This window comes from Zea mays, chromosome 7, assembly GCF_902167145.1.
Source record: "Zea mays cultivar B73 chromosome 7, Zm-B73-REFERENCE-NAM-5.0, whole genome shotgun sequence".
NCBI lineage: Eukaryota > Viridiplantae > Streptophyta > Magnoliopsida > Poales > Poaceae > Zea > Zea mays.
In genome coordinates this window covers 138,137,119-138,207,960 of record NC_050102.1, presented here as the reverse complement: position 1 = coordinate 138,207,960, position 70,842 = coordinate 138,137,119, and the positions used below count along the sequence as shown (strand labels likewise).

The 70,842-nt window shown below is 49.8% G+C and overlaps 3 protein-coding genes across 4 annotated transcripts; all 3 read left to right on the top strand.

The window, feature by feature from the left end:
• The first annotated feature begins 25,292 nt into the window (after positions 1–25,292).
• LOC100282589 (polygalacturonase) lies at positions 25,293–27,415 on the top strand. The gene is made up of 3 exons (NM_001155497.2): positions 25,293–25,982; positions 26,290–26,621; positions 26,704–27,415. The coding sequence occupies exons 1-3, from the start codon at positions 25,429–25,431 to the stop codon at positions 27,189–27,191; spliced, it is 1,374 nt and encodes a 457-aa protein (NP_001148969.1). The 5' UTR covers positions 25,293–25,428; the 3' UTR covers positions 27,192–27,415.
• Positions 27,416–29,068: 1,653 nt separating this feature from the next.
• Positions 29,069–29,690, top strand: LOC100276139 (uncharacterized). Its single transcript, NM_001149999.1, has one exon. It carries the CDS (start codon positions 29,121–29,123, stop codon positions 29,466–29,468), a length of 348 nt encoding a protein of 115 aa, NP_001143471.1. The 5' UTR covers positions 29,069–29,120; the 3' UTR covers positions 29,469–29,690.
• A 7,368-nt stretch (positions 29,691–37,058) lies between these two features.
• LOC100384417 (uncharacterized) lies at positions 37,059–42,250 on the top strand. 2 transcript variants are annotated; one of them, NM_001362363.1, is made up of 8 exons: positions 37,059–37,407; positions 38,924–40,002; positions 40,101–40,392; positions 40,528–40,734; positions 40,828–41,001; positions 41,131–41,331; positions 41,417–41,530; positions 41,626–42,089. In NM_001362363.1, the coding sequence occupies exons 2-8, from the start codon at positions 38,960–38,962 to the stop codon at positions 41,971–41,973; spliced, it is 2,379 nt and encodes a 792-aa protein (NP_001349292.1). In that variant the 5' UTR covers positions 37,059–37,407; positions 38,924–38,959; the 3' UTR covers positions 41,974–42,089. The 2 variants fall into 2 exon arrangements, with proteins under 2 accessions (NP_001349292.1, XP_008651774.1); XM_008653552.4 differs by lacking the exon at positions 37,059–37,407 and adding an exon at positions 37,493–38,522 and having other exon boundaries at positions 41,626–42,250.
• The last annotated feature ends 28,592 nt before the right edge of the window (positions 42,251–70,842 follow it).

Here is a 70,842-nt window from a genome sequence, read left to right as displayed (position 1 = left end):
GACAAGGACGGCGGGAATATACTGCGACGCCCGCGACTGCCTCAGCTGGAGGATACAGCCGTCGGCCCGCACTTCCGCGCGGACCCTTCTCTCCCCCGTCGGCGAAGCAAAAAGCTCCGCGGAAAAGAGATGAGTCCACAAGTCCTAGTGGGGGGCGATCCCCAAGTATCCTTCGCACACCGCTACGAAGATGGCGGCTTGCGAGATGGAGTTGGGGCTGAGGTTGTGCAACTCCACCCCATAGTTGTGCAGGATCGCCCGCATGAAGCGGCTTGCCGGCACACCGAATCCCCGCTCGTGGAAGGAGACGAAGCTCACGACGTACCCCGGCGGCGGGGATGGAGCGGCTCCGCTCGCGGGGGGGATCCACTCCGGCTGCCTCTCATCAGAGAGAGGGCGAAGTAAACCCTCAGCAACAAGATCCTCCAGGTCATCCGCCGTGACTGTGGAGAAAGGCCATGGGTCGCGCGGCGAGACAATGGTCACCCGGTCGGCCATCACCGAGCAAAAGGGGTGGCGGCGGAAAGGACTGGGTGGGCGGTTTCCTTTTCTCTGGCTAAATCTCTCAGGTTGCGAAAACCTAAGAAGGAGGCGAGAAGCGGAGCAAAGAACCGACGCCAGACCCTCCCCCGAGTATATAAAGACCAACGCGAGACCCGTGCAATGTTTCGCCCGGACCCGCCGCGGGATTCAAAAACTCAAAGCGAAACGGCCGTTCCTCGAACGGCTCGCGCACGCGCAACAGCCGCCCCGCGAACCGCTCGCCCCGTCGCATTAACTCCGCGGCGGGACAGGCGGCGCCTCAGGCGGGAGAAGCGAACGACGCTTCGCCTTCGCCATAATGACCGCGTCAAAAAAGGTACGCCACGTCATTCGATTTCGTATCCTTTTCCTTTTCCTCTTTCTCTCTCTTACAACAGGGACCAGGAAAGGGGGATACCCCGAGAAGGATCCTTCTCCGTGAAGGAAACAGGCCTCGAGCCTCACTACTGATCAGAGGTTCGAAGGCTGGCCCCTCGGAAGGGTTCAACGGCCGCCTCAGGCCACTCGGGCTCCGCGCCCACTACTGATCAGGGGTTCGTAGGTTGGCCCTCGAAGGGTTCACAGCCGCCTCAGACACAAAGCGAGGGATGACCCTGGGTACGTTCGATACATAACCAAGGCTCGGGCTACGCTCCCGAGGTACCCTAGGACATTTCCGAGACCAGCGGGAACGATCTTGTAACAGAATCTGATCAGAGGGAGGCATCCAGCCCTCGGACCCCGTCGAAAGGGGACCGGGTCCGGCAGATCACCCGTAGGTACTTTTGAGCGCGCCTCCGGGCCTCTAGCCGACCCCTAAAAATGGGGCACGGGCGTCCACTCGGATTACCCGCCAGCAGCTCACTGGAGACACCATGTTCGGCACCCTCCGAGGGCAACATGGCGCTTTCCCCCCTTCCTCCTTGCGGAAAGGCGACGCAGGGGCGTATGTAAAAAAGTCGAGTCTGTCCTTGACCGTCCTCTCGCCCTGTGCAGAGGCTCGGGGGCTGCTCTCGCAAACCTGGCTCCGGCCAAACCGTTGACAGCGTCAACATACCAGCCCGAGAACTTGGGACCCGACCGTGCACCCGGGCTACGGCCAGCTCGCATGAGGGAACAACCAGACCAGCCAAAGCATTGCGCGAGGCATTAAGACCTCGGAGGAGTCAAACCACTCCTCCGAGGCCTCGGGGGCTACACCCGGCGGGTGCGCTCGCGCGCACCCACCGGAACAAAACGCAACCGAGAAAGGCTGGTCCGCTTGCAAAAAAGTGCGACAAAAGCCTCCAAGCGAGTATTAACACTCCCTTCGAGGCTCGGGGGCTACTATCGGGGACCATAATTAGGGGTACCCTCAAGGCTCCTAAATCTCAGCCGGTAACCCCCATCAGCACAAAGCTGCAAATGCCTGATGGGTGCGACTAAGTCAAGGATCGGTCCATTCAAGGGACGCGATCACGCCTCGCCCGAGCCCAGCCTTGGGCAAGGGCAGCCGACCCCGGAGGATCTACGTCTCGCCCGAGGCCCCCCTCCAAAAACGGACATACCTTCGGCTCGCCCGAGGCCCAGTCTTCACCAAGAAGCAACCTTGGCCAAATCGCCACGCCAACCGACCAAATCGCAGGGGCATTTAATGCAAAGGTGGCCTGACACCTTTATCCTGACGCGCGTCCTCCAGTCGACAGAGCCGAAGTGACCGTAGTCACTTCGCCGCTCCACTGACCGGTCTGACAAGAGGACAGCGCCGCCTGCGCCGCTCCGACTGCTGTGCCACTCGACAGAGTGAGGCTGACAAGCAGCCAGGCCCGGCCTCAGGCGCCGTAGGAAACTCCGCTTCACCCGACCCCAGGGCTCGGACTCGGGCTCAGCCCCGGAAGACGACGAACTCCGCTTCGCCCGACCCCAGGGCTCGGACTCGGGCTCAGCCCTAGAAGACGACGAACTCCGCTTCGCCCGACCCCAGGGCTCGGACTCCGGCTCAGCCCCGGAAGACGACGAACTCCGCTTCGCCCGACCCCAGGGCTCGGACTCAGCCCTGGCCTCAGCCGACGGTCTCCGCCTCGCCCGACCCAGGGGCTCGGACTCGACCTCGGCCTCGGAAGACAGACTCGACCTCGACCTCGGAGGAGCCTCCACATCGCCCAACCCAGGGCACGGACCGACCATGTCAACAGGAGGCGCCATCATTACCCTACCACAAGCTGACTCAGGCTACGGGGAACAAGACCGGTGTCCCGTCTGGCTCGCTCCGCCAGACAAGTAATGATGGCGCCCCGCACGCCCGATGACGACGACGGCTCTCAGCCCCCTTACGGAAGCAAGAGGACGTCAGCAAGGACTCGACAGCCCCGACAGCTGTCCTTCCGCCAGGCCCCAGCGCTCCTCCTACGGCCACGACACCACACGAACCGGGTGCCAAAACCTCTTCGGTTGCCACATGACATGTACTTAGGGCGCAAGCTCCCCTCCGCTAGACATGTTAGCACGCTACTACACCCCCCATTGTACACCTGGATCCTCTCCTTGCGCCTATAAAAGGAAGGACCAGGGCCCTCTTACAGAAGGTTGGTCGCGCGGGGAAAGGACGGGATAGGCGCTCGCGTGAGGCCGCTCGCTCCCTCCCGCGTGGACGCTTGTAACCCCCTACTGCAAGCACACCCGACCTGGGCGCGAGACAAACACGAAGGCCGCGGGATTTCCACCTCTCACGCCCGTCTCCCTCCGGCTGCCTTCCCCCCCTTCGCGCTCCGTCTCGCGCCGACCCATCTGGGCTGGGGCACGCGGCAACAATTTACTCGTCGGTCCAGGGACCCCCGGGTTTCGAAACGCCGACAATAATGCTAGTTCAATTGCTAAGATTGAAAAATTAAAGGCCTGTTTGGTGGGCCGGCTCGGGCGCCACACCGCACCACACTCCGGCTGCCGTAGGTGTGGCGCCCAAATCGACCGCCGCAGGTGTGGCACGCTGGGGCGCCTACGGCAGCTGTCCAAACAGGCCATAAATGCCTCTCTTGCAAGCATTAGAAATGAGAATGAAAAATTAATTGCTAAGGCTAAGGAATTAGATGTTTGCAACGTTTCCATTTCCAATCTTAGAGATGAAAATTACATTTTACATGCTAAGATTGTTAAACTAAATTCTTGCAAACCTTCTACATCTACCGTTGAGCATATTACAATTTGCACTAGATGTAGAGATATTAACATTGATGGTATTCATGATCACATTGCTATGATTAAACAACAAAATGATCATATAGCAAAATTAGATGCTAAAATTGCCGAGCATGAGTTGGAAAATGAAAAATTTAAATTTGCTCGTAGTATGCTCTATAGTGGGAGACGCCCTGGCATTAAGGATAGCATTGGCTTCCAACAGGAAGGCAATGTCAAACTCAATGCCCCTCCTAAAAGATTATCTAACTTTGTTAAGGGCAAGGCTCCCATGCCTCAGGATAACGAGGGTTACATTTTGTACCCTGTCGGTTATCCTGAGCACAAAATTAGGAGAATTCATTTCAGGAAGTCTCACTCTAATCATGCTTTTATGTATAAGAGTGAGGCATCTAGTTCTAGGCAATCAACCCGTGCTAAATTGCCTAAGAAGAAAACTCCTATTGCATCAAATGATCATAACATTTCATTCAAGACTTTTGATGTATCTTATGTGCTAACTAACAAATCAGGCAAAGTAGTTGCCAAATATGTTGGGGGCAAACACAAGGGGTCAAAGACATGTGTTTGGGTACCCAAGGTGCATGTTTCTAATGTGAAAGGACCCAAGACCGTTTGGGTACCTAAGAACAAGGCCTAAAATTGTTTTGTAGGTTTATGCATCCTGGGGCTCAAGTTGGATCATCGATAGCGGGTGCACAAACCACATGACAGGGGAAAAGAAGATGTTCTCCTCCTATGAGAAAAACCAAGATCCCCAAAGAGCGATCACATTTGGGGATGGAAATCAAGGTTTGGTCAAAGGATTGGGTAAAATTGCTATATCTCCTGTCCATTCTATTTCCAATGTTTTTATTGTAGATTCTTTAGATTACAATTTGCTTTCTGTTTCTCAATTATGCAAAATGGGCTACAACTGTCTCTTTACAGATATATGTGTTACTGTCTTTAAAAGAAGTGATGATTCAATAGCATTTAAGGGAGTGTTAGAGGGTCAGCTATCCCTAGTAGATTTTGATAGAGCTGAACTCGACACTTGCTTAATTGCTAAGACTAACATGGGTTGGCTCTGGCACCGCCGACTAGCTCATGTTGGGATGAAGAATATTCATAAGCTTCTAAAGGAGAGCACATTTTGGGACTAACCAATGTTCATTTTGAGAAAGACAGGGTTTGTAGCGCATGTCAAGCAGGGAAGCAAGTTGGTGTTCATCATCCACACAAGAACATCATGATGACCGACAGGCCGTTTGAGCTACTCCACATGGACCTATTCGGCCCGATCGCTTACATAAGCATCGGCGGGAGTAAGTATTGTCTTGTAATTGTGGATGATTATTCTCGCTTCACTTGGGTCTTCTTTTTGCAGAAAAAATCACAAACCCAAGAGACATTAAAGGGATTCTTGAGACGGGCTCAAAATGAGTTCGGCTTAAGGATAAAAAAGATTAGAAGCGACAACGGGACGGAGTTCAAGAACTCACAAATCGAAAGCTTTCTTGAGGAGGAGGGCATCAAGCATGAGTTCTCTTCTCCCTACACGCCACAACAAAATGGTGTAGTGGAGAGGAAGAATAGAACTCTATTGGACATGGCAAGGACCATGCTTGATGAGTATAAGACTTCGGATCGGTTTTGGGCCGAGGCAGTTAACACCGCTTGCTACGCCATCAACCGGTTATATCTACACCAAATCCTCAAGAAGACATCGTATGAACTCCTAACCGGTAAAAAGCCCAATGTTTCATATTTTAGAGTCTTTGGTAGCAAATGTTTTATTCTTGTTAAAAGAGGTAGAAAATCTAAATTTACTCCTAAGGCTGTAGAAGGCTTTTTACTAGGATATGATTCAAACACAAGGGCATATAGAGTCTTTAACAAGTCCACTAGTCTAGTTGAAGTTTCTTGTGACATTGTGTTTTATGAGACTAACAGCTCTCAAGTAGAGCAAGTTGATCTTGATGAGTTAGATTATGAAGAGGCTCCGTGCGTCGCGTTAAGGAACATGTCCATTGGGGATGTGTGTCCTAAGGAATCCGAAGAGCCTCCACAAGCACAAGATCAACCATCTTCCTCAATGCAAGCATATCCACCAACTCAAGATGAGGATCAAGCTCAAGATGATGATGATGAAAATCAAGAGGAGCCACCTCAAGAGGAGGACAATAATTAAGGGGGAGATGCTAATGATCAAGACAAGGAAGATAATGAGGGTCCAAGACCGCCACACCCAAGAGTCCACCAAGCAATCCAACGAGATCACCCCGTGAACACCATCCTCGGCGATATTCAAAAGGGGGTAACCACTCGATCTCGTGTTGCTCATTTTTGTGAACATTACTCTTTTGTTTCCTCTATTGAGCCACACAGGGTAGAGGAAGCACTTCAAGATTCGGATTGGGTGCTGGCAATGCAAGAGGAGCTCAACAACTTCACGAGGAATGAGGTATGGCATTTAGTTCCACATCCTAACCAAAATGTTGTAGGGACCAAGTGGGTCTTCCGCAATAAGCAAGATGAGCATGGTGTGGTGACAAGAAACAAAGCCCGACTTGTGGCCAAGGGATATTCACAAGTCGAAGGTTTGGATTTCGGTGAAACCTGTGCACCCGTAGCTAGGCTTGAATCAATCCGTATATTACTTGCATATGCTACTTACCATGGCTTTAAGCTTTATCAAATGGACGTGAAAAGTGCCTTCCTCAATGGACCAATTAAGTAAGAGGTCTATGTTGAGCAACCTCCCGGCTTTGAAGATAGTGAGTACCCTAACCATGTCTATAAACTCTCTAAGGCGCTTTATGGGCTCAAGCAAGCCCTAAGAGCATGGTATGAATGCCTAAGAGATTTTCTTATCGCTAATGGCTTCAAAGTCGGAAAAGCCGATCCTACTCTCTTTACTAAAACACTTGAAAATGATTTGTTTGTATGCCAAATTTATGTTGATGATATCATATTTGGGTCTACTAACGAGTCTACATGTGAAGAGTTTAGTAGGATCATGACTCAAAAAATCGAGATGTCGATGATGGGGGAGTTGAAGTATTTTCTAGGATTTCAAGTCAAGCAACTCCAAGAGGGCACCTTCATTAGCCAAACGAAGTACATTCAAGACATACTCACAAAGTTTGGGATGAAGGATACCAAGCCCATCAAGACACCCATGGTAACCAATGGGCATCTCGACCTCGACACGGGAGGTAAATCCGTAGATCAAAAGGTATACCGGTCGATGATAGGTTCTTTACTCTATTATGTGCTTCACGACCGGATATTATGCTTTCCGTATGCATGTGTGTAAGATTCCAAGTCGATCCTAAGGAAGTTCACCTTAGGGCCGTAAAACGAATCTTGAGATATTTAGTTTATACTCCTAAGTTTGGCCTTTGGTACCCCAGAGGATCCACATTTGATTTAATTGGTTATTCCGATGCTGATTGGGCAGGGTGTAAAATTAATAGAAAGAGCACATCAGGGACTTGCCAGTTCTTGGGAAGATCTCTGGTGTCTTGGGCTTCAAAGAAGCAAAACTCTGTGGCTCTTTCTACCGCCGAAGCCGAGTATATTGCCGCAGGCCATTGTTGCGCGCAATTGCTTTGGATGAGGCAAACCCTCAGGGACTATGGTTACAAATTAACCAAAGTTCCTCTTCAATGTGATAATGAGAGTGCAATCCGCATGACGGATAATCCCGTTGAGCATAGCCGCACTAAACACATAGCCATTCGGTATCACTTTTTGAGGGATCACCAACAAAAGGGGGATATCGAGATTGCATATGTTAACACCAAAGAACAATTAGTCGATATCTTTACCAAGCCATTAGATGAGCAAACTTTTACCAAACTTAGGCATGAACTAAATATTCTTGATTCTAGGAATTTTGATTGATGTTTTGCACATATAGCTCAAATATATACCTTAGATCATATCTCTTTCATGTGCTATGACTATTGTGTTCTTCAAGTGCATCTTATGCTAAGTCATAGATTGAAAGGGTAATTGGAGTCTTCGGCAAAGACAAAGGCTTCCACTCCACTCCGTCGAATTATTCATCCTTCGCCGTCGCTCCACACCGCTCTCCAATTTGGTATAATCTTCACTCATATGTTACCATAAGTGGAGAAAGTAGTTAAAAGGGCTTATATTTCACTCACAAGTATCCGTTTTTGGTGATTTATGCCAAAGGGGGAGAAAGTATTAGCCCAAAGCAAAAGGACCGCACCACCACCAATTTCAAAAAATTAGTCTTTCAACTTGTATTTAAAGAAGTGTTTTTCAAATTGGTATCTCATTTATGAAATAATTTCAAATTGGGTGACCCTTTTCAAAATTAATATCTAAAACCCTCTTGAACACTAAGAGGAGGATTTTATTGAGGGGGAGTTTCGTTTAGTCAAAAGAAAAAGCATTTGAAATAGGGGGAGAGAATTTCAAATCTTGAAAATGCTTCTCAAAATCTTATTCATATATCTTTGACTATTTGCAAACGACTTTGAAAAGAATTTTTAAAACATCTCCAAAACAAAACATGTGGTGCAAGCGTGGTCCAAAATTTTAAATAAGAAAGCCATCCATGCATATCTAATAGAAATGATTATTGGTTTCATTCCAAGCAACCTTTGCACTTACATTATGCAAACTAGTTCAATTCTGCACTTTTATATTTGCTTTAGTTTGTGTTGGCATCAATCACCAAAAAGGGGGAGATTGAAAGGGAAACAGGCTTACACCTTTTTTCTAATTGATTTTGGTGGTTGAATTGCTCAACACAAATAATTGGACTAACTAGTTTGCTATAGATTATAAGTTTTACAGGTACCAAAGGTTCACAACAAACCAATAAAAAGACCAAGAAAGGGTTCAAATAAAAGGAGCAATAGACAACCGAAGTGTGCCCTGGTCTGGCGCACCGGACTGTCCGGTGACCACCGGACAGTGTCCGGTGCACCAGGGAACCCGACTTCGAACTGCTCACCTTCGGGAATTCTGGGAGCCTCTCCGCTATAATTCACCGGACTGTCTGGTGTAGGATCGGACTGTCCGATGTGGCAGCGGAGTAACGGCTACTACAGCGCCAACGGTCGTCTGCAACAACAGTAAATGCGCTACAGTGCGCGACAACGCGTGCAGAAGTCAGAGCACGTGCCAGACGGCGCACCAGACAGTCTACAGGACCTGTCTGGTGCACCACCGGACTGTCCGGTGGCCCAGAAGACAGAAGCTCCAACGGTCGAACCCTAACGGTCGGGTGACGTGGCTGGCGCACCGGACAGTGTCTGGTGGCGCACCAGACTGTTCGGTGCGCCATGCGACAGCAGCCTCCACCAAACGACTAGTTTAGTGGTTGGGGCTATAAATACCCTAACCACCCACCATTCATGGCATCCAAGTTTTCAGCCTTCAAACACCTTACAAGAGCTATAGCATTCAATACAAGACACAATCAAAGAGATCAAATCCTCTCCCAAGTCCAAAGATCATTCCAATCAAATATTGACTAGTGAGAGAGACTTGTGTTCATTTGAGCTCTTGCGCTTGGATTGCTTTTTCTTCTTCATTCTTTCTTGTGTTCAACTCAATTGTAACCAAGACAAAAGACACCAATTGTGTGGTGGTCCTTGTGGGGACTTAGTGTCCCGTTTGATTGAGAAGAGAAGCTCACTCGGTCTAAGTGATCGTTTGAGAGAGGGAAAGGGTTGAAAGAGACTCAGTCTTTGTGACCACATCAACGGGGAGTATGTTTGCAAGAACCGAACCTCGGTAAAACAAATCACTGTGTCATCCGCCTATTTGCTTGTGATTTGTTTTCGCCTTATCTGTCGGACTCAAATTTAATTCTAACGCTAACTTCGGCTTGTAGTTGTGCTAAATTTGTAAATTTCAGATTCGCCCTATTCACCCCCCCTCTAGGCGACTTTCAGCTAGGAGTGAAGATCTTGTCTATGCTGGACAGGTGACGACGGCGCTGCCTGCGCCGTCATTGTGTTTCTCTAGTATGCTTTTGTCATAAATCCATCCATAATTTTAGAAAAAAAAATCCTATTTTGACTACTGTTTATGACTTACATATGCTATTAATAAAATAATAAACAAAATAGGCAGGTGAAATGACGTCGAATGCTTGTAAATTGAGCGCACGATAGCTGTCGGTAACTCCGGTTTTCACTCGCCCTTTGAATGCACGAGGTGGTTCGACCATTCTGACTACTGTGGCGCAAATTAGTCAGATTAGATTATATTGTTTATAAAGTGTAGTTTAAAATATGTCTTGTAATGACGATCAAATCTGGGTTAATATGGTCGGATTAAATATCACTGATATTATATTTATTTATTTTATTTCTATTTAGATTCTAATTACAATATGGATAATAGAAGCTATATTAGATAGAGTACAAATAGATATTGATTAGAGATGTCTATGAGGAATTTCTTATCGGGTTATAACATCTTAGACTCATCTCCATCATATTTGATTCATCCTCATACCCATTCTCATACCCATCATGGGTGCAAAAACTATCTCATACCCATCCTCATTCGGGTTTTGGGTCCTCAATGGGTCCCCATCCCCAATTAAGGGATAACTAGGTACTTGTCGGCGTTTCGAGACCGGAGGTCCCTAGGCCGACGAGTGAATGTCACCGCGTGCCCCAGCCCAGATGGGTCGAGCGCGAGGCCGAGCGCGAAGGGGGGAAGCGAGGTGGCCGGAGACCGGCGTGAGAGAGGTGGGAATCCCGCGGCCTTCGTGTTCGTCCCGCGCCTAGGTCGGGTGCGCTTGCAGTAGGGGATTACAAGCGTCCACGCGGGAGAGGGAGCGAGCGGCTTCAAGCGAGCGCGTGTCTCGTCCTCGTCCCCGCGCGGCCAACCCTCTCTAAGAGGGCCCTGGTCCTTCTTTTATAGGCGTAAGAAGAGGATCCAGGTGTACAATGGGGGTGTAGCAGAGTGCTACGTGTCTAGCGGGGGAGAGCTAGCGCCCTAAGTACATACCGTTGTGGCAGCCGGAGAGATTTTGGCACCCAGCTGGTGTGATGTCGTGGCCGTCGGAGGAGCGATGGAGCCTGGCGGAGGGACAACTGTCGGAGCGGTTGAGTCCTTGCTGACGTCCTCTTGCTTCCGTAAGGGGGCTGAGAGCCACCGTCGTCACAGAGTATGCAGGGCGCCATCATTGCCTATCTAGCGGAGCGAGCCAAATGGGACGTCGGTCTTGTTCCCTGTGGCCCGAGTCAGCTCGGGGTAGGGTGATGATGGCGCCTCCTGTTGACGTGGCTGGTCTGTGCCCTAGGTTGGGCGATGTGGAAGCTCCTCCGAAGCCGAGGTCGAGTCTGTCTTCTGTGGCCGAGGTCGAGTCCGAGCCCCTGGGTCGGGCGAGGCGGAGTTCGTCGTCTTCTAGGGCTGAGCCCAAGTCCGAGCCCTGGGTCGGGCGGAGCGGAGTTCGTCGTCTTCCGGGACTTAGCCCGAGTTCGAGCCCTGGGTCGGGCGAGGCGGAGTTCGTCGTCTTCTAGGGCTGAGCCCAAGTCCGAGCCCTGGGTCGGGCGGAGCGGAGTTCGCCGTCTTCTGGGACTTAGCCCGAGTCCGAGCCCTGGGTCGGGCGGAGCAGAGTTCGCCGTCTTCCGGGACTTAGCCCGTGTCCGAGCCCTGGGTCGGGCGGAGCGGAGTTCGCCGTCTTCCAGGACTTAGCCCGAGTTCGAGCCCTGGGTCGGGCGAAGCGGAGCTTCCTATGGTGCCTTCGGCAGGGCCTGACTGCCTGTCAGTCTCACTCTGTCAAGTGGCACCGCAGTCGGAGTGGCGCAGGCGGCGCTGTCCTTCTGTCAGGCCGGTCAGTGGAGCGGCGAAGTGACGGCGGTCACTTCGGCTCTGCCGGCTGGGGGGGCGCGTCAGGATAAAGGTGTCAGGCCACCTTTGCATTAAATGCTTCTGCGATTTGGTCGGTCGGTGCGGCAATTTGGTCAGGGTTGCTTCTTGGCGAAGGCAGGGCCTCGGGCGAGCCAGAGATATGTTCACCGCTGGAGGGGGGCCTCGGGCGAGACGGAAATCCTCCGGGGTCGGCTGCCCTTGTCCGAGGCTAGGCTCGGGCGAGGCGTGATCGAGTCCCTCGAATGGGCTGATCCCTGACTTAATCGCACCCATCAGGCCTTTGCAGCTTTATGCTGATGGGGGTTACCAGCTGAGAATTAGGAGCTTTGAGGGTACCCCTAATTATGGTCCCCGACAGTAGCCCCCGAGCCTCGAAGGGAGTGTTAGCACTCGCTTGGAGGCTTTCGTCGCACTTTTTTGCAAGGGGACCAGCCTTTCCCGGTTCGTTTTGTTCCGGTGGGTGCGCGCGAGCGCACCCGCCGGGTGTAGCCCCCGAGGCCTTGGAGGAGTGGTTTCACTCCTCCGAGGTCTTAATGCCTCGCGTAATGCTTCGGCTGGTCTGGTCGTCCCTCATGCGAGCCGGCCGTAGCCCGGGTGTACGGTCGGGTCCCAAGTTCTCGGGCTGGTATGTTGACGCTGTCAACGGTTCGGCCGGAGCCGGGTTTGCAAGAGCAGCCCCCGAGCCTCTACACAGGGCGAGAGGACGATCAGGGACAGACTCGACTTTTTTACATATGCCCCTGCGTCGCCTTTCCGCAAGGAGGAGGGGGGAAAGCGCCATGTTGCCCTCGATGGGCGCCGAACATGGTGTCTCCGGTGAGCTGCGAGCGGGTAATCCGAGTGGACGTCCGTGCCCCGTTCGTTGGGGGTCGGCTAGGGGCCCAGAGGCACGCCCAAAAGTACCTGCGGGTGATTTGCCGGACCCGGTCCCCTGGTGACGGGCTCCGAGGGCTCGATGCCTCCCTCCGATGGGATTCCGTTACAAGATCGTTCCCACTGGTCTCGGAAATGTCCTAGGGTACCTCGGGAGCGCAGCCCGAGCCTCGGTTATGTATCGAACGTACCCATGGTCATCCCTCGCTCGGCGTCTGAGGCGGCTGTGAACCCTTCGGGGGCCAGCCTTCGAACCCCTGATCTGTAATGGGCGTGGAGCCCGAGTAGCCTGAGGCGGTCGTGGAACCCTTCCGAGGGGCCGGCCTTCGAACCTCTGACCAGTAGTGGGTGTAGAGCCCACGCGATCTGAGGCGGCTGTCGAACCCTTCCGAGGGGCCAGCCTTCGAACCTCTGATCAATAGGGAGGCTCGGAGCCTGGTTCCTTCACGGGGAAGGATCCTTTTCGGGGTATCCCCCTTTCCCGGTCCCTGTTGCAAGAGAGAGAAAGAGGAAAAAAGGAAAAGGATACGAAATCGAACGACGCGGCGTACCTTTTCTGACGCGGTCATTTTGGCGAAGGCGAAGCGTCGCCCGCTTCTCCTGCCAGAGGTGCCGCCTGTCCCGCCGCGGAGTTAATGTGACGGGGCGAGTGGTTGGCGGGGCGGTCGTTGCGCGTGTGCGAGCCGTTCGAGGAACGGATCACGGGCGCGTTGTCTTCACGCCGTGAGAGAGGGTTCTCTCGCTGCCCCCGGACGGGACGTGAGCTCGGCTGACGACGTGGCCGCTGCTCCTGCCCGCCTGCCACCGCCATTACTACCGGCCCATTTTTGGCCGCATTGACCGCCGCGCCAGGCTGGCGCTGCTGGGTCGTGCGCTGGGTCGCCTCGAGTCGCGGTATTGGTTCCGCAGTCGAGGAGGCGCGGTAGTGGCGCAAGTGGTGGTGCTGTTGCATGCACGAAGCATTCAGCGCGCCGGTTGCATGACGCGTGGGCCTGGGCCTCCATGCTGGGCGTGTTGGGAGTCGGAGAAGTGCGCCCACTTGGCACGGTTGCATGCCGCCTGCATGGTTGCCCGCCCCTTTCGCCCGTTGGTCTGGGCAAAAGTGGAGAGTCGCTTGTAACCGCTGGGCGGTTGTACGCACCGCGCACGGCGGTTTGGCTTCTTCTGCTCTGAGCCGGCTTGCATGACGTGTGGGACCCAGCCCCCGCGCCGTAGGGGAGGACCTTGGAGTGTGTTGGAGAAGACTCAGCCCATGACGGCTGGGGACGCAAGTAGGGAGAGCCGCCTTTAAAAGGGGGGTGACCCCCTTGGAAGGCGACCATGTCTTCGCGCTCCCTTACGCATCGTGTCTTTCCACCTTCCAAGCCCCCGGATGGGGGATATCCGCCGTCTTTCCGCCTCGTCGTTGGAGGAACGCAACTTCGTGGGAGTTGGTACCTTTCAGCCATCGTTCGGCTTCAAGGATTTTCATCATGCAGCCCGGTTGCACCCCTCCGCTAGCGGTCACCCAAGATGGTGACCTCCAGTTTGATGGCGGGGGAAAGCGAACCGGGCTGCGGCCTCTGCCCCTCCCTCAGCCTCAAGGATTTTCATCACCAGGGCTGAGGAGGGGAGTGTGCCGAGTCGGGGTCGGCCCCTGCGTGGGCGGTGGCCCGCTCCTTCCCTCAGTGATCGGAGGGAAAGGGCGGTCGTCGTCCGTGGCGCCGGCAGCTGCAGCGTGCCTGGCTCTCGGACGCGAGTGGCTTCGGAGCCGCTCCCGGCGCCGACGTCTGCCACGGCAGCTGGAAGAGGTTCTTCCGCCGACGAGATGGCCAGGGCCGCCCACGGACCGACCTCCAACTCTACGGCCTTCTGCCCGTCCTTGCCTCACGAGTTTGGGCATGGGCGGGGGCCTCTTGGCAGCAGCATCCGCCCTGAGGTCAGCGCTGCCGCTGTTCGGCCCCCCGGAGCAGAAGTCGTCGTCGTCGCCGCTGCTGGAGCGGGCGACGGCGCGCCGTTCGTTGGTCTTCTGTTGCTCCGCAGGCCCCCCCCATCGAGTGGGGTTGTTCGTACCTGCAGAGGTGGAACCGGAGTTCCGTTTGTAATGGCACTTTGAATGCCAGTGTTTTTGTTCATTGTGGTTGTCGAGGCCTGAACATGTATGTATTTTCGGCACGGAGCCGTGTTTTTCCTCATTTTCGAGCACTAAGACTCGCCTGTTGGTTGTCTGAACCGCTTCACCAAGCGTGAGTCGCCCCGTGTAAAGGTGACGAGTGAGGTATCCGTATCCCGGAGGCGTAGGAGTCCCTCGGCTCGGTCGGCCTTGTTGCCCGAGGCTTCTCTTGCTCAGTTAAAGGGACCCCTCGGCCGCTCTTCGATGAGCCGAGGCCAGGGGTAGCGGTGTCAGCATGAACAGAGGCAGAGTTGGCTCAAAAAGAAAACCTGGTTGGCCGGAGCCTGGCCGGGTCATCCATTAGCGGGACCGACGCCGGAATTGACCAGCTGAGGCCTCGGATCGGGCTGACGTCCTTGGAGGACGGCTGGCCAAGGCCCCAGGGTGACCGGCCGAGCCGCCTGCTCGGGCCTGATTCCCGGAGAAGACCCTGGCAGCGATTGCCCGGGCGTGGCGATGACGTCGTCCTTTAGAGTGGAGATCCTCGGACCGCGTCGCCGTCCAAGGCTAGGTCGGACCTCGCCGAAGGTGTCGTTGATGCCGAGGGTGCTGCTGCCCCCTTCCAGCGTCAATACCCGAGCCTGCAGGATCGGATTGTCTTGTAGCGTGTGTTTCCTGCGACCGCCGAGGCCAAAACACACCCTCGCTGTGTTGTAAAGCTGCGTCTCTTTTCCTCTTGTTTCGAGTATCTGGACTTTTTTGTCGGTAACAGGGATGTTTGTGCGAGCGAGAGTTGCTTCTCGCGGAAGGTGATGAGTGAGGTATCCGTATCCCGGAGGCGTAGGAGTCCCTCGGCTCGGTCGGCCTTGCCGCTTACGCGCACTCTTACCCATCCATGGGGCTCTGTCACCGACGCAGTCGAGAAGGCTCGAAGGATCGCTTCGGCAGAAGAGCTTCCGAACATGAAGACTTGTTCGGCCCGCGGGATCACTTATCCGAACGTGAGTTACTTATCGCAGAAGGTGATGAGTGAGGTATCTGTATCCCAGAGGCGTAGGAGTCCCTCGGCTCGGTCAGCCTTGGCTGCTTACGTGTACTTCGTCGTTTTCAGGATCCACTTTCGAAGTAGTCAAAAAGCACGAAAGACATTCTGGCAGAAAAGATCTTTTTTCGAGGAAAATTTCGACGCAGAGGGGGTTCCCCCCCTTTTAGCCCCCGAGGGAGGGTCGGGCTTTGCCGAGGCGAGGCCGACCCTTCCTTGATGACTAAACTTTGCGTGGGTGCGAGGTATATGAACAACTTGAAAACATCTTAAGGGTAGAAGCGACGTAGCTGTTGGATGTTCCAAGCGTTGCTGTAGACCTCGCCTTGATTGTTGGCCAGCTTGTATGTTCCGGGCTTCAGAACTTTGGCGATGACGAACGGCCCCTCCCAGGGGGGCGTGAGCTTGTGCCGCCCTCGGGCGTCTTGTCGCAGCCAGAGCACCAGGTCGCCCACCTGGAGGTCTCGGGACCGGACCCCTCGGGCGTGGTAGCGTCGCAGGGACTGCTGGTACGGTGCCGAGTGTAATAAGGCCTTGTCCCGAGCCTCCTCCAGCTGGTCCAGCGAGTCTTCTCGGCTAGCTTGGTTGCTTTGGTCGGTGTAGGCCCTCGTCCTCGGGGAGCCGTATTCCAGGTCTATGGGCAAGACGGCCTCGGCCCCGTAGACTAGGAAGAACGGCGTGAAGCCCGTGGCTCGGCTCGGCGTTGTCCTCAGGCTCCAGACCACCGAGGGGAGTTCCTTCATCCATCGCTTGCCGAACTTGTTGAGGTCTTTGTAGATCCAAGGCTTGAGCCCTTGCAGAATCATGCCGTTGGCACGCTCTACTTGCCCATTTGACATGGGGTGAGCCACGACGGCCCAGTCCACCCGGATGTGGTGATCCCCGCAGAAGTCCAGGAACTTTCTGCCGGTGAACTGGGTGCCGTTGTCGGTGATGATGGAGTTCGGGACCCCAAAGCGATGGATGATGTTGGTGAAGAACGCCACCGCCTATTCGAACCTGATGCTGTTTAGGGGTCGGACCTCGATCCACTTGGAGAATTTGTCGATGGCGACCAGCAGGTGCGTGTAGCCCCCGGGTGCCTTCTGCAAGGGGCCAACGAGATCCAGACCCCACACAGCAAAAGGCCAAGTGATGGGTATCGTCTGCAGAGCCTGAGCGGGCAGGTGGGTCTGCCTTGCGTAGAACTGACACCCTTCGTAGGTGCGGACAATTCTAGTGGCGTCGGCCACCGCCGTCGGCCAGTAGAAGCCTTGTCGGAAAGCATTCCCGACAAGGGCTCGGGGCGCTGCGTGATGGCCGCAAGCCCCCGAGTGTATCTCTCGCAGGAGTTCCTGACCTTCGGCGATGGAGATGCATCGCTGGAGGATGCTAGAGGGGCTGCGGTGGTAGAGCTCCTTCTCATCGCCCAGCAAGACGAACAACTTGGCACGCCGCGCCAGCCGCCGAGCTTCGGCTCGGTCGGAGGGTAGCTCTCCTCGGTGGAGATATTGCAGGTACGGGGTCTGTCAGCTTTGATCAGGCGTGACCCCACTTCGCTCCCCCCCAACATGTAGCGTCTCGCCCTCGGGGGCCGAGGGTGCCTCGAGCTGAGCCGAGGGTGCCTCGGACTGTGCCGAGGGTACCTCGGGCTAGGCCAAGGGTGCCTCGGGCAGAGCCGAGGGCGCCTCGGACTGTGCCGAGGGTACCTCGGGCTGGGCCGAGGGTGCCTCAGGCTCGGGCATGTCGTCGATCTTGACGGAGGGCTGACGCAGATCTCGGGAGAAGACGTCCGGAGGAACCGTTGTTCGCCCCGAGGCTATTTTAGCCAGCTCATCCACAGTCTCGTTGTAGCGCCAAGCGATGTGGTTGAGCTCGAGCCCGTAGAACTTGTCTTCCAGGCGCCGAACCTCATCGCAGTAGGCCTCCATCTTCAGGTCGCGACAGTGGGAGTTCTTCATGACTTGGTCGATGACGAGCTGCGAGTCACCGCGAGCGTCGAGGCGTCGGACCCCTAGCTCGATGGCGATCCGCAACCCATTGACCAGAGCCTCATACTCAGCCACATTGTTGGATGCCGGGAAATGGAGGCGCAGCACGTAGCGTAGGTGCTTCCCGAGGGGCGAGATGAAGAGTAGGCCTGCGCCGGCTCCCGTCTTCATCAACGACCCGTCGAAAAACATGGTCCAGAGCTCCGGTTGGATCGGAGCCGTCGGTAGCTGGGTGTCGACCCATTCGGCCACGAAGTCCGCCAAGACCTGGGACTTGATAGCCTTCCGAGGGGCGAACGAGATTGTCTCGCCCATGATTTCCACCGCCCACTTTGCAATCCTACCCGAGGCCTCTCGGCACTGGATGATCTCCCTCAGGGGGAAGGATGACACCACAGTTACCGGATGAGACTCGAAGTAGTGTCGCAACTTCCGCCGTGTCAGGATCACCGCATACAACAGCTTCTGAATTTGTGGGTAGCGAATCTTGGTTTCGGACAGTACCTCGCTGACGAAGTAAACTGGCCTCTGAACGGGCAATGCATGCCCCTCTTCTTGCCTCTCGACCACAATCGCGGCGCTAACCACCTGAGTGGTCGCGACGACGTAGACCAAGAGGGCTTCTCCGGCATCTGGGGGCACCAAGATAGGCGCCTTTGTGAGGAGCGCCTTCAGGTTCCCGAGGGCTTCCTCGGCCTCAGGGGTCCAAGTGAAGCACTCGGCCTTCCTCAAGAGGCGGTACAGAGGTAGACCTCTTTCGCCGAGGCGTGAGATGAAGCGGCTCAGAGCCGCGAGACATCCCATGACCCTCTGTACGCCTTTCAAGTCCTTGATGGGCCCCATGCTGGTGATGGCTGCGATCTTCTCTGGGTTGGCTTCGATGTCCCGCTCGGAGACGATGAACCCCAAGAGCATGCCTTGGGGCACCCCAAAAACACACTTTTCGGGATTGAGCTTGACGCCCTTCGCCTTGAGACATCATAATGTCACTTCAAGGTCGGAAAGGAGGTCGGAGGCTTTCCTCGTCTTGACTACGATGTCATCGACGTAGGCCTCGACCGTGCGGCCAATGTGTTCGCCGAACACATGCTTCATGCACCGCTGGTACGTCGCGCCCGCATTCCTCAAGCCGAACGGCATGGTGACATAGCAGTACATGCCGAAGGGTGTGATGAAAGAAGTCGCGAGCTGGTCGGACTCTTTCATCCTGATTTGGTGATACCCCGAGTAGGCATCGAGGAAAGACAGGGTTTCGCACCCAGCAGTGGAATCCACGATTTGGTCGATGCGAGGCAGAGGGTAGGGAACCTTCGGACATGCTTTGTTGAGACCAGTGTAGTCTACACACATCCGCCATTTCCCCCCCTTTCTTTCTCACAAGCACAGGGTTGGCAAGCCATTCGGGATGGAATACCTCTTTGATGAACCCTGTCGCCATTAGCTTGTGGATCTCCTCGCCTATGGCTCTGCGCTTCTCCTCGTCGAATCGGCGCAGAGGCTGCTTGACGGGTCGGGCTCCAGCTCGGATGTCCAGCGAGTGCTCGGCGACATCCCTCGGTATGCCGGGCATGTCCGAGGGACTCCACGCGAAGACGTCGGCGTTCGCGCGGAGAAAGTCGACAAGCACTGCTTCCTATTTGGGATCGAGCCCGGAGCCGATCCGAATCTGCTTGGAGGCGTCGCCGCTGGGGTCGAGGGGGACGGACTAAACCGTCTCCGCTGGCTCAAAGTTGCCGGCATGACGCTTCACGTCTGGCACCTCCTTCGAGAGGCTCTCCAGGTCGGCGATGAGGGCCTCGGACTCGGCGAGGGCCTCGGCGTATTCCACGCACTCCACGTCGCATTCGAACGCGTGTTTGTACGTGGGGCCGACGGTGATGACCCCGTTGGGGCCCGACATCTTGAGCTTCAGGTAGGTGTAGTTGGGGACGGCCATGAACTTCGCGTAGCATGGTCTTCCCAGTACCGCGTGGTAGGTTCCTCGGAACCCGACCACCTCGAACGTCAGGGTCTCCCTTCGGAAGTTGGAGGGTGTTCCGAAGCAGACGGGAAGGTCGAATTGTCCGAGGGGCTGGACGCGCTTCCCGGGAATGATCCCATGGAAGGGCGCAGCGCCTGCTCGAACGGAGGACAGATCGACACGCAGGAGCCCAAGGGTCTCGGCGTAGATGATGTTGAGGCTGCTGCCTCCGTCCATGAGGACCTTGGTGAGCCTGACGTCGCTGATGACGGGGTCGACGACGAGCGGGTATTTCCCCGGGCTCGGCACATGGTCGGGGTGATCGGCTCGGTCGAAGGTGATGGGCTTGTCGGACCAGTCTAGGTAGACTGGCGCCGCCACCTTCACCGAACAGACCTCCCGGCGCTCTTGCTTGCGGTGCCGAGCCGAGGCGTTCGCCGCCTGCCCACCATAGATCATGAAGCAGTCACGGACCTCGGGGAACTCTCCTGCCTGGTGATCTTCCTTCTTGTCGTCGTCGCGGGCCTTGCCACCCTCCGCGGGTGGCCCGGCCCTATGGAAGTGGCGCCGAAGCATGACGCACTCCTCAAGGGTGTGCTTGACGGGCCCCTGGTGATAGGGGCACGGCCCCTTGAGCATCTTGTCGAAGTGTTTGGCACCTCCGGGGGGCTTTCGAGGGTTCTTGTACTCGGCGGCAGCGACAAGGTCCGCGTCGGCGGCGTCGCGTTTCGCTTGCGACTTCTTCTTGCCCTTCTTCTTGGCGCCGCGCTGAGTTGACGCCTCGGGGGCATCTTCCGAAGGGCGGCCCTGGGGCTGCTTGTCCTTCCGGAAGATAGCCTCGACCGCCTCTTGGCCGGAGGCGAACTTGGTGGCGATGTCCATCAGCTCGCTCGCCCTGGTGGGGGTTTTGCGACCCAGCTTGCTCACCAGGTCGCGGCAGGTGGTGCCAGCGAGGAACGCGCCGATGACATCCGAGTCGGTGATGTTGGGCAGCTCGGTGCGCTGCTTCGAGAATCGCCGGATGTAGTCCCGGAGAGACTCTCCCGGCTGCTGTCGGCAGCTTCGAAGGTCCTAGGAATTCCCGGGGCGCATGTACGTGCCTTGGAAATTGCCAGCGAAAGCTTGGACTAGGTCGTCCCAGTTGGAGATCTGCCCCGGAGGCAGGTGCTCCAACCAGGCGCGAGTGGTGTCGGAGAGGAACAGGGGGAGGTTGCGGATGATGAGGTTGTCATCGTCCGTTCCACCCAGTTGGCAGGCCAGACGGTAGTCCGCGAGCCACAGTTCTGGCCTCGTCTCCCCCGAGTACTTCGTGATAGTAGTCGGGGGTCGGAACCGGGTCGGGAACGGCGCCCGTCGTATAGCTCGGCTGAAGGCCTGCGGACCGGGTGGCTCGAGCGAGGGACTCCGATCCTCCCCGCTGTCGTAGCGTCCCCCACGCCTGGGGTGGTAGCCTCGGCGCACCCTCTCATCGAGGTGAGCCCGACGGTCGCGGTGATGGTGCTCGTTGTCGAGGCGACCCGGGGCCGCAGGCGCGGTGTTGCGCGTGCGTCCGGTGTAGACCGAGGCTTCCCGCATGAATCGGGAAGTCGCGGCATGAGGTTCCGAGGGGTACCCCTGCCTTCGGGAGGCAGAGCTCTCGGCCCATCGGACCGCGGCGCCTTCCAAGAGATTCTTGAGCTCCTCCTGGATTCGCCGCCCCTTGGTGGTTGATGGCTCCGGCATCGCGCGGAGGAGCATCGCTGCTGCAGCCAGGTTCTGGCCGATCCCACTAGATGCGGGTGGTGGCCTGACCCTAACGTCGTCAGCGACGCGGTGCTGGAAGCCCTGGGGTAGATGACGTATTTCTCCGGCCGGGGGTTGGCCCGCCCATGCCTGCCCGACGTCCCGACGGATCGGCTCAAGCGCTCCTGCTCCCTCGTCGAGCCTGGCCTGCACCCCGCGGATTGGCTCGAGCTGTGGGTCATGGCCCCCCGCTTGAACGGGGACCACAGCTAGCTCCCGTGGGATGTCAACGCGAGGCACCGGCCTAGGGAGATCACCGTCCTCCGGCATGCCGAGATGGTTGCCTTCGGAGGGACTCCCTAGATCGACGTGGAAGCATTCGCGACTTGGGCCGCAGTCCTCGTCGCCGAGGCTACGGCTACTGTCGGAACAGTCGGAAAGGCAGTAGTCGCATGCGGTCATGAAGTCCCGCATGGCACTGGGGTTGCCAAGTCCAGAGAAATCCCAACAGATGCTGGGCTCGTCGTCTTCCTCGGACCCAGAGGGCCCGTAGGTCGAGACGTCCGTCAGCCGGTCCCAAGGTGACCGCATACGAAACCCCAGAGGGTTTGGACTCGCCTCTCTTGGTCGACGAGCGGCGATAAAGTCATGTCGGGGACTGACTGCACCGTCGTCTCAGGTACAAGGGTGACGTCCAGCAAGCTTTTCGCGAGCGTGCCGGCGTCGTCCGCTTGCTCGAGATTGGCGTGTCGCGGGGAGACGGCGCTCGTCTTCGTCTCAAGCGCGAAGTCGATACCCGGTGCGCCCCCGTTGGGGTGCCGGCGCTGTCGACTCGCTCGACAGCCGACGAGGCGCTGCCTCCTGCTTGGCCTTGGTTGCCCCGCCTCCTCCTCCGTCGGCGGGGGAGAGGATGGGGTGAGCTCGAATGTTGTTCTTCCACCACGCGGGGAAGACGTCGTCGATTCCGTCGCCGGCGGGCAGGCTGTCGGCCGCCATTGTCGTTGTCGCGCGGCGGTGGAAGGAGTATCATGTCGTAGCTGCCGTCGAGGGACATGAACTCAAGGCTCCCGAAATGGAATACCATCCCGGGTTGGAGAGGTTGCTGCAGACTGCCCATCTGGAGCTTGACGGGAAGCTGTTCGTCAACACGCAGCAGGCCCCTACCTGGCGCGCCAACTGTCGGCGTTTCGAGACCGGGGGATCCCTAGGCCGACGAGTGAATGTCGCCGCGTGCCCCAGCCCAGATGGGTCGAGCGTGAGGCCGAGCGCGAAGGGGGGAAGTGAGGTGGCCGGAGACCGGCGTGAGAGAGGTGGGAATCCCGCGGCCTTCGTGTTCGTCCCGCGCCCAGGTCGGGTGCGCTTGCAGTAGGGGGTTACAAGCGTCCACGCGGGAGAGGGAGCGAGCGGCTTCAAGCGAGCGCGTGTCTCGTCCTCGTCCCCGCGCGGCCAACCCTCTCTAAGAGGGCCCTGGTCCTTCCTTTTATAGGCGTAAGGAGAGGATCCAGGTGTACAATGGGGGTGTAGCAGAGTGCTACGTGTCTAGCGGGGGAGAGCTAGCGCCCTAAGTACATGCCGTTGTGGCAGCTGGAGAGATCTTGGCACCCAGCTGGTGTGATGTCGTGGCCGTCGGAGGAGCGATGGAGCCTGGCGGAGGGACAGCTGTCGGAGTGGTTGAGTCCTTGCTGACGTCCTCTTGCTTCCGTAAGGAGGCTGAGAGCCGCCGTCGTCACAGAGTATGCAGGGCGCCATCATTGCCTATCTGGCGGAGCGAGCCAGATGGGACGCCGGTCTTGTTCCCTGCGGCCCGAGTCAGCTCGGGGTAGGGTGATGATGGCGCCTCCTGTTGACGTGGCTGGTCTGCGCCCTAGGTTGGGCGATGTGGAAGCTCCTCCGAAGCCGAGGTCGAGTCTGTCTTCTGTGGCCGAGGTCGAGTCCGAGCCCCTGGGTCGGGCGAGGCGGAGTTCGTCGTCTTCTATGGCTGAGCCCAAGTCTGAGCCCTGGGTCGGGCGGAGCGGAGTTCGTCGTCTTCCGGGACTTAGCTCGAGTCCGAGCCCTGGGTCGGGCGAGGCGGAGTTCGTCGTCTTCTAGGGCTGAGCCCAAGTCCGAGCCCTGGGTCGGGCGGAGCGGAGTTCGCCGTCTTCCGGGACTTAGCCCGAGTCCGAGCCCTGGGTCGGGCGGAGCGGAGTTCGTCGTCTTCCGGGACTTAGCCCGTGTCCGAGCCCTGGGTCGGGCGGAGCGGAGTTCGCGGTCTTCCGGGACTTAGCCCGAGTCCGAGCCCTGGGTCGGGCGAAGCGGAGCTTCCTATGGTGCCTTCGGCAGGGCCTGACTGCCTGTCAGTCTCACTCTGTCAAGTGGCACCGCAGTTGGAGTGGCGCAGGCGGCGCTGTCCTTCTGTCAGGCCGGTTAGTGGAGCGGCGAAGTGACGGCGGTCACTTCGGCTCTGCCGGCTGGGGGCGCGCGTCAGGATAAAGGTGTCAGGCCACCTTTGCATTAAATGCTTCTGCGATTTGGTCGGTCGGTGCGGCGATTTGGTCAGGGTTGCTTCTTAGCGAAGGCAGGGCCTCGGGCGAGCCAGAGATATGTTCACCGCTGGAGGGGGGCCTCGGGCGAGACGGAAATCCTCCGGGGTCGGCTGCCCTTGTCCGAGGCTAGGCTCGGGCGAGGCGTGATCGAGTCCCTCGAATGGGCTGATCCCTGACTTAATCGCACCCATCAGGCCTTTGCAGCTTTATGCTGATGGGGGTTACCAGCTGAGAATTAGGAGCTTTGAGGGTACCCCTAATTATGGTCCCCGACAGTACTAACAGCTAGTACAAACTATCCAGATTTCATACATCACCACATCGGCAAGTAGTCATCTATGAACCATGATCCATTCATCCATCCATAAAAAAAGAAATCAGTACTTCAGGACCAATAGAAGAAATGAAGAAATGGAGTCTTCTTACATTCCTTGGTCACTATCCAAATTCGTTGGCGCTTGAGAATCCATGGTCGTCACGGTCGTCCTAGGCTCCTAGCAGTCGGCGTAGTGTATGGCTGATTATTTTAGGGTTTTGTTTTTTCTAGTCTGCTAGTTGCCTTGTTGGGCTAGGACCTAGGGTCTGGTGCGCTGTCGTGCTGGGCTTGGTGGCCGGCTCGGCCTCAACTCATTCATACAAACATGACAGGTGTACACGTATGAAATACCCATGAGTAATCGGGTTCAGATTATTGCTTCTCAAACCCATACCCGTTTACCCAATGAGTGGAGATTTTGTCCCATATCCATACGTATGGGGACAATTTTTGTCTCATACTCGTACTCTAATAGGGGAATTCCCCACGGTTTAACGGGTATCGGGTCCCTATTGACATAATATTGATGATGATGTTATAAATACGGTTTAAGTATACAGATACACCTATGATATCAAAGATACTCCTCTAAACAAATTCGGACTCAGATATGATAAAAAAAGAAACATCTGAATTATTTGTACCTCAGCGGCAAGGAAGGACAGCATGGGGGGCACATGCGAGATCAGATCGAGAGCCCGTGCGCCTCCCCGGGCGAGCAGCGGCATGTTAGCACACGATGTCGCCAGAGGCAACGGGATTAAGAAAACTCTCCACCTCTGTACGGACCTTGCTCAGTTGCTCATGCCGCGGATGAGACGAGCGGACGGGATGGGACTGGCGCATCCCCCACACATTCTATTCCTTTCTTTGATTAATCGATCGGGGATGGTGATGAGCATGATCTCAGTGTCCTTCTTCGGTCACGTGCGGCTCCGTTCTGTAGTCTTCTGGCAAAGGGTTTCTTCACATTTGACAATTGCACGGGCAATGGTTGATAATGAATTCCTAATTAGCAGCGTTAGGAAGAGAGACAATGGTTGATAATAAAATGTACCAAACAACTAGAGACGTTAGATCTAAAATGAGTGGTGATGATTTAATATGTACACCATGTGCACCAATGTTCCATGTGCACCAGATATGTCCCCTTATAATATATTCAAACAAGATCTATATTCTACAAGGTCATATGCAGGCAACTAATAATAAAACCCTAAATTGTTTAGCGTTGGAAACAATTGAAGAGAAATGAGGAAAAGAGTCTAGAGTCTCCCGTCATCCGTGTCCGTGCGATTTTTCTACACAATCGTCTCGCAAAGATTCTCGTTGGTCAGTTTGAGACTTAGCCTTGGAGGAGAACAGAACAGCCACGATGACTTCGCCGATTCAGCTCGCGGCCGCGCCTTTGCTGCTGCTAGTAGTAGTGGTCGCGGGCACACGGTCGAGCCGCATCTTTTCGGTGGCCGACTATGGTGCGGCGGGCGATGGGTTCCGCTACGACACGGCGGCGATTCAGGCCGCTGTAGACGCCTGCGCGGCGGCGGGCGGGGGCCGCGTTCTTCTCCCGGCGCCGGGCAACTACCTGACAGCGACCGTCCAACTCCGCTCGCGGGTGGTGCTGGAGGTGCCCCCCGGAGCGCGGCTTCTGGGCGGGACCAGGCAGGCGGACTACCCGCCCGAGTCGCGCCGGTGGTACGTCGTTCTGGCCGAGAACACCACGGGCGCCGGCATCACGGGGGGAGGCGAGATCAACGGCCAGGGCGGGGCATTTGTTGTCAGGCCCAGCGAGGTGAAGAACGTCATGGTGAGCTGGAATGCCACCGGCGATTGCCTGGGCGATGAGTGCCGGCCGCGGCTTGTTGGCTTCATTGACTCTAAGGATGTTAGGATCCACGACATCACACTCAACCAGCCCGCCTACTGGTGGTAAGCATTCCTTGCTTCATCAACTTCATCGATCGATTCAGGGAAAAAAAATTGATGGCTGCTATTTTCACTACTAAAACCATAGTTGTAGACAGGAACAAACAAACCTGCCTGATTATTCCATTCCAACGATGCTAGAATCAACAACCTTTTCTCTCTACCATTTTTGTTCTTGCGGTTGTGTGAAATAACTTGTCCTGATATGTTTTCCTACTTATTAGGACATATGATGATCAGAAGTAGACAGTGTTTATTTGTCAGTGTACTTTGGCAAAATTAACAGGCTCTACACTTGCATTGCTCGCAGTCTTCACCTTGTCAGATGTGACAACACAGTCATCCACAATGTGTCGATATTTGGAGATTTTAAAACTCCCAACAATGATGGCATTGACATTGAGGATTCTAACAACACTGTCATAACTGATTGCCACATAGACACCGGAGACGATGCTATAAGCCCAAAGTCGACAACTGGACCAGTTTATAACTTGACGGCAACAAACTGTTGGATGCGGACTAAATCTTGTGCTATCAAGTTTGGAAGTGCAAGCTTCTTCGACTTCAAAAGACTGGTTTTTGACAACATTACAATAGTTGATTCACATCGAGGACTTGGGATGCAGATCCGGGATGGAGGTACTAACCTGCAACCTACGATTGTCAGTAAAGCAAATATCTGTTGAATGTGAATGACACACTAACAGTTTACCTTTTACAGGGAATGTGAATGATGTGGTGTTTTCAAACATTAAAATGAGGACCAGGTACTACCATCCTTTATGGTGGGGAAGAGCCGAACCAATCTATATCACAACTTGCCCAAGGCACCCAGATTCAAAAGAAGGCGCCATTTCAGACATAAGATTCATCAACATCTCATCGGTATCAGAAAATGGAGTTTTTCTGGCTGGATCTAAGCATGGGCTGCTCCGCAACCTGAAATTCAAGAACATAGACCTTACCTACAAGCGTTGGACAAACTACACGGGAGGGCTCTATGATTACAGGCCTGGGTGCCAGGAGATGGTGAAGCACAAGACTGGTGGCATGATGCTGGAGCATATCTCCGGTCTGGAGATTGACAACGTGAGGATGAGATGGGCGAGAGGAAGCCTGAAGGGCTGGAATGTTAACCCTATCCTCTTCCGGCCATCAACCATCGATAATCTGTCTTTCCATGACTGGCAGTCAGTGGATGTTCAGTAGATTTAAGTGGCACAGTTGTATTACGTGTGTATCTATCAGAATAAAGGGGTGATTCTTTTGTGAAATATTGAAATGTGTTAATAATAAGCAATCCCAACAGCATTTAAGCTTCTGCAGGGACTGGTGTGGTTTGCTATAATAATTTTATAAATCTGAATTCGTATGTTTGATTGTTCAAATGTGGTTTGCTTTGTGATTTTATAATGATTCTGCTGCAATAATGTACTCCCTCCATTACAAAATATAATTCGTTTTAGACTAATTTTATATTCATTAAGTAACATATGAATGCAGTTTGCATGTATGTCTATATTTAGTATCATTTGAATGAATGTGGATAGAAAAAATGGGTTAAAAAACTATATTTCGGGACGGAGGGGAGTACATGATATTTGTTTGACTGTCTAATATTGTCTAAATTCAAATGTTCTGAATAATCCAGTTCTAAGGATCATGCTTTTTGTGGTGTGAGGAAAGGAGTTCTACACTTGGTCATATGTTCAAAGTGCTATGCGAACTTGCAATTAGAATTATGGAGAAGTTCTGTAGGCTCATTCCTATTTGTTACTTTTAACCATTTCATTCAGGTATATGCCAGAGATTCATCATGTCATATCTGGCCGCGCTATTGAGGTGTTTAAAATGTAAATTAATGATCTGTATCACTAACTGGACCTTCTCACGTTAGTGACTCAGATTTATAATTACATCAACTCATGACATTGCTGTACGCGAACTTGCAATTAGAATTATGGAGAAGTTCTGTAGGTTCATTCCTGTTTGTTATTTTTAACCATTTTATTCAGGTATATGCCAGAGATTCATGATGTCATATCTGGCTGCGCTATTGAGGTGTTTAAAATGTAAATTAATGATCTGTATCACTAACTGGACCTTCTCACAAAGGTGACTATAGTCGAGCAGAGTGGAGGCCGCAAAATTGACTAAGAATATGCCAAGAACAAGAAACATAAAAACATAAATATTAGTGACACCAAAGATAAACAAGACTTCAAACCATGTGACGATAGCGGATAGGATAGGATCAATAAGAGGCTCACTATCAGTGGCACTAAGATAAATATTAAGCTCCATGGGAGTCTCAAAGGTATGGTGGTTAGTAAGAGAAGCATAATCATGAAGCCTCTGAATGTACTTTTTGAGATAGATAGAAGCCTTCAGGCGTGGAGGAGACCTCGATCCCAAGAAAATAACGAAGAGAACCAAGATTAGACATAAAAAATTGGACACTCAGATGTGCCCTTCACAAAGTCAATATACTAAGGATTATCACCAGACAACAATGATCACAAAAGACCACGATAGATTAAAGTGGATAGGTGGGAGCCATAAAAATGACCAAATTTGTCACTGATAATTATTGGGATAATATTAAATAGGAGTAAACTCATATTTTTCACATAAAAGTTAATATAATGTAGTGAACTAAATTTACATACAGTGTTAAATATAGAAGATTTATATTTTAAAGGTCAAGAAATGAACCAAGAACTTTACTAGTGTCAAATAAGGAATTGTCTCTTTGTATTAGTATAGTGTATAGAAAAACTATGAACGAAACCGAATATATGATTTTGAAAAGAAAAGTCAATGCAAAAGGAAAAGGAAAGAAGGAATCCATTTCAATGGGAAAAGGGGAAATGTTTTTTCCTTTTTGAGAAGGAGAAAGCTACTTACAAGATCCAAGCAAATCGTAAAGACCAATTCTAGCTCATAAAATAGCTCATAAAATAACTGCAGTTTCTGCTAAGCCCAGCCCAGCGCTCCCAAACCAAGCCCAGCCCATTTTCAGCGCCTCCAGGCTCCGGCCAACTCGCAGCCAGTCTCCACAGCGCAACGAACCTCGAGTCCTCGACAAGCACCCAAATCGACGAATTCTTCCCCCCTCTCCGATCTCGACGCGCACCGATGCGGGCGATGTCGTCGGCGGTTAATGGTATGCTGCGGGCACGGCTGCGCGGGGCAGCGCGCGTTCGCGGCGGCGGCGGCGAGGGGGCCGGGCGGTGGACGACCCCAGGTCACGAGGAGCGCCCCAAGGGGTACCTCTTCAACCGGCCGCCGCCGCCTCCGGGGGAATCTCGCAAGTGGGAGGATTGGGAGCTGCCCTGCTACGTGACCTCCTTCCTCACCGTCGTCATCCTCGGCGTCGGCCTCAACGCGAAGCCCGACCTTACAATCGAGACGTGGGCGCACCAGAAGGCGCTCGAGCGCCTCCAGCAGCAGGAGCTCGCCGCTGCCGACACCCAGGCCGAGTGATCCGCGCGTCTCAGGTCCTCTCGAACTCTCGGCTGCCTCTGATTTGGTTCCAATAAGATGGCCACAATGTGCGGTCCTGAATGTTCTGGACTTCTGGTATTGATGGAACACGAGCTGAACACTATGCTGCTGTTTTTTCTGTTCTGTTTTGAAATTTGCCCGGTGATGATGGCGAATGTCCTGAATATTCTGAATATTTTGAAATGTTTGACTGTTGTATTATCATCTTATCCTTCCGTTGTACTACCGCATGAGCACAATTTAGGATTTTACTTGTTTATCACTTCCGCAGATAGCTCTGTCGTGAAATGTTTCTTACATTGTTTGAGAGCCTCAGGTATTTTCCACATTTCTCAGTAGGCATATTGCATAGATAAATCAGGAGCACTGCTATGTGTCTGACACATGTATGAGTATGACCAGGCCTAATCAGCCAATCAGAAAGCTCGTTTTCATCCATTTGGGATAGGCGGCACACATGTTTCTATAGGTGCACACACACACACCACAGGCACAGGTCGGATGTCCATGGCCATACACAGCCAATCTAATAAATTAGTTTTAAAATGATAGATGGTAATGCATATTGTGGCAGTGTAAGTTATATGGATAGGAGATTGATGGCAGGGCGTATACCCCAAGCGGCGCACAAGAGCCATAGTCACACACAAGGAGTAGACGAACGAGAAAGAGGCGTTAAAGATGGCCCTTGGGCCAAGCAAGATAATTGTCTTTCATACCTTAAAATAGTTACATTGCCGATATATTTATAGTCCTTAGAGGACTTCGCCATCGAACAAACTAGAGAAGGAATCCTTATAGATTTGGACTCTCCTTTTCTAACAAACCAATTCTATTTTCTAAACCAACTCTTTGCTAAACTGGGCTCATGAGCTATGGTACCACACTATAGTATCCACCCTTATTTGAACATCGATTCCATGCTTCCACCCTTATCCAATTTGTCCATACCCACATTGCCCTTACGGCCTTACCCAATCAGGAGTTAGACAAATTTAACAGGAAATGGGTGGGAAAGATGACACAACAAGAACAAGCCATGTTAACCATGAGATTTGAATTTTCTGATAAAAGAATTAGAGACAAAGGCACAAAGCAGCAAGAAATGACTGATTAGTAACATATTACAATACTATGGCATAGAAAGAACCAAGGCACTAATTAAGGATCGGAAGGATCACATCCTGGTTCTATTTTTGTTCATAGTCTTATTTCAACTTGCCTATCTTCATACATGTGGCATGTGTTGATGTTTAGAAATCTTCAGTGGAAGAAGATCAAAAGCTACTGCATAAATTGTACATACACATTTCATGGGAACCAATTGAGAATTTTTGAAAGGCCAACTGTAATCGACCGAATTGTAGATACATGTCATTAGAAGAACCAATTGCTGTGTGTGTGGGGGGGGGGGGGATCCCAGATTTTGGTCATTAGTAGATAAAATATTTCTATTTCGTTTTTTAACTTAACTGATGATGTTCACGAATGCCATATTGCCTAACATTTTAAAAATGTTTTGCATCCATCCACTTCATCCTTTGGTTGTAATTGTACTACATGGAAACAGTTAGGAACTTAGGATTATCTTCTGTCTATTCTACTGATAACTCTGTTGTGAAAGATTCTTATGGTGTATGAGAGCCACACTGCCAGAGCCTCAGGTGTCTCTCAGTAAATATGTTACTTGGAGAAGTTAGATTGAAAACGTTAGAAGAAGATAGCCCATAATGTGTAAATGTGCTGAGCTGTGGGTATAATCATATAGAAGATGCAGGACTAATATTTGGATTGCTATTAGGTGTAACTATTAGCTTCTATGTTAGCTGAGCCTGTTTTATCATTTAATAAAAAGAGATAAGAAGCCATTAATAAATAGGGATAAGAAGCCAAGTCAATGTAAAGCATGTGGAATGCTGCTTCAGTAGTGTTGCTATGAATGCTATGGTCAAATAGGCATGTTGTACGCTTGAATTGATGCTACGATGAAGGATAAATTGTTGCCTATTTCTTTGTACTGAATTTGATGGTTTCTGGTAGAAACGATCATGGATTGCTTAGACGTCTTAAAAATAAGATAATATGTTGACTTTTAAATTGGCAAAGGATCCGAGCCATAGTACATGGACTACTGGTGGAAGTTCACTTTCACAGTCACAAATATACTTAAGGCTTTTGGGGTCAGTTGCTCTACACAAAACTTGGTAAGCTTTTCACGCATGCTTACTAGTCATATGCTAAGGAGGCCCCTTTTTATTATTTTCTGCAAAGTTTGGTGTAGTTGTGCTTTGTCATCTTACCATCTCCATACACAAGCAATTCTAGACATGAATACTGGGAATCAGTGTTTCTAAATACTCAAATTACTGTCTATGTTTCATATACCAAAAATTCATATGCGTTTGAGAAAAAATATACCAAAAAAGTTGACGAGTTAACATATCAAGCATGCTAGAACTTAGTTTGAGTGATTACTGTGGCTAAGCTAGCATTGATGGTTGCAAAATTACCATTCTGCGCCTAATGATGGATAACAACTTAGCAGCCACCTGGTGAGTGCTTCTGCAGTTAAGTGTGATAGGCAGACAAGTTGAGCAACCTTGAACAGTTGAACTTGAACACTTCTGGGTTCATGTACCTTAATCAGCAAATGATTCTACTTCAAGGGACATAAGAAATGAGCTTGTCTTTGTTTAAAACCCACAAATGATCCTTGTCATTGTTTTTAAGGGTGCTCGTATAATGTATATATGATTGACAACTAGCATATGCAATGGGTTACGGGTCAAGTGACTCATTAAGTATGGATGGCTAATTTCTATAGAAATTCAAAGAAATCTGAAACTTGGGCTAAAGTGACTTATAGCACTTGGCCACTTGCCTTATAGATTTCTTCCAATCTTATTTAGTTAGTCTCAGCCTATTTTTCCGACCAATCAGCCTTAATAGTGTGACAAGCAATGTGAAGATTTGAGTTTAGTACTCCCCGCTTGTCTGTTAAAGCATGTTAAGAGTTCTCGAATTATGTTCTGGTGATAAAGGTTTTATTTTGTAAGATCATTTGACTTGGCTGAAGTTTTAGTAATGTCAAACATATAGTGACAACTTAGCATGTTCGCTTGACTTTAATCTGTACCAGCTAGTGTTTTGCCTCTATGGATTGCAGCTTGAGCAGTCCGAACAGCTAGCTTTAATCCGGAGTGAACATCCTGAATAACACTGTTAGAGGTAAAACCATGCAGTTGGAAGTTTCCTAGCCTGTTTTGGATATCATATTTTCTGTGGAATTTATTACTTTTTAATGTACAAACTTAGCACGAAGCTTCAACTGATGTTATGCTTGTTGAGCATACAAGTTCTTCTTCGATATGCATCTGCTTGTGCCTGCAGTTCCTAGGAACTAAACCTACCGTAGCTGGTTGAGGGCGTAACTGTACACCTACACCATCTAAGGCCTTGTTCGGTTAATCCCGTTACACATGGATTGGATGAGATTGGGAAAAATTAAGAACAAGTTTGACTTGCTTGGGATTTAAACCCACCCAATCTCACTCTATCTACATGGATTGAGAGCTAACCGAACAAGCCCTAAGTTGAAGTACTTATGGAGGCAAATTTGGGTGTCTATTCCTAACTAAAATGCCACTCAGTTCTTGCTAGGTCCAGTTTTTTTTACAGTCCTATACGCTGAAGCGGGAGCACATGCACCCTGGCTGCCTATAATCGCCTGGGTCAGTTTTTTTTTTTTTTTTTTTTTTTTTTTTGCAAACCGGATTTCAATCAAGTTTGATAAGTTTACAAAAGTGAGGTGCATATTGATAGTTAATCCTAGATGCTGCGTTCTGTGCAAAGATGTGATATTTACATGTACAATTTGTGGGTGGGGTAGGGGAAATGTGGCATATCGTCTTGTTGACTGCGTGACCCAAACGGTGCAGTCATTTATCCCGAGTATCGTCGGTTGTGTTGGTTGTCGTAATGTTATCCTCGTGAGCAATGTTTAGATTATTAGGGCACCTCCATCACGAGTTTTCTGCACCAACACGCACATGCTGCCTTGGCCAAACGCTAGGTGATTAGCTGGCTAGAAAGAAAAAAACTGCCTACTTATGCAGACAGGCCGTATGGTAGGGTAATGATGCTTGCCTGTCGTGTTTGGTCTCTAATTTTTAAATCTGGTACTTGAAGCATGGTCACGGGGTTTGCTTTCAAATCAATTCGGCAGTGAAATCCTCTGCAACTTAATGTTCATCCATCATGCCAACCGACACGGATGCTCTGAGATTTGAATTCTGCGGGCTGATTTGGTGACCCGGGATCCCGGGAGGATTGGAGGGGATTGAGGGGGAAATTAGTTTATTTCCCCCTCAATCCCCTCTAATCCTCTCGGGATCCCCTTGTCACCAAATCAACCGGAATAGTCCCCCTGGCGATGTATTTCCGTTGCTAACTGTAAACATGACCTTTTGTGGAGCGTGGGATCTGTTTGTAGATAGGCATCATCACTGCTGGAGCTTGTTCATCACTAGCCGCGTTTTGCTTTTCTTTTTCCTAATTAGATGCATCTAAGTACGAGTTCTTTTTGGGTAGGGTGTATTCTATAACCCTCATGCTACTACAGATGCATCGAGTTTTTAAATGGGAATTTTACCTCCATTCTTGTAATCTTCATGCTTGAACTACCATGACCAGCAACAGAAAGCATATTCTCAATCCTAGATTCGTAAACAACCTTTTCTCTTTACTATATGCAGCCATGCGTTCCTGTCGCCGAGAGTAAAGCTGGCTTCTGTAGACTGTATTCTAGAATTGAAGAGTACACTCTTGGTGTAAAAAAAATAGTGCAACTATGAAATTCATCTCAGTCAAATAAACTTAAATTTAATCAAATTTATAGTGAGTCGTATTAATATTTATATCTTTAAATATGTTTATTAATTAATCTAATAATGTTTATTTTGAATAATTTTAGTCAAAGTTCAGATTATTTATCTTCTCGAAAAACAATAATTGTAATTTTTTGTGTGTGGGAGGGTGGGTGGCGGAGGGAGTAGCACTGAACAGCTTGTTCATCACACATCCATGTACAGTCTTTTTCTGGTAGGATGTATGCATAGTGTAACCTGCAGATGAGTACATACGCTCGCTTTTGCGTAGATCCAAAGCTACGTCGTGTCTTTCCTGTACTTTTGACCAGACCAGGGCTTCCATTCTCTACTCCGCTTGCCATGTCTGGCTTTCACTGATGCAAAGTTGGGCCTGTCAGTAATCTACCACTCAACTGCACGGTCTACCTTTAAGCAAACGAGCTGCTGCTCGCTTTTCTTCTTTCTCCGGCATCTGCATCTCATCTGATGATGATGACTCCAAACAAAAGATGACTGGGTTGCCGTTGCCGTAGATCTAGTACGCTTTGCTGTGGCAGTGTGGCTGATGTCCTCTGCACGCGGTTACACAGTTGCAGCCAGCGTTGAAGGGGCATGGGGTCGTCGTAGCCATGGGACATGCCTTGGCTCTTCGCTGTGGACTGTGGTTCTATCCTGTCACGCAGCGTAAAACTAGTGTGGCGTGGTGTGGACGGCGCGCTGGATGTGCGGATGCGGGTACACTTGTGTAGGATGGCCAGCAAAGCTGTTTAATGCATGCTAATGGTAGGCAACCACCTCCTGCTTATCTCTATCTGGCATGGACTAGTCCCTTTCCATGGCCTGTCATACCCTACCGGAACCTGGAGCTAGTACGACCAGCGAAAGAGTCGTCGGCGGATCTGTTTGTTGCTCTCTCCGTTTCTTCATGGACAACTGCAGAGTTCAGACACAATGTTTGGAGACAGTTTTTTTTCCCCTACGTTCCCTATATATAGCCTTAACAGTCTGCTATGAGCTGTGTTACAGTTACCATGAAATTTCTCCAAAAACATAGGTGGAACTCCTAACACATTGAGATGTATCCACGGTATTTAAATATAATTGAGTAATTGTCAATTAACAGTAATATGCGCGGCAGCTCCGTCGCGCGGGTTAACAGTCTGCTATGAGCACCGGCAGACTGCTATAACCTTAACAGTCTGCTATGAGCACCGGCAGCTCCGTCGCGCGGGTTATGATAAATAAACTGGGAAGAACGGTAATATGCGCTCGTGATTAAGGCGCCTAATCCGATCCTGTGACGGCGAACCGGCCATGGCGCTGCCACCACCGACAGCCTCTCTACCAGTCGCTGCGGATCCCGAGTGCGCGCGCCACTCTTTTGGGAGCCTGGACATGGGCTTCCGAGTTCCGACGTCTGTTAACGCCTTCTTCTAGAAGAAAGCAAAGAGGCTAGATTCTCTCTCCCCTTTGGATCGGAATGAAGCTTTTTGTTCAAAAGCTGGTTCCTCGTCATGACATGTTTCAGTTTCACTATCTCAATATCTTGTGCTAGTTAACGGACAGAAGCGCGTGGGGGAAGTTTGGTGAGGCAACTGGAACTCCTAAAAAAAAAAAATCCTAACCGTCTATCAAAACCCCTTCGTTTTCTTTCTTGCTTTTCTAAGCACATCAAATTTCTAGGACAGGTGAACATATTTACCACATGATATAAGTCGAATAGGTCTTATTATGAGCTAGGAAAAAAACATACCAGCAGGTTCCCCACGTGAAGATCAATAAGGGTTGTTTGAATTATACTTTTATCGTTTACGTATATAATCCGAAGCTAAAACAAACAAACGACAAATGCAGTAGCTTTTTTACATAAATTGTAACAATGCAAGAGGGTGGCCTCACCTAGTTTTTTTTACAGTTTCTTATTTACTACCAAATATAATGTGCTTGTGGGTTACAACAGGACTCAATAAGCTATCCAATGATATCTTATTTCAGCTTATTTATAGCCCCAAAGTAATATTTTACCCTTCTATCCTTCCACCATAATGCAACTTATATAATCTAGTTATCTAGAAGAGAAACAAACAGACCCTAAGTATCCATCATCGCTAGACTCAAGTTATTCTAAATCGTATGAGTATGCATCATTAAGTTAAAAAAAGTGAGAAAAAACAAACTTCCACTCTCCAAGTAGTCATGAAAAAAGAGAAAAAATATATGATAATTTTTTTAGCTATTTAGTGTTAAGTATATGTTGGCACTCTTTCGTCCAACTTCCATTTATGAGTATGCATAACTTCCATTTTTTTTTAGCTATTTATATATATCTATCCGTGATACTACATTTTTACTGCGTGCATCATCCGACCTGATAAAAATCGTGAGACACGTTGAGGAGGACAAATCATGACTTTTATGCCGTGGTTTGTGCTCCGTCTTGCACCTATCTCGATCCTTTCATGGTCACCGGTTTATTACTAGGAGCGCGATAGATGGTGATCTAGCATTAGCAATGGGAGTGCTTTCCAACTCCAATTGCTGGCAACATGTTGGCGGTAACTTGCATTGACAGGCCACGTCCCAAGGAGCCCGGCGGTTGCTAGGGTCACCGTGCGGTGAGCAGATTCGGCGGCCTCCAAACACACGTTGCTATAAGCAAAGCAGCAGCAACGGCCACCAAGCCGACGCCCAAGCGGTGGCACTCCCCTTGGCCTGCCTGCCTCGCCGTAGCCCGCCGCCCCTCCTCTACAAGACTACAAGAGGCCGACGTATCAGCCAAGTGGCCGGTGACCGCCTCGTCCCCTCTCGCGCCGACCGCCCCACGCGCCGCCGCTCCGCACCGACATTCCCTCGGGAGTCGCGGGTACCACGGCGCCGACTTCCACACCGCGTTAAGCTTAAACCCCGCGCAGGCGCGCCATTGTAGTTACAAAAAGAAGGAACAACAGTAACAGATAGAGCAACCGCCTCCCCGGTCCTCGCTCCTCGTCCCCGCTCCCGCCGGCGTCGCGAGGGACTGAGCCGGCGCGGCGGCAACCGCGAGAACCCCGGTGAGCACCAGCCACTTCTGCTCTGCTTACCGTTTCGCCTTCCTCCTCATCCCATCGACCCCCGGAATCTCGTCCTCGCGCATTGGGGGAGATTGGAATGCCGTCGTGTTCGAATCGAGATTTGGAAGTTGTATTTCCCTTTTTTCGGTTCTGCTGGTCTTGCGCCGCAACGTCTCGTTGCTGAAAGCCTGAAACTGGTGGGATCTTGGTCCGATGAGCTCTGCGTTTCGTGCGTGCGCTTGCATATTGGTTGCAGGTACATCTGATCAGCATTGGCCGACCGACTAAGCCAAATTGTTGGTTTCTGGGCGTGCGAGGTTATTATATTCATTTCCTGTTCTTGTTCTTGCTCCTGTACCGTCTGAGCATCCCCCCCCTGCAATGTCAGTCACTATATCTTATAATTTCCACACGGATTAGGCTGGCACTGTAGACTGAAGTTCTGGTCCATTTGTGGGTGGTAGACTGTGATTCCCATTTCTTTTTTGTTAGCTGTCTGGCAATTATTGTTTTCTCAACTTTCTTGGACTTCTCCGTGCTGAAAAATCGAATTGTTGCAACGGTGTAAATCGAATTGATGGACCTGCCTGTTTTGTCGGGTGGTTGGTAATTTCGAGGAACGGACTAGGACATAGTGATTCTTGTGGAATCAAGTACTGCCGCACATGCTCAGTATCAGCGGCGTCCACACCCACCATGGATCGTAATTACCTTTGCCATAACAGTGGCTTGTCAGATCTCTCTGTAGTTAAGTTATGGCGCAGCTTTATGTCTGGGGCTCTCTCATCGCCCTGGGTTCTGGGACCTCCTTCTCGAATGCAATCCAGGGGCACCGTGGTCCAAGATCAGCTGGAGCCCCATGGCCATGTGCTTCCCAACTACCGTCTGTCCAAGCGAATTACTTGCTTGTCCTGTAGACAATATTATTTGTCCCAGATTCTCTTATTAAGTTGTTATAGAATTTTCAATTTTGCTTGCAAGACAGAAATCTTGCTCAGCTGTCCAATTCATGATTTGAGTTGCTGTCCTGTCGCTTGTTTTATGATGTGAACATATGCTTGTCAGGACCAAAGATTAGAGGACTCACTGTCATGCTCCGTGGTGAATGCTTTATTGTAAGCTGCACTTTTTATTAATTTATTAGGATGCAGGGGATGGATCTGTGTGCAACTATATTTTATAGTGGATGTCTCCATGGTGAACACTTTCTTAGAATGCATGTCAGTATTTAGGAACATCAGAACATGCTTTTAAGTGGATTTCTTACTGGAAGCTGCGTTTTAAATCTTGGGGGTGCAGATGGTTCTACATATCAGCTCTGAACTTCAACTGCATCTTTTATTTTCTTTAATACAAGTTGCTACTCATGTGCCTATGCCTTTTTTTCCTTTTAATTCTTCTTTTTTTCATTTCATAATCATTTGAGTTTGTTAAACCATCATGGAAATTCCCTATTGACTTTCGTAAGCTGATAGGACTTTGCTGGTGTTTCTAATTATGTTGGTGATCTGTCCAGGTACCAAAGTTCTAGTGCATCACAAAGGATACTGAAATGGGTGCCAAAGAGAATGGGGAAGAGAGAGATGATCATTCAAGTGATGTGGAAAGAGATGGTAAACAAGGGAAGGTAACTGAATCAGACTATGAACCAGCTAGAAATTCCCTTTCATCACCGGGTGAGGCTACCAGTAACGAAGACACTAAAGTGAAAAGAGTCTCAAGGGTTCCAAAGAAGCTATCAAGGAAAGAGTCTAAAGAAAACAGCCCACGCTCAGCAAGAAGCATTTCCAAAAGTCAAATCCACACTAAACTGCAGTATATATCGTCAAACAGTAACCAGAACAAATCACCCAAAACAAACAAAGCGGTTAATGGTGCTAAAACTGTTGAAATTAAGAGGCCAGAGACTCCGAAAGCTCCTTCTTGTTCTTCATCTGAGATGTCTGAGGAAACAGATGACAAAGCTATTGAGGATAGACCCACAGATGACAAAGCAATTGAGGGCAGAATCAAGGATGATAGCGCTGTTGAAGGCAGAGCCACCAATGATAAAGCCGTTGATGACAAAGCAAAGAATGATAAAGACATTGAGGACGGAATGAAGGATGATAATGCCATTGAATGTGAAGTCACTGATGATAAGCCTATTGACAGCAAAGTAACTGATGATATTACCATTGAGGGAAGAGAGATTGAAGGTAAAGCCATTGAAGAGGCAAAGGAGATTGATATATTGGATGAAGCTCCAAAATCTGATCAGAGTACTGGCACTGATGATGAAATTGTTGATACTGAAGAAAACATAGCTGATAATGGCAACTCAGTTTCTTATAAAATTAACGAGGAATTATATTCAAAAATTGAGAAGTTGGAGCAGGAGCTACGTGAAGTTGCTGCCCTCGAGGTTTCTCTCTACTCTGTGGTGCCAGAGCACGGTTGTTCATCACATAAGTTGCATACACCAGCTCGCCGTCTATCTAGGGTTTACATTCATGCATCAAAATTTTGGTCCTCAGATAAGAAAGCTTCAGTTGCAAGAAATTCAGTTTCTGGGCTTGTGCTTGTTGCAAAGTCTTGTGGCAATGATGTTTCAAGGTAAATTATGACTACCTTCTACTGCTTGTTGCCCCTTATTGTCATTACCATCAATTCCTTCAGATCAAAATTTAAGTGAGAATCTAATTTTGATGTAGGTTGACATTTTGGCTATCGAACACAGTTGTCCTGAGAGAAATCATCGCACAAACATTTGGTACTTCACAACACTCAAGTCCAGTTAAGGTTTTCAGCTCAAATGGCAATGCAAACAAGCCTGACAGGAGTTTCACTTCATCGCAATGGAAAAGTAACTACAATGGCAAGTATGTGAACCCCAATATCATGCAGCTGCCAGATGATTGGCAGAAAACTAGCACATTGCTGGATGCATTGGAGAAGATTGAATCTTGGATCTTTTCTCGGATTGTTGAGTCTGTGTGGTGGCAGGTAAAAAGTTCACCCTATTACTGTCTCAGCATTTTCCAGAAAGCCGGGTATGGCTTCTGTAAAACAGTGATGGTTAAAACCTATTGCAGATTAATTCATGTTTTCAGTTTTCTTAAGGGTTTTTTTATTTCTCAGGCAATGACACCCCACATGCAAACCCCTGTAGAAGATTTGTCAACTCCAAAGATAGGGAGGTTGTTAGGGCAGTCTTTGGGTGATCAGCAACATGGGAGTTTTTCTATTGATCTCTGGAGAAGTGCATTTCAAGATGCATTCAGCAGAATCTGTCCTCTTCGTGCTGGTGGGCATGAGTGTGGATGTTTACCAGTCTTGGCAAAACTGGTATGCTTTCAGATGCTTATTTTTGTTTCTTTGGTAATGGTATCTTTTATGTGAAGAGTATCTCTACTCATGAGCTTTTTCCGTTTCTATCAGGTGATGGAGCACTGCATAGCCCGGTTAGATATTGCTATGTTTAATGCCATCCTTCGTGAATCAGAGAATGAGATACCCACTGATCCTATATCCGACCCAATTGTGGACTCAAGAGTTCTGCCGATTCCAGCTGGCAACTTAAGCTTTGGATCAGGCGCACAGCTGAAGAGCTCTGTATGTTCTTAAACTACGAAATGCTTGCAATGGCATGATGAACAAACAACCTAGAATAGGGACCATGCATGACCTCTCCCTTGCAATCACACTACTGATTGTTAAACACATGGTTATATACTTCTGTAGGTTGGGAATTGGTCCAGATGGTTGACTGATACATTTGGCATGGATGCTGCTGAATCTGAAAAGGGTGGTCAAGATGTGGAAGTTAATGGCGATGACAGAAGAGACGCAGCCGAATCAACTTGTTTTAAGCTACTTAACGAGTTGAGTGATCTTCTGATGCTCCCGAAGGACATGCTTCTCGAGAAAGCCATTAGGAAAGAGGTATGCATCCATCCGCAGTTCCTGTCTCATTCCCAGGTCCTAATATGTGCTTCAGTAAGTTTTGAGCATTCCTGTTTTGCATCAGGTCTGCCCTTCCATTGGCCTTCCACTAGTAACAAGAATACTCTGTAACTTCACTCCGGACGAGTTCTGCCCTGATCCTGTTCCTGGCATGGTTCTAGAGGAGCTGAATTCTGAGGTATACTTGCTAAGATTGTCTGTTTTGCCTTCAACTTGGAAGAATCTTGTAGTATGTCAAATGGCTCAGATGGTATTGCGACTAATGCCTTGCAGAGCTTGCTGGATCGATCCACAGAGATAGACATGGTGAGCACGTTCCCAGTGACCGCTGCTCCAGTGGTGTACTGGGCCCCTACGCTGGAGGACGTTAGGGAGAAAGTGGCTGACACGGCATGTGGCAACCCAGAGCTGGACCGGAGGGGTTCAATGGTGCAGAGGAGGGGCTACACCAGCGATGACGATCTGGATGCCCTGGAGTTCCCGCTGGCGTCCCTGTACGACAAGAGCAACCCCCCGTCCCCGTGCAACAATGGCGTCGCCCATTTCAGCACTCGGCAGGTAGCCTCCATGGAGAACGTGAGGCACGAGCTCCTGCGAGAAGTATGGTGCGAGCGGCTATGATCTCGATAAATACGGCCTGTGGAGCCTTTTTGATCTATGTGAACAGTGGAAATGGTGGGAAAGACGTGAAGAAACTGCAATCGAAAAGCGATGACAAAAATGCTATTCAATTCTTCGTGTATATCCATCCGTTCCTTGTCAGCCCGTGCATTGGTTGTTTCCCCTTTTTTATATGATATAGTAGAACTGTATTGTACAGTGGCTATGAATGAATGTGATGTGATCATGAAAGATTGGGAGACATAGCATCATTTTAACCTTCATTATTATACCCGTCCTCCCATTTTTTACCTTTTTTCAAAAGGAATATTGTGTCAGTCCTTGTGCCCTGAAAGTGATGGATCGATTTCTTTGTGCTCACCGACATTTGGGTCAGCAGGACAGGCCACTTGTGAGTGAGCTGTTTCCACTTTCCTTGTGGCCTATCATCCATCATTGGTTATGGTGGGGGTGATGCGGTGTGCCAGCAAGAACCAACCATGCAACGAAGGCGCCGACGATGTGACGGAGGGAACGTTACTGACGTTCCACCGGCTATGGATCAAACATCAGCCAGCTGCCGTTCCATTCCAGAGGAAGCGCGCACAGCCCTTGCGGCAGCCACATGTGCATGGAAACTCACCCGCGGGTGTATAATACTAGTCTTACTCGTTCATTGCCAACACAATACCTATGTAAATTATTCACCAAAAAGATTTCAAGATTTTTTTGTTGATTGTCTCTGTTCTTCGCATAATATTTTTTATAAACGCACGGGTACCATAGGTACCAGATATCCCCATCCCTCGCCTCTCCACTTCCAAGGTTTCGTAGAGCGGGAGAAGGGAAGAGGCGGACATACTTGTTCGTTACCGGAGAAAGACACGACAAAGACCTGGACATCTGAAGGCGACATAGATAGTATACCGCTAGATATACATATAGAGAGAGCAAGCAAGCAGAGAAAGAAGCCCAGCCGGAGCAGCTCCGAACCGAGAGGCACCCGCACCAGGCGTCAATTCGAGAAGAGCGAGAGAATGCGAGTGTCTTCCCAGCCCTGGACCCGCCAAAGCGACACAACACCACCACCAACTCCGTAGCATATGCCAACTGTTGCCACGCTACGGGCCTTGGTTGTCCAATATCTTAGACCTGGACTCCTCATCGCCAAGATAACCTAAGCGTGGCAGGCGCCACCATGTCCTCCTCGACGGCACGCATGGACAAAGGCCAAGGGCATGACCGACTCGCTCCGTACCCGTGTCGACGAGCGTCGGCCGGCTCGCGGCTGCGACTGTGGGCGGGGGCAACAGGTTGGGGAGGAAGAACAGGGCGAAGGCCGGTAAGACGAACGGGACGTCCGACGACGGCGAAAACGGTGGTGCGCGCATGATGTGAGATGTCCTCGTGGATGTGCAATAGTCACTGCGTCAGTCGCTATCGGGGTTGGTGTTGGACGAATACGGGGAGGAGGCGCATGCTCGTACGCCCTTTGCCGAGAATACGGTGGCACAAAGGTGGAGGCAAGACAACATGAGGGGAGAGAGAAAAAAGTAGAATGGCGAACGAGGTGGTGGAAACTGAGGCGAGGACCATCATTATCGTGCGGAGGTATAGATGACCAAATGGGTTGTGTTTAGCGAGTCGACCCGAGGCACGATTCATTTAATAGTGCCTGGGCCAACTCGGCACGAGCATCGTGCGGTGCTTGGGCCGTAGCCGGCCCGTAGTGCTGGTCCGGCCCGACACAATTATTTTTTTATTTCAAAAAAATCATATATACATATATATATATATATAATTTATATTCAATATTATAAACACCTAAACATGATGTTCTACTTGTTAGACAGCTTCGCCCAGTGTCTCCCACCTTTCTTTCATCATGTTGTGGGTTCAAACCCACCTCCTGCACCGCTTTTTAATATTTTACGCTAAGTTGATTTGGAGGAAATGTAGGGACTTTTTGTAAAATATGACGCGGGATGACCGTTGAAACTGGTGCTTTAAGTATAGTAGAGAATACTCCGTAGTAAGTTATATAAAGGGCTAATTTGGGAGCTAAAATATCGAAGAGGATTAGAGAGACAATAAGAAAGAAATTTTAGCTCCTTCAATCGTCTTCAGTTTTGTGACTCCCAAACTAGTTCTAAAGATAGACCTCGTGACGTTGGGTCACTGGACCTGCGCGTCACTGATCTATCCTGATGTCATCCGACCCCTAAAGATGCCACTAGGAGACACTCCCTACATCTTAAAATAGTAGTCATTTTACCTCTTGATTTTTATATTTATATTCAAATAGATGATGAATCTAGACACATAAAATACATACATCGAATCTTTTGACGAAATAACTATTTGTCTAAAACGAATTGTATTTTGCTATAGAGGGAGTAGATATTAGATTATACTATCTGATGGTGATGGGTATGAATATTTATACGTTATTTATTCTCTTCGTTCTAAAATATAAGATGTTTTGGTATATTTAGATGTGGAATTTGTACTACGCATCTAGATATAAAACTTATATGTAGGTAAAAACTATGTATCTAAACATAATTTATACCTAGGAGCCTAACAAAAGCGATGAATCTAAAAAAGCCAAAACATACTATAATTTTAAAAAAAGAAAGTATTTCATATGCATGGCATATTGACTAACTTATTTAATATGATTTATATCATCTAAATAACATGTTAAACTATAAACTATAATAGTTTTTATAGATAGCTCACTAAAGTGATTGTGTGAGCAATTAACTTGTTACGTTAGTTCTTGTGTAAATTATTTTTGTGTTATTTATATGAGCATGAACAATTGAATTATCAATATGTGATGCATTATGGCTTATGAATTATGTATATTATTCCAACGAACTCTATGTAAATGATATACACCAGAATTTTCAGAGCAAGATGCTATGGTTGCTGAAGGTCTACAACCGAAAATTCCGTTTAGACCACCGCGCCACTATCGGAATCCGGGTCTTTGCCGAGTGTCGGACTCTTTGCCGAGTGCATATTGTCGGGCACTCGACAAAGGATGCTTTGCCGAGAGCTGCACTCGGCAAAGTCCTGCTCTCGGTAACGAGCTGGTTTACCGAGTGCAGGACACTCGGCAAAGGTGGCGCTCGGCAAAGGGCCGTCAACGGCCGTCCTAAAGCTGACGGCCGTCAGCCTTTGCCGAGGGCCGAGGATTGACACTCGGCAAAGAGGCTTCTTTGTCGAGGGTCAAATACTTGACACTCGGCAAAGTACCTGACATGGGGACCCCCTCTGACGGATTCTTTGCCGAGTGCTGTCAAGCTGACACTCGACAAAGATAACTCCTTTGCCGAGTGTCGCCTAGGACACTCGGTAAAGACTCCGTCTCCGTCACCCGTCGCCGTAACGACTGCTTTTCTTTGCCGAGTGCTCTCTGGCACTCGGCAAACCACTTTGCCGAGTGCCCGAGAAAAAGTACTCGGCAAAGACGGCTTTGCCGATGCACTGTATGCCGAGCCCTCTTTGCCGAGTGCGACACTCGGCAAAGCCTTTGCCGAGGGCGATTCCGGTAGTGAATTTCTGGTTTGATCATTTTTTTGTGGGAGCATTGAGGACAGAAAATAGCTAGTTTTTTGCTCCCTATACATATATATATATATATATATATATATATATATATATATATATATATATAGAGAGAGAGAGAGAGGGTGGCTATCCACCTGGGTGGTGGTTGAGCCACTTAGGACCTTGTGTCCAGCAAATTAGAAGTGATTTGTCCCCCCTATCTCAAACATAATTAATTGCTAAGCACATTCGATTGTGAGAGGGTATTCCTAGTGTGGTGATTTGAGAGTTTGCTTGACCGGAACTAGGTGATTGTGTTTGCAAGGCGGTGGTGCTTGTTATTTTGGAGGTCCTCGTTTCCTAGACAATTTTGGTGGCTTGTGGACTTTGTGTGAAGCCTATGTGAAGGTGTAAAAAGCGTCAATTCGTGAGGAGGAAGAATTTGTGAGGGGTATTATGCTCACCCCATAGAAGTTCGCGAAAAGCAAAAGCAACTAGTGAAGAGAGGTGTAAAAAGCGTCAATTCGTGAGGAGGAAGTGAATGAGGAGAGAGAGAGAGCCCAAGGGGTATATAAAGGGCTCCCCAAAAGCTATTGATTGTTTGGACTTTCTGCACAAATCTCAGTTGAAACGGCTTTCACCAGAGTCGATCTTGGCTCAAGTTCCCGGTTGAGTAGCCAGGTAGACCAGAAAAATCTTGGTTGAACCGAGTTTAAACCCGACTAAACCGGAATCGACCAGAGAGCATGTCAGTCGAGTATTCAGCCGAGTACTTGGCTCAACCGAGCCAAACCCGGTTGAACCGGTATTAAAGTCAATTAAATCAGGATTGACCAGAGAGCACCTCGATCGATCTACCAGCTGTGCAGCATGGGCGTGTGGACTGTGCGACCGCACAGGGCCCCAAAATTATAGGGTCCCAAAATTTATAACAGTATACATATATATCAAGCAAAAAATATTATTTTGCACGATATATTGGTAAAAATATGGTCTAGAATCTCAAGAACATTGAAATAGATCTGTTCTTCTCATTATTAACTAAACTATTTTTTCGTAAACAAAGAAATTTAAATAGTACCAAAGTTATTAAAAAATATTTAGTTTATTATTTACCCCAATGCATTGTAGACATTCGATAGAAAGAGTTTAAAATCTTGTTCTCACCATCTTAAGGCCGCATTTAAAAAAATTGGACAATCTGATTTAAAGTGAGCGACTTATTCGCGGAGTTAAGTTTCATCCAAGATTTTATTTCAGAAGAAAATATGTGCCCTATTGACAATCTAAATTTTTTTAAAACCTTTCAACTAATGCATATAGAGTTCTTTTAATTGTTCTTTTTATGGTTGCTGTCGGGTACCGTAATTAGGGGTACCCCCAACACTCCTAAACACGGCTGATAACCACCACCAGCACAAGTTGCAGAGACTGATGGGCACGATTCAGGTCAAGGCTTCGTCTACTCAAGGGACGCGATCTCGCCTCGCCCGAGCCCAGCCTCGGGCGGGAACAGTAGTTCTAGACGAATTCTCGCCTCGCCCGAGGGTCTGCTCAAGCAACGGGCGCACCCTCGACTCGCCCGAACCCTAGCTCGGGCAGGCTTCGTTGTGAAGCAACCTTGGCCAAATTGCCTCACCAACCGACCGTATCGCAGGCGCATTCAATGCGAGGATCGCCTGACACCTTATCCTGACACACGTGTCTCAGTCGGCAAGGTCGAAGTGACCGCAACCACTTCGCCCTTGCACTGACCGACCTAACAGGAAAACAGCGTCGCTCGCTTCGCTCTGACTGCTGTGCCACCCGCCAGGGTGAGGCTGACAACGGCCAAGTTCAGCCTCAGGCGCAACAGGAAGCTCCGCCTCGCCCGACCTCAGGGCTCGGCCTCAGCCTCGGCCTCGGAGGGTGGTCTCTGCCTCGCCCGACCCTAGGGCTCGGCCCCCACCTCGGCCTCGGAAGGTGGTCTCCGCCTCGCCCGACCCCAGGGCTCAGCCTCAACCTCGACCTCAGGAGGAATCGTGTCCTCGCCCGACCCCGGCCTCGGCCTCAAGAGGAGTCTCCGCCTCGCCCGACCTTGGGCTCGGACCGACTGCGCCACGGGGGATGCATCATTACCCTACCCCTAGCTAGCTCAGGCTACGGGGGAACAAGACCGGCGTCCCATCCAGGCTCGCCCCGGTAACAAGTAATGATGGCTCTCCGTGTGCGTCCATGACGACGGTGGTTCTCAGCCCCCTACGGAAGCAAGGATACGTCAGCAAGATCCCAGCAGCCCCGACAGTTGTGCTTCTACAGGGCTCAAGCGCTACTCCGACGGCCACGATACCGTGTACACAAGGCTCTAGCACCTGTCCGACAACCATGTTGGCATGTACATAGGCCTCAGGCACCTCTCTGCCGGACACGTTAGCGCATAGCTACACCCCCATTGTACACCTGGACCCTCTCCTTGCATCTATAAAAGGAAGGTCCAGGGCCCTCATGCGAGAGGGTCGCGCGGGAGAACGGGCTGACGAGCAGGCTCACTCTCTCTCCCTCGCGAACGCTTGTAACCCCTACTACGAGCGCATCCCCCAGCGCAGGATAACACGAGCCGCGTTTTCCCCCTTGTGTTCCATCTCGCGCCAACCCATCTGGGCTGGGACATGCAGCGACAATTTTACTCGTCGGTCCAGGGACCCCCCGGGGTCGAAACGCCGACAGTTGGCGCGCCAGGTAGGGGCCTGCTGCGTGTTGACAAACAACTTCCCGTTGAGTTCCAGATGGGTAGCCTCCAGCAACCTCTTCAACCCGGGACGCTGCTCCGCTTTGGGAGCCTCGAGTTCACGTCCCTCGACGGCAGCTACGACATGGTACTCCTCCCCCCGCAGCGCGACAGCGACAACGATGGCCGACAGCTCGCCCGGTGGCGGCGAACTCGATGACGTCTTCCCCCCGTGGCATAAGAGCAGCATCCGAGTTTGTCCCGCCACCCTCCTCGCCGCAGGAGGAGGAGACGGGGCAATCGTGGCCAGGCAGAAGGCGACATCTCGTTGGCTGTCGAGCAAGTCGACGACGTCGGCACCCCAGCGGGGGACATGTCGGGCGTTGTCCTCGTGCCTGAGACAACGACGAGTGCCGTTTCCCCACAACATGCCAACCCCAAGCGGACAGATGACGCCAGCACTCTCGCGGAGGACTTGCTGGGCATTAGCCTCGTACCTGAGATAACGGTGCAGTCCGTCCCTGACGCGACCTCGTCACCGTCCATCGATCGAGAGGTTTCGTCTGTTTTCAACCCTGTGCCTTTTAGATTCAGCTTTGATCCACCAAGCGACCCCGCATCGGTGAGCGCTTTCGTAAAGGCATATCCTAACCTTCTGGGGTACCATAAGTGGTCATCCTGGGACCGACTGACGGCCGTCTCAACCTACGGGCCCCGGGTTCCGAGGAAGAAGACGAGCCCAACTCTGGTTGGGATTTCTCCGGGCTCGATAATCCCAGTGTCATGCGAGACTTCATGACCACATGTGACTACTACCTCTCCGATTGCTCCGATGATGGCCATAGCCTTGACAACGAGGGTTGTGGCCCAAGTCACGAATGTTTCCACGTCGATCTAGGGGGTCACGACGAAGGCAACCACCTCAGTATGCCGGAGGATGACGATCCCCTTGGGCCTACGCCTCGCGTTGACATCCCGTGGGAGCTAGCTGTGGTCCCAGTCCCTGCGGGGGGTCAGGACACACAGCTCAAGCAAATCCACGAGATGCAGGCCAAGCTCGACGAGGAAGCAGGCCAACTTGTGCAGCTCCGGCAAAACATCGAGCAGGAGTGGGCAGGCCGAGCACTCACCGGAGAAGCGCGTCATTAGGCCTGGGATGACCAGCGCCGTATCGTTGACGATGCCAGGGCAAGACTGCCCCCGGCCTCCAGCGGGGTCGACCAGAATCTGGCTGCAGCGGCAATGCTGCTCCGAGCAATGCCGGAGCCATCCACCACCGAGGGGCGGCGTATCCAGGGAGAACTCAAGAATCTCCTAGAGGATGCTGCTGTCCGACGGGCCGAGAGCTCTGCCTCCCGAAGGCAAGGGTACCCCCCGGAGCATCGCGTAACAACTTCCCGACTCATGCGGGAGGCCTCGGTCCACACCGGACGCACGCGGGACGCGACGCCTGCAGCCCCGGGTCGCCTCTGCAACGAGCACCACCGCCGCGACTGTCGAGCCCGCCTCGACGAGAAGGTGCACCGAGGCTACCACCCCAGGCGTGGGGGACGCTACGACAGCGAGGAGGATCGGAGCCCCTCGCCCGAACCACCAGGTCCGCAAGCCTTCAGCCGGGCCATACGACGGGCGCCGTCCCCGACCCGTTTCCGAGCTCCGACTACCATCACTAAGTACTCGGGGGAAACAAGGCCGGAGTTATGGCTTGCGGACTACCGGCTGGCCTGCCAGCTGGGTGTAACGGACGATGACAACCTCATCATCCGCAACCTCCCCCTGTTCCTCTCCGACGCCGCCCGAGCCTGGCTGGAACATCTACCTCCTGCGCAGATCTCCAACTGGGACGATCTGGTCAAAGCCTTCGCTGGAAACTTCCAGGGCACGTACGTGCGCCCTGAGAACTCCTGGGATCTCCAAAGCTGCCGCCAGCAGCCAGGGGAATCCCTGCGAGAGTACATCCGACGGTTTTCGAAGCAGCGCACCGAGCTGCCCAACATCACCGACTCGGATGTCATCGGGGCGTTCCTCGCCGACACCACTTGCCACGACCTGGTGAGCAAACTGGGCTGCAAGACTCCCACCAAGGCGAGCGAGTTGATGGACATCGCCACCAAGTTCGCCTCTGGTTAGGAGGCGATCGAAGCAATCTTCCAGAAGGACAAGCAGCCTCAGGGACGGCAGCAGGAAGACGTCCCCGAGGCGTCCGCCCAGCGCGGCGTGAAGAAGAAGGCGAAAAAGAAGTCACAAGCGAAACGTGACGCCGCCGACGCAGATCTTGTCGCTACCGTCGAGCACAGGAACCCTCGGAAGCCTCCCGGACGGGCCAACCTATTCGACAAGATGCTCAAGGAGTCGTGCCCCTACCACCAGGGTCCCGTCAAGCACACCCTTGAGGAATGCGTCATGCTTCGGCGCTACTTCCATAAGGCCGGGCCCCCGGCGGAAGGTGGCAAAGGCCAAGACAACGACAAGAAGGAGGGCGACAAGGCAGAGGAGTTCCCCGAGGTCCACGGTTGTTTCATGATCTACGGTGGGCAAGTGGAGAACGCCTCAGCTCGGCACCGCAAGCAGGAGCGCCAGGTGGTCTCCTCGGTAAAGGTGGCGGCGCCAGTCTACCTAGACTGGTCCGACAAGCCCATCACCTTCGACCAAGGCAACCACCCCGACTCTGTGCCGAGCCCAGGAAAGTACCCGCTCGTTGTCGACCCCGTCATCGGCAACACCAGGCTCACCAAGGTCCTCATGGACGGAGGCAGCAGCCTCAACATCATCTACGTCGAGACTCTCGGGCTCTTGGAAATCGATTTGTCCATGATCCGGGCCGGTGCGACGCCCTTTCACGGGATCATCCCCGGGAAGCGTGTCACACCCGGGTTTCAGGGGTCCAAAGCCCGGGCGCGAACATAATCACCAGGTGTGCTGGGACCAAGTCTCACACATATGATGAATCATGGCACAGGATCGAATGTCACATCTTTACTATATAATAGGAGTTCTGTACAGAATAAATAATTACATTATAAGGAGACAACGGTCCAGCAACCCAAAGTTGACTCGGAGACGACGGCCTAGACCACTCACGAACACATCACAACATCCTCCATGCGCCTCATCCTGTGGTACCTGTTCTTGACCTGTGGGGGGGGTGTGAGACAGCAAGAGTGAGCTCACATACGTTCATCGCTCAACAAGTTGTGGGGAATAATGTGCATGAACTCGCCAAATGTGGGAGCTCACGTGAAGTGTAAGGCTTACCAAAGAGGATGGTTAGAGCTGAGCATTGCTTTTAAAGTTGGTCAAAATTTTATTAGCAGTTACTAAGTATAAGTAAATACCAAACCCAATTAAGTCATAGAACAAAAGTAACAACATCACCTGCGATGCAATGCATATGAAAAATTGAATTTAGTTCCATAAATTAATCATGTGAGGGTCCGAGCTGCTCATGACCGTGAGCACGGCTAGTATACCAGTTTTACACTCTGCAGAGGTTGCGCATCTTTACCCACAAGTCATGTTACCCATCTGCCAAGGGATCACGACTTCCCATACACCTCTACCGAGGAGGCGAGGCAGGGTAACACTACGAGGCCTTTACAAAGTTCCACTAGCTTCAGAAAACCCGCTACATTTTATAGGAAGCTCCAATGCAGGGCTCTTGCCTGACCGCCATCGCAGCAAAATCAACCAAGGACCTCCCTACACTGACCACTCCCCTACTGCCCTTGCCCCTTTCGGGTAAGGTAGTCCTCCACTAGCTTTCCTAATTAATCAGCCAAGGGCGTCCATAAACCCTTGTGGTAGCACTCTTTTCCCGAGTGGTCGCTCCATGTTCCAATTAACATAATGATCTTATTGTTGGGGACCTTCGGCGTCCGAAGGTCCTCAAAAACAGGATTTAACAGTATTTCTGTAGTACAATGTGTGAACAGGTACCCTCGGACTAAAGTCGGCATTGCAGTAGACCGGAATAATACGAAGCTTGATACAGAGCCGAAGGTGTTGAGCAGGAAAGCTTCGGCGTAACAGCAAAGAGTGGAACCGACTTAAAGATGAAAAGGCTATTCAGACCTCGATAGACTACTATAGAGTTATTATCAAATGTAAAGGGCATGAATGTAATTTTGTAAGGGCTGTGTCCCGTGTCTATAAATAGGTGAACAGTATCCCCGTACTGTTCACGCTGACTTGGCATTCGCTTTTTGCGTCACGCTTGTACTGTCATTTCCTTCCGATTGAAGGTACACTTGTAGTTCAATAATATTTTTGTTTATGCTCAATAATAATAAATGATTGTTCATGTTTTCTCTTACATTCTTTATATTTCATCCTTCGTCATTGTTTGAATTTATGAAGGTATGACCTTCATAACCTTCGTCCGTAAGTCATTATATCCTAGGGGAAATAATGCTTCGGAGGACGAAGGGCGTTAACGATTAACATTTTCTATGTTGCCTTGTTCTTAACTCTTAGCACTTGAGAACAAGTCCCCAACATTGGCGCCCACCTCCGGTGAACTCACTTCCATTTCTTGAGCTTTTCAACACCTTCGGCAAGCATCACCTTCGTCATGCCGCCGAAGAAGGCTTCAGCACCAGGGGCTGGCACGCTGCAGCCGCTGGACCCCAATCAAGACGTCCTTTCTCTTAGAGAGGCACGAAGCCAGAAGAGGAAGGCTACCAGTCCAACACATCCGGAGGATGATCTAGATCAGGAGATTCAAAATCTGGAAATCCTTCAGCAGCAGGTTCAACGCAAGAAGGAGAAGATGGCCAGGCTAGCTGAACTGTAGAGGCAGATAGATGAAGCCTCTGAAGAAGTTCGTCATCTTGCTCAGGATGAGCAACACCGAAGGCCTCAGCATCAAGACCTTCATCAGGAGGGCTTTCCCAACGAAGATGACTGGTATGACAATTTCCATCATGGGAATTTTGTTTTTGATGATGCTTCTCCCCTGTCCGCTGAGTTACAGGCTACACCTTGGCCTCCGTCCTACAAGCCGCCTCAGCTCCCCGTATTTGATGGCCACTCAGACCCGAAGCAGTTTTTGATGAGCTACGAAGCAACAGTGTCTTCGTACGGTGGCAATGCTTCAGTCATGGCCAAATCTTTCGTTATGGCTGTCAGAAGTGTTGCTCAAACCTGGTATTCCTCCCTTCGACCAGGAACGATCACTTCATGGCAGAAGCTGAAGGATTTGTTGTTAACCAGCTTTCAAGGATTTCAGACGAAGCCGGTCACTGCTCAGGCTCTGTTCCAGTGCACTCAGGACCACGAAGAATACCTTCAGGCATATGTCCGAAGGTTCTTGCGTCTGAGGGCACAGGCACCAACGGTGCCCAATGAAATTGTCATCGAGGCCATGATCAAGGAGCTTCGGCCAGGTCCGTCAGCTCAGTACTTCGCTAGGAAGCCTCCTCAAACTTTGGAGAAGCTTCTCCAGAAAATGGATGAATACATTCGGGCCGACAATGATTTTCGCCAAAGAAGGGAGGAGGCTTTCAGGTTTTCTGAAATGACCAGGAGCTTCGGAGGGAGGTTTTACCCGAGGCATGTGAGATCAATTCACAATTCTACACAAAATGATGACAGAGGAAGCCAACAGCAAAGGCCACAATGCTCCTCACAGGCTTCTGGACAACAGCAAAGCTCCTTCCGGCCACCAGCTCCAAGAGGCAGAGGCGCCAGGGGCTTCGGAGGAAGATTTGGCGATCAACCGAGAAGAATCTTTTGCTTATTCTGCGGTGAGAACAAAGGCCATACTACCAGGATGTGCCATGTTACTATACAGAAGCAAAAGGAAATAGCTGAAGCAGCAGCACAACAAGCCCAGCCGAAGCAGGTCATGCATACAGCTTCGTATCATTCGCCCTACATCCCAGAATATGTGGGCAACCATCCTGCAGTCTCTGCTGCTTCGGCGAGTCAGCCTCAAGCTTCCTGGCAACAGCCTCCGCCTCCACCTCCGTTGCAACAAGGCCAGCAGCCAGAAGGGAGCCAATATGCTCCGCATCAAAGGGACTTCAGAGAACAGTCCGAAGCTCGCACGGTCAATAGCACTGTGCCAGAATCAAAGCACATCTATTGACAAATATCCTACCTTAATAGCAATCTTTTTCATTCAGTTTTATTTTCTGTAATAAAGGACATTGTTTAGGTTTCATGTAATTAGTTTCGTTGATTCCTACAAGAGAAATATGTTTTCTTCACAGGCTTGTGATAATAAAAAGGACCTTCGGACTATCGAAAATTCTTCGAAGCAACAAAAAGTCGTTCTAAGGAACGCAGAGTAAGTTTGACGAAGTCACAAAAAGTCGTTCTAAGGAACGCAGAGTAAGTTTGACGAAGTCACAAAAAGTCGTTCCGAAGGGAGCGCAGTGTAAGTTTTCTGCTCCAAAGTCGTTCCAAAAGGAATGCAGAGCATACAGCGAAAAGTCAACGCTGATACCGCCTAAGTAAAAGGCGAAGAAGCTCCAAAGACGTTCCTAAGGGAATGCAGAGCTTACAGCGAAAAGTCAACGCTGATACCGCCTAAGTAAAAGGCGAAGAAGCTCCAAAGACGTTCCTAAGGGAATGCAGAGCTTACAGCGAAAAGTCAACGCTGATTCCGCTGAAGTAAAAGGCGAAGAAGCTCCTAAGGGAGGCTTATAGCGAAAAGTCAATGCTGATTCACAAAAAGATTATGTGTTTTATCGCGCAAATATGCGTGTATCTTCGGAATATCGCCTTACATAGCATAGCATCATCACATCATCTTTGCATAACATAAGCATCATACATCATACTGCATGTGGCATAAGGAAATATGATATTAATCTTCGGAAAAACGCTTTGAAAAAGGGGCAAATCATGCCAAGTAACAAGGAGAAACAATATTGATCTCTGAAGTATAGCCTTGAAGAATGTTTCTACGAAGCTTCAAAACTTTCCAGGATACTTCGGATATTGTTGTGATAAATGGTAATTCTTCTTCACGAAGCATGAAAAGAAGGGAAGGTGTTTTTTCGCCAAAGACTCAAAAAAGGTACGTATGTAAAGTTTCATGCATCGTAAAGAATTGAACCATAAAGAAAAATAAAACAAATATGTTACATACAGGATTACAAGATATTACACATGTTACATTTAAAATGTTTTTACAATAGCATCTAGTCTTCCCTAAGTACCACTTCTGCAGCTTCGTTCAACAGTCGATCGACAACTTCATCCATAATAGCTTCAGCCATCTTTTTAATCTCATCGTCACCCTTAGGCCGTGCACCCGGAGATACTTCAGTAGGATCTGAGGAAGGACAGGACACGGCTACTTTGCTATTACAAATTATAAACAAATCTTAAAGCCTAAGATTACAACACGATAAAAACTATTAGTTGATACCTAATTGACCTTCGGCCTCTGCGCTCTTTTTAGCAGCCTCAGCTACTTCTCTAGCATCGTGAATACCCTTTTCACTTCTTCGAATAATTTCTCCGGCCATCTCTCGGCCACCATTATCCCAGATATCAGTAAAAAACTTTCCACCAATTATACTAGCTTCGGCCGAAGGATCTTTTGTATCTTCAAAGGACAAAGCAGCTTCGGACTGTGCTAAAATTTTTACATGTTCACAGCCCTCCTTCTCTAAGATAGTGGCAATCCCTCTGGCGCCAGAGAAGGCACATATATCTCCTCGGCTATTTAAAATTTCTTCAAAGGCTTCGGCTTCGTGGTTAATCCATTCGATGACACCTTCGGGATTGCCTCTTGAAAAGTTTTCCTCACTTGAGAATGCGCCGACCTTGGCGAAGCTAGCCTTTAATTTCTTGACACAATCTATAGATTTATTGTACCATCTCTTTTTGGATGAACGAAGCTCTTCAACAGTCACTTCTAGGTGATCTGCCCATTGATCGCTGAGTTCACGCTTTGTTTCTTCAAGTATGCGTTCTTCCTTGGCTCTGGCCAGTTGTTTCCGAAGGTCTTCAATTTCGCGTTTCTGAGCTTCAGCTTGAATTTTAAAAGCAGCTTCGTCCTCTTTTATTTTATTTATCAATGAGTATAATATTTTGTCTTTTTCGAGACCTTCGTTCCTCAGTTCAATTACTTCGGAACGAAGGTTGCTCAGGGCTATTGTACACCCTTCGTCTTCAGCGTCTTTCTGTGCTCTAAGAGCATTGCTAAGTATCAAGCCCTGCAAAAAGAAATATGTGTGTGTGTCAGTGGGTTTAAACGAACGGAAAAATACAAGGATTTCATATATCGTACCTTTAAGCTATTGTAAGCCAGGCTGTCGGCCAGATCGTTCTTCGACAGCACTGAGAGCCCGTCTTCTAAAGTCGGGAATCCGAAGCTCTTGCTCATCTCCCGGCAGACAGAAATTTCCTTGCTGTCGGGAAGACAATACAAGAAGTCTTCTTCTCCACTACCATTAAATATTAACGCCCCCTTTGGATATTTCAGTTTTTGGGCATAATGCTGGGCCTCTTGTTCTTCTTTTTCTGATAATTTTTTCCCCGAAGCATGACGGAAAATATAATCACGAATTTTGGGGATGCTTCGGGGGCAACAACACCGGTTTCTTCAACAAAAGTTGGCTTTGTTATTTTTTCTGCCTCACTTTCCAAAGGTTTTCCCTTTACGGGCTCTGAGGGCCCAGCTTCGGCTTCAGCCCCTTGCTCTGGGATTGTAGAACCAGAAGTTTCAACTGTTGTTTCAGGAGTAACAGCAGCCTTCTTCGGAGGTGTGCTCGAAGATTTGATCGTTTCTAGTACATCTAGCACATTAGCCATTCTCTTTCTCTTCGGAGTTACGGCTGGCACTTTTTCATTTTTTGCTGTCCCAATGATTGCTGTAGGACTCAAAACTTCTGATGTTTTGGAGCCCTCAGTTGTTTCCTTTATCTCTTCCATTTTTTCTGTGAATGGCGCTTCGGCCTTCTCTTTCGTTTCTGGTAACAAAATCTTTGATTGCTCCAATTTTGTCTTTGTTGGCACTTCGGCCGTTTCTGCGACTTCTGGCAGCAAAGTTGGCTCGGCTGGTTTTTTAGCTTCGGTGGCCGAAGAAGTTTCTCCGGTAAACTCAGACACCGAAGCTGGTTCAATATAGCGCGGCCGATGCGTGAGAACCTTTATCTTCTTCCTTTTCGGTTCTGGCTCGCTAGGAGCAGCTGCAGTTTCTTCTTTTGCAGAGGTTGTGTTTTTTCTTTTCTGCCTTCGGATGGGATAGCAATAGTCAGGGTAGACAAACCCAATAGCATCAAATACCCGATTCAGCCTCTTCTTTTTTCGGCCTCCGAAGGCTGCTGACATTGCAGTATCTTCGGCCTTCGAGTAGGTACCAAGCAGCTCATCACTTAAATTATCAATGCTTTTCAACCACTCATCATCTGGTTCAATAAATTTATCTCCAAACTTAAAAGTGTACTTAAACCTGACAAGTCCACCTTCGTCGGCCTCTTTAATGATTTCTTGTGGCATTTCCCATTTCTCTGCAAGCGGCCACACCCTGAAAGCGATGTGCTCTTGTACTAAGTCCCTTGTTCCTATAAAAGAACAGACAATGCCGAAGGCTCTCTGGCATTCTTCGGCAGCTTCATTCATTTCAACCTTCGGCCTGCGAAGGCCGAAGCTTTGCCAAATAGGGCGCATAATTATACCCTTGATATCTTCTCGTGCTTTCAGATCATTTTTTACATAGAACCATTCTGTCATCCAGCCGCTGGGCCATCTTTTCCGAAAAGTTGGCACGGGGCAGCTTGATCCAGACCGAGAAACAAAATTGTAGCAGCCAAAGTTATTGTGATACTGTTCCTTACCCCAAGGTATTGTCTCGTATGATAATTCGTGCATATTGCAGAAACTTTTTGCATCAGGCTTCAGACCTTGGCTTCGCACGGCCCACACAAAGATATTCAGCCTTATGATTGCCTCGGGGGTAAGTTGGTGAAGATAGACTTCAAAAATCTTCAGCACCTCCACGACGAAGCTGCTCAAGGGCAATCGCAGCCCAGCCTTCAAAAAGCTTCGGAACACTACGACTTCATTCTCTTCGGAGTGTGGACAAGTCTTCTCCCCTTCGTCGGCCCTCACAACGGACAAATCCCGGAAATACCTTCCTCTCATGTTAACAAGATGATTCTCTTTGATAGTTGATTTACCATAAACTGAATGGCTTGGTCGCCAGGGGCGATCTTCGGAGTCTTCGCCACCGCTGTCCACATCATAACTTTCACTGTCACCAGTATCTTCAGACAGCCCTTCCAGAATCTCCTTGGTGATTTTTTCTGTGTTGGTCTTCGACATCGCTATAAGAAATCCTAAGTTCTTCTCTTCATCAAGACTCAGCTTCATCTCAGCAGCAGCCTTCTTAGCAGCTTCAGACATCTTCGGAAACACTAAAAAACTGTTTTCAAAGCCGAAGCTTCAAAGCTGAAAGCTTAGCAAATCACAGCGCACAAGAGCTAAAAATTGAGTGAGCGGGAGTGGTTGGCCAGAAAGCGTGCAAAATGAGTTTGCGGTATGGCCGTATTTATACGCTCGGTGCGTTGAAAGTTGAAAGACCCCACTTGTCATTGAATGTTGCTATTCTAGCAAAGGGAAGGTGTTTTTTCGGACCTTCGGCGTAAAGCCTTCGTCCATATCGCAATCTAAATTTATTATTTCAAACAAATTAATATTGCGAGGGGCTACTGTTGGGGACCTTCGGCGTCCGAAGGTCCTCAAAAACAGGATTTAACAGTATTTCTGTAGTACAATGTGTGAACAGGTACCCTCGGACTAAAGTCGGCATTGCAGTAGACCGGAATAATACGAAGCTTGATACAGAGCCGAAGGTGTTGAGCAGGAAAGCTTCGGCGTAACAGCAAAGAGTGGAACCGACTTAAAGATGAAAAGGCTATTCAGACCTCGATAGACTACTATAGAGTTATTATCAAATGTAAAGGGCATGAATGTAATTTTGTAAGGGCTGTGTCCCGTGTCTATAAATAGGTGAACAGTATCCCCGTACTGTTCACGCTGACTTGGCATTCGCTTTTTGCGTCACGCTTGTACTGTCATTTCCTTCCGATTGAAGGTACACTTGTAGTTCAATAATATTTTTGTTTATGCTCAATAATAATAAATGATTGTTCATGTTTTCTCTTACATTCTTTATATTTCATCCTTCGTCATTGTTTGAATTTATGAAGGTATGACCTTCATAACCTTCGTCCGTAAGTCATTATATCCTAGGGGAAATAATGCTTCGGAGGACGAAGGGCGTTAACGATTAACATTTTCTATGTTGCCTTGTTCTTAACTCTTAGCACTTGAGAACAAGTCCCCAACACTTATCATGAACAGTAAATAACAACGGATAACATAAGTATAAGCATGAATAATGTGTATCTCAATGCCCAAAACCACATATAGCACTAGCAAGTACTACCCAAAAAGTTCAGTGGTAAACAAGGCATAAAGATAGACAAACTACGGTAACCTATTAGGTCCCATCAAAATTAACCTATGCAGATCATTATGATTAATTAGAACATGAGTGGGTAAAAGAAGTGATCAAGGGCACAACTTGCCTGGGACTTGAGATTCCAGGTACCAACTTGCTCTTCTGATGACACGTGTCCTCACACTAGTCGTAGCATTACAAACAAACAGTGTATAGGCAAAATTAACATTACACCAAACATAAGGATAAACTGTATAATTATGATCTAAGCATTGCTACAAGATCGTAGAAACAAGAACCACTAAATTCGGAGCTACAAATATTGAGTTATGAATTTCTGAAATCATTTAGCACCTAGAATAGATTAATTCAATTGAGCAATTTTAATTCAAGTTTCATGGTTAAACAAAGGTACTAGGTGATAAACAATATTAATACAAAATTACAGGAACTGGAACGGGTCAATTTGGATTTAAAATGAATTTAATATGAATTAAGCAAGTTCCTAGATTTATTTTTATACCAAAAATTCATTTTCTTTATTAATTTCTGATTTCCTAAAGATCCTGGACTAGGCACATAATTTTCTCGGAATGCAGGGGCGAAAGCATAATTTTCTGGGCTCAGCTGCAATTTGTTTTGGCTTAGGATGGATGGCGGGTTTATTTCAGTAAATCCCAGGGGCTCTTTTATAAACCAACCATGCCGAAGGGGTATCGGCCCATGTCAGCCATCCGATCGAAATCTGGCGACCCAGATTAGATCAGAGAAGTGGCATGTAATGAAGCCAATCCATACCGTTGGCGCATGGATCAATGGTCAAGATGCTACGCGACCATGAGCAAATCTCATACGCCCGATCTGGAATCAACGACCCAGATGGAATCCCGAAAGGGTATCATTTGTTCTAATCACAGTCGCTCAGTGCACATCCAACGACAGAGCCGCGCCCTCCCCAACCAGAGCCGAGATGCGGCGGCGGCGTTCTGTCCCTATGGCGGAGAAGTGCCTCCACGGCGGAGCCGTTGCCGGAGAAGGTGATGTTGCGCCCCCGACAGGTCGAAATACCACTGACGAGAACGACCCACATGGCAGCGAGCATGAGAGAACAAAGGCGGGAGCTGGGAGATTGGCATGCGGTGATTGGGGCTGACCCGTGGGTCCCCCATGTCGGTCAGACACCGTGCGACTGGAAAAGAAGAGGGCGGGAGTGGGCTGGCTAGTGTGGGCCGAGAAAGGGAATTCGGTAGTGGGCCGGTTCAGGTGAATTGGACCCAAGACATTGATTCCCTTTTTTTATTCCTTTTTCATTTTCCCATTTCAGCTTTAAATTCCAATCTTCAATTTTTTTTATTCTAGGTTTTACACTTTTGATAAAATTCACAACAAACAAACAAAATATCCAGCATGAGTTGCAAGTATTCATTTTATTTTATTTATTCATTTATTTATTATCCTACAAAAGCAAATGCTTTTGGATATGTAGCACACATATAGTTATTTTAAGACAAATAGTTTCTATTGTATGGTTACTTATTAAAAGATGTTATGACATTAGTACTTATAAACTTCAACAAAGAATAATTTATATAAGAATCTTTTTATTGAATCTTTATTATAAAATTTTTTATTTTAGGCGATGTAACTTCAAAAGTTATAAAAAATCTAATTCAAGATCTTTGGAAAAAAAAATTATATAATTCTCAAAATGAGATTTTGAGGTGTTACAAATCCTACCCCCTTAACAGAAATCTCGTCCTCGAGATTTGTAAGAAAAGAGATACATAAGGATTGGCTTGTAATTCATGTTTTAGTCTATAATTGGTTCAAAAATCAGAGTCTCATTTTTTATAGTCAATAGTGGGTGATTAGGAAGGCCTGGGTAGATGCGGGTATAGCTACTTTATTATGCAGGATGAAAGATATCTTTAAAGCATATATAGGTTTGGGTAAGAAGGAGTGGGGTAAGAAAAGACTCCATCCAAGGTCGTGGATCTTGACTCATCTTGGTGATCTCACTTGATCCTTGAAGACTTGAGTTGGTGCTCATCCTTTCTTGATGAAGTTGATCATCTTCTCCGGTCTTGTCTCATTGATTCGATGTTAGTGTATATCATTGGAGTTGGGAGAATATGGTTAAGATAGTTATGGATGAGGTAGACAACATGATGTAGATCAAAAGTTTGTTTGACATTAGGTGGGGATAGACGGATTATGCAACTCATCATGACTCTATTGATTAGGTTAGATCTCATGCATGTGGCTGAGTTGGTCTAAGGCACTAGTGTAGTTACAAGTGCATTGGGGTTATGGCCTTATCTTTTGTACCAACATTAAGTAACTTACTCTAGATTAGATCATAATAGATTAGATAAAATCTAAATTAGGTTGGATATGACTAGATTAGACTAGTTAAGATCTAAATAAATTTTGGATTAGCTCACGGTTGTTACACTAGTGTGGGATAAATATGCTAATTAGGGCAAGATGGATCCATAAAGATAAGATAGAATCTTTTGAGATCAGTTAGATCTATTAGCATGACATAAAATCCTTTCAAGATAAGATGAATCTACTAAGGTAATAGAGTATCTTTTAAGATAAGATGGATCTATAAGTGTAGGATAGAATCTTTCAAGATGAGATGGATATTGTTAGGCTAGATACTTTAATGAGGGATTATCTAGTTTATCTAGTTATATTTCTATAAGCATTTTTTCCTATATGTATATGCAGATGTAATCGTGGACATTACTCCACAACTCATCACAATCAATCAAAGATCCAAATTAGACATGCATCACAAGAACAAACATTCAAGTATATAGATAAAAAAATAGTTTTGTTTTTTTGTTCCTAAGAGTAGGTCTCCTATTCCTAAAAGTTCACTTTAGGTACATGATTTCAAAGTGTGAAATCCAAGTTTGTCTTTAGAAGGAAAAAAATAAGAGTAATCAGAGTAGAGCGGAAATGTATGAGAAAAGATTAAGATAGGTTTAGAAAAGATCAGAGTAGCAAAGGTAAGTAGACAATGGTTGTCCAGTTCTATTTAGGTTTCGTCCTACAATCAACATTCCTCTGATACCACTTCTGTCACACCCGGGTTTCAGGGGTCCAAAGCCCGGGCGCGAACATAATCACCAGGTGTGCTGGGACCAAGTCTCACACATATGATAAATCATGGCACAGGATCGAATGCCACATCTTTACTATATAATAGGAGTTCTGTACAGAATAAATAATTACATTATAAGAAGACAACGGTCCAGCAACCCAAAGTTGACTGGGAGACGACGACCTAGACCACTCACGAACACATCACAGCATCCTCCATGCGCCTCATCCTTTGGTACCTGTTCTTGACCTGTGGGGGGGTGAGACAACAAGAGTGAGCTCACATACGTTCATCGCTCAACAAGTTATGGGGAATAATGTGCATGAACTCGCCAAAGGTGGGAGCTCACGTGAAGTGTAAGGCTTACCAAAGAGGATGGTTAGAGCTGAGCATTGCTTTTAAAGTTGGTCAAAATTTTATTAGCAGTTACTAAGTATAAGTAAATACCGAACCCAATTAAGTCATAGAACAAAAGTAACAACATCACCTGCGATGCAATGCATATGACAAATTGAATTTAGTTCCATAAATTAATCATGTGAGGGTCCGAGCTGCTCATGACCGTGAGCACGGCTAGTATACCAGTTTTACACTCTGCAGAGGTTGCGCATCTTTACCCACAAGTCATGTTACCCATCTGCCAAGGGATCGCGACTTCCCATACACCTCTACCGAGGAGGCGAGGCAGGGTAACACTACGAGGCCTTTACAAAGTTCCACTAGCTTCAGAAAACCCGCTACAGTTTATAGGAAGCTCCAATGCAGGGTTCTTGCCTGACCGCCATCACAGCAAAATCAACTAAGGACCTCCCTACACTGACCACTCCCCTACTTCCCTTGCCACTTTCGGGTAAGGTAGTCCTCCACTAGCTTTCCTAATTAATCAGCCAAGGGCGTCCATAAACCCTTGTGGTAGCACTATTTTCCCAGGTGGTCGCTCCATGTTCCAATTAACATAATGATCTTATCATGAACAGTAAATAACAACGGATAACAAAAGTATAATCATGAATAATGTGTATCTCAATGCCCAAAACCACATATAGCACTAGCAAGTACTACCCAAAAAGTTCAGTGGTAAACAAGGCATAAAGATAAACAAACTAGGGTAACCTATTAGGTCCCATCAAAATTAACCTATGCAGATCATTATGATTAATTAGAACATGAGTGGGTAAAAGAAGTGATCAAGGGCACAACTTGCCTGGGACTTGAGATTCCAGGTACCAACTTGCTCTTCTGATGACACGTGTCCTCACGCTAGTCATAGCATTACAAACAAACAGCGTATAGGCAAAATTAACATTACACCAAACATAAAGATAAACTGTATAATTATGATCTAAGCGTTGCTACAAGATCGTAGAAACAAGAACCACTAAATTCGGAGCTACGGATATTGAGTTATGAATTTCTGAAATCATTTAGCACCTAGAATAGATTAATTCAATTGAGCAATTTTAATTCAAGTTTCATGGTTAAACAAAGGTACTAGGTGATAAACAATATTAATACAAAATTACAGGAACTGGAACGGGTCAATTTGGATTTAAAATGAATTTAATGTGAATTAAGCAAGTTCCTAGATTTATTTTTATACCAAATATTCATTTTCTTTATTAATTTCATAATTTCCTAAAGATCCTGGACTAGGCACATAATTTTCTCGGAATGCAGGGGCGAAAGCATAATTTTCTGGGCTCAGCTGCAATTTGTTTTGGGTTAGGATGGATGGCGGGTTTATTTCAGTAAATCCCAGGGGCTCTTTTATAAACCAACCATGCCGAAGGGGTATCGGCCCATGTCAGCCATCCGATCGAAATCTGGCGACCCAGATTAGATCAGAGAAGTGGCATGTAATGAAGCCAATCCAGACCGTTGGCGCATGGATCAATGGTCAAGATGCTACGCGACCATGAGCAAATCTCATACGCCCGATCTGGAATCAACGACCCAGATGGAATCCCGAAAGGGTATCATTTGTTCTAATCACAGTCGCTCAGTGCACATCCAACGACAGAGCCGCGCCCTCCCCAACCAGAGCCGAGACGCGGCGGCGGCGTTCTGTCCCTATGGCGGAGAAGTGCCTCCACGGCGGAGCCGTTGCCGGAGAAGGTGATGTTGCACCCCCGACAGGTCGGAATACCACTGACGAGAACGACCCACATGGCAGCGAGCATGAGAGAACAAAGGCGGGAGCTGGGAGATTGGCATGCAGTGATTGGGGCTGACCCGTGGGTCCCCCATGTCGGTCAGACACCGCGCGACTGGAAAAGAAGAGGGCGGGAGTGGGCTGGTTAGTGTGGGCCGAGAAAGGGAATTCGGTAGTGGGCCGGTTCAGGTGAATTGGACCCAAGACACTGATTCCCTTTTTTATTCCTTTTTCATTTTCCCATTTCAGGTTTAAATTCCAATCTTCATTTTTTTATTCTAGGTTTTACACTTTTGATAAAATTCACAACAAACAAACAAAATATCCAGCATGAGTTGCAAGTATTCATTTTATTTTATTTATTCATTTATTTATTATCCTACAAAAGCAAATGCTTTTGGATATGTAGCACACATATAGTTATCTTAAGACATAGTTTCTATTGTATGGTTACTTATTAAAAGATGTTATGACATTAGTACTTATAAACTTCAACAAAGAATAATTTATATAAGAATCTTTTTATTGAATCTTTATTATAAAACTTTTTATTTTAGGCGATGTAACTTCAAAAGTTATAAAAAAATCTAATTCAAGATATTTGGAATTTTTTTTACATAATTCTCAAAATGAGATTTTGAGGTGTTACAAAGCGCGTCCTGCCCATTGGACAACTCGATCTGCCCGTCTGCTTCGGAACTCCCTCGAACTTCCGAAAGGAAACCCTCACGTTCGAGGTGGTCGGGTTCCGAGGAACCTACCACGCGGTGCTGGGGAGACCATGCTACGCCAAGTTCATGGTCGTCCCCAACTACACCTACCTCAAGCTCAAGATGTCAGACCCCAACGTGGTCATCACCGTCGGATCCACGTACCGACACGCGTACGAATGCGACGTGGAGTGTGTGGAGTACGCTGAGGCCCTCGCCGAGTCCGAGGCCCTCATCGCCGACCTGGAGTGCCTCTCCAAGGAGGTGCCAGATGCGAAGCGCCACGCCGGCAACTTCGAACCAGTTGAGGCGGTTAAGTCCGTCCCTCTCGACCCCGACAACGACGCCTGCAAGCAAGTCCGGATTGGCTTCGGGCTCGACCCCAAATAGGAAGAAGTGCTCGTCGACTTTCTCCGTGAAAACACCGAAGTTTTTGCGTGGAGTCCCTCGGACATGCCGGGCATACCGAGGGATGTCACCGAGCACTCGCTGGATATCCGAGCTAGAGCCCGACCCGTGAAGCAGCACCTGCGCCGCTTTGACGAAGAGGAGCGCAGGGCCATAGGCGAGGAGATCCACAAGCTGATGGCCGCAAGGTTCATCAGAGAGGTATTCCATCCCGAATGGTTAGCCAACCCTGTGCTTGTGAAAAAGAAAGGTGGGAAATGGAGGATGTGCGTAGACTACACTGGTCTAAACAAGGCATGTCCGAAGGTTCCCTACCCTCTACCTCGCATCGATCAAATTGTGGACTCCACTGCTGGGTGCGAAACCCTGTCATTCCTCGATGCCTACTCAGGGTATCACCAAATCAAGATGAAAGAGTCCGACCAGCTCGCGACTTCTTTCATCACACCTTTTGGCATGTACTGCTATACTACTATGCCATTTGGCTTGAGGAATGCAGGTGCAACATACCAAAGGTGCATGAACCACGTGTTCGGAGAACTCATCGGCCGAACGGTCGAGGCTTACGTCGATGACATCGTTGTCAAGACAAGGAAAGCCTCCGACCTCCTCTTTGACCTTGAAACGAGATTCAAGTGTCTGAGAGCGAAGGGCGTGAAACTCAATCCCGAGAAGTGTGTCTTCGGAGTTCCCCGAGGCATGCTCCTGGGGTTCATCGTCTCCGAGCGGGGCATCGAGGCCAACCCGGAGAAGATCGCGTCCATCACCAACATGGGGCCTATCAAAGATTTAAAAGGAGTACAAAGGGTCATGGGATGCCTTGCGGCTCTGAGCCGCTTCATCTCGCGCCTCGGCGAAAAAGGCCTACCCTTGTACCGCCTCTTAAGGAAGACTGAGCGCTTCACTTGGACCTCCGAGGCCGAGGAAGCCCTCATAAACTTAAAGGCGCTCCTTACAAACGCGCCCATCTTGGTGCCCCCCCGTTGCAGGAGAAGCCCTCTTGATCTACGTAGCCGCAACCACTCAGGTGGTCAGCGCCGCGACCATAGTCGAGAGACGAGAAGAAGGGCATGCACTGCTCGTCTAGAGGCCGGTCTACTTCATCAGTGAAGTGCTATCCGAGACCAAGATCCGCTACCCACAAATTCAGAAGCTACTGTACGCAGTAATTCTGACGCGGCGAAAGTTGCGACACTACTTCGAGTCTCATCCGGTGACTGTGGTGTCATCCTTCCCCCTGGGGGAGATCATCCAGTGCCGAGAGGCCTCGGGGAGGATAGCCAAGTGGGCGGTGGAGATCATGGGCGAGACAATCTCGTTTGCTCCTCGGAAGGCAATCAAGTCCCAAGTCTTGGCGGACTTCGTGGCTGAATGGGTCGACACCCAATTGCCAAAGGCTCCAATCCAACCGGAACTCTAGACCATGTACTTCAATGGGTCATTGATGAAAACAGGAGCCCGCGCGGGCCTGCTCTTCATCTCACCCCTCGGGGAACATCTCCGCTACGTGTTGCGCCTCCATTTCCCGGCGTCAAACAACGTGGCCGAGTACGAGGCCCTGGTTAATGGGTTGTGCATCGCCATCGAGCTAGGGGTTCGGCGCCTCGACGCTCGTGGTGACTCGCAGCTTGTCATTGACCAAGTCATGAAGAACTCCCACTGCCGCGACCGGAAGATGGAGGCCTACTGCGACGAAGTTCGGCGCCTGGAAGACAAGTTCTATGGGCTCGAGCTCAACCACATCGCTCGACGGTACAACGAGACTGCGGATGAGCTGGCTAAAATAGCATCGGGGCGGACAACGGTTCCCCCGGACGTCTTCTCCAGAGACATACATCAACCCTCCGTCAAGACCGACGACACGCCCGAGCCCGAGGAGGCCTCGGCCCACCCCGAGGAGGCCTCGGCCCAGCCCGAGGTATCCTCGTCCGCCGAGGGTGAGGCATTGTGCGTCGAGGGAGAGCGGAATGGGGTCACGCCTAATTGAAACTGGCAGACCCCGTACCTACAATATCTCCACCGAGGAGAGCTACCCCTCGACAAGGCCGAAGCTCGGCGACTGGCACGGCGCGCCAAGTCGTTCATCTTACTGGGTGATGAAAAGGAGCTCTACCACCGCAGCCCCTCAGGCATTCTCCAACGATGCATATCTGTCGCTGAAGGACAGGAGCTATTGCAAGAAATACACTCGGGGGCTTGCGGTCACCATGCAGCACCTCGAGCCCTCGTTGGGAACGCCTTCCGACAAGGCTTCTACTGGCCGACCGTGGTGGCCGACGCCACTAGGATTGTACGCTCTTGCCAAAGGTGTCAATTCTATGCGAGACAGAAGCACCTGCCTGCTCAGGCCCTGCAGACAATACCCATCACCTGGCCATTTGCTGCGTGGGGTCTGGACCTCGTCGGTCCCTTGCAGAAGGCACCTGGGGGCTTCTTGCACCTGCTGGTCGCCATCGACAAATTCTCCAAGTGAATCGAGGTCCGACCCCTAACCAGCATCAGGTCCGAGCAGGCAGTGGCGTTCTTCACCAACATCATCCATCGCTTCGGGGTCCCGAACTCCATCATCACCGATAATGGCACCCAGTTCACTGGGAAGAAGTTCCTGGACTTCTGCGAGGACCACCACATCCATGTGGACTGGGCCGCCGTAGCTCACCCCATGACGAATGGGCAGGTGGAGCGTGCCAACGGTATGATTCTACAGGGACTTAAACCGAGGATCTACAACGACCTCAACAAGTTCGGCAAGCGATGGATGAAAGAGCTACCCTCGGTGGTCTGGAGTCTGAGGACGACGCCAAGCCGAGCCACGGGTTTCTCGCCGTTCTTTCTAGTCTATGGGGCCGAGGCTATCTTGCCCACAGACTTAGAATACGGTTCCCCGAGGACAAAGGCATACAACGACCGAAGCAACCAGACCAGCCGAGAAGACTCACTGGACCAGCTCGAAGAGGCTCGGGACATGGCCTTACTACACTCGGCGCGGTATCAGCAGTCTCTGCGACGCTACCACGCCCGAGGGGTTCAGCCCCGAGGCTTCCAGGTGGGAGACTTGGTACTTCGGCTGCGGCAGGACGCCCGAAGGCGCCACAAGCTTACTCCTCCCTGGGAAGGGCCGTTCATCATCGCCAAGATTTTAAAGCCCGGAACATACAAGCTGGCCAACGATCAAGGCGAGGTCTACAGCAACGCTTGGAACATCCGACAGCTACGTCGCTTTTTACCCTTAAGATGTTTTCAAGTCGTTCATATACCTCATTTTCTTTACATACATAAATAAAGTCTAACTGTCAAGGAAGGGTCAGCCTTGCCTCGGCAAAGCCCGACCCTCCCTTGGGGGCTAGAAGGGGGGAACCCCCTCTGCGTCAAAAATTTCCTCGGAAAAAGTCTTTCTGCCAGAATGTCTTTCGCGCTTTTCGACTGCTTCGATAGCGGGATCCTGAAAACGACGAGAGTACACGTAAACGGCAAGGCCGACTGAGCCGAGGGACTCCTACGCCTCCGGGATACGGATACCTCACTCATCACCTTCCGCGATAAGTAACTCACGCTCGGATAAGCGATTCTGCTGCCGAACAAGTCCTAACGCTCGAAAACTTTTCTGCCAGAACGATTTTCGTGCCTTCTCGACTATATCGATAACAGAATCCTGTGAACGAGTAAGAGTGCACGTAAGCGGCAAGGCCGACCGAGCCGAGGGACTCCTACGCCTCCGGGATATGGATACCTCACTCATCACCTTCTGCAAAAAGTAACTCTCGCTCGGATAAGCGATTCTGCTACCGACGAACAAGTCCTGATACTCGAAACAAGAGGAAAGGAAACACAGCTTTATAACACGACAATAAGATTTTTGGGCCTCAGCGGCCGCGAAAAACATACGCATACTATAGACAAACTGTTCCTGCAGGTTTAGACATCGACAGAGGGAGCAGCAGCACCCTTGGCGTCGTTTCCACCTTTGGCAGAATCTGGCTCGGCCTCGGACGACGACACGGGCGGAAGGATCTCCACCTCGAAGAAGGACGCCAGCACCGCGCTTGGGCCATCGCAGCCAGGGTCTCCTCCAGGGTCTCGGCCCGAGCAGACACCTTGGCTGGCCGCTCCGTAGCCTCAGCCTGCTGTCCCCCGAGGACATCAGCCCGGCTCATGGCTTCGGCAGCGTGACTCCGGGGTTGGTCCCGCTCGCGGATGACCTGGCCAAGCCCCAGCCACCGCTGCTGCACCTCCTCGGCCTGGGAAGCCACCTGCTCCTGGGCCGACGAAGCCTCTTTTTGAGCCGACGAAGCCTCTGTCCATGCGACACCACTGCCTCCAGCTCCAGCTCATCGCAGAGCGGCCGAAGGTTCTCAAACTGAGCAAGAGAGGCCTTGAGTGGCAAGGCCGACCGAGCCGAGGCACTCCTACGCCTCCGGGATACGGATACCTCACTCGTCACCTTCCACGCAGGGCAACTCACACTTGGTTAAGCGGTTCAGCTAGCCGACAGGCGAGTCCTAGTGCTCGAAATGAGGAAGAAACACGGCTTCACGCCCAAATACCCAGATGTTCAGGCCTCGACAGCCACAATGAACAAACACCCACACTCAGGGTGCCATTACAAACAGAACTCCGGTTCCACTCCTGTGGGTATGAACTACCTCCACACCAGAGGGTCTGCGGGACAACAAACTCTAGATGGCTCGTCGGCGACCGCTGCACCAGCAGCGACAACGACCTCCGCCTCGGGTGGCTAAACAGCAGCAACGATGACCTCAGGGCAAATGCTGCTGTAGGAAGGCCCTCGCCCACATCCCCACACGAGGGGCGAGGACA

Bases quoted from the DNA above. Each gene is read 5' to 3' on its own strand.
- LOC100384417 (XM_008653552.4), top strand. From the start codon at position 38,960: ATGGGTGCCAAAGAGAATGGGGAAGAGAGAGATGATCATTCAAGTGAT. The intron at 40,393-40,527 runs GTAAAAAGTTCA...TTTATTTCTCAG, and splicing joins TTGAGTCTGTGTGGTGGCAG to GCAATGACACCCCACATGCA. The intron at 41,002-41,130 runs GTATGTTCTTAA...ATACTTCTGTAG, and splicing joins GCGCACAGCTGAAGAGCTCT to GTTGGGAATTGGTCCAGATG.
- LOC100276139 (NM_001149999.1), top strand. From the start codon at position 29,121: ATGCGGGCGATGTCGTCGGCGGTTAATGGTATGCTGCGGGCACGGCTG.
- LOC100282589 (NM_001155497.2), top strand. From the start codon at position 25,429: ATGACTTCGCCGATTCAGCTCGCGGCCGCGCCTTTGCTGCTGCTAGTA. The intron at 25,983-26,289 runs GTAAGCATTCCT...CATTGCTCGCAG, and splicing joins AACCAGCCCGCCTACTGGTG to TCTTCACCTTGTCAGATGTG. The intron at 26,622-26,703 runs GTACTAACCTGC...TACCTTTTACAG, and splicing joins GATGCAGATCCGGGATGGAG to GGAATGTGAATGATGTGGTG.